This window comes from Ictalurus furcatus, chromosome 15 (assembly GCF_023375685.1).
Source record: "Ictalurus furcatus strain D&B chromosome 15, Billie_1.0, whole genome shotgun sequence".
NCBI classification, from domain to species: Eukaryota; Metazoa; Chordata; class Actinopteri; order Siluriformes; family Ictaluridae; genus Ictalurus; species Ictalurus furcatus.
In genome coordinates this window covers 14,256,734-14,326,907 of record NC_071269.1, presented here as the reverse complement: position 1 = coordinate 14,326,907, position 70,174 = coordinate 14,256,734, and the positions used below count along the sequence as shown (strand labels likewise).

Below are 70,174 nucleotides of genomic sequence, written 5' to 3'. Positions count from 1 at the left end.
AGTCACAAGTAAAACTGCTGATCCAGAGTAGAGGCAGAGAAAAGGTAGGCTAAATTGATCACCTCTTATTAGCTATTCCTTTTTTCATATTAATTGAGATATGCAGAGATATGCTCACATGTCTGATATTTGAGGATGTACCCAGTCAGGATGCCATTGGGTTCTGCAGGTTCCTCCCAGTCCAGGTAGATGGTGTCATAATGCTTATGCATGATCCTGAAGGCTCTGGGTACTGATGGCACTGCAGATGAGAAAGAACAAATAAGAGTGACAGTACTTTGTGTAAGTAAATGCCGCATTACTTGCAATACAAATCATTATCGTACAGTCATTTTTACTGGAAGCTTCTCATTGAGCAAATGAAAAGGAACCCAGGACAATATTATCCTTGTAGAACCTGACAAAGGTAAACAAAGACATCTAGGTAAAAGCAAACACAGCTACTAGAGTGGTGCATCTCTAAATAATGGCAAATTGGAGGAGATGCTCCACATAGTATGTGTCACATTAGGGGCTGGGAGTCCATTTCATCCACTACATATAGTCCAACACTTAGTGTGCCAGCCTCTGTTTAGACAGCCTTCTGTGACTTTCTTTCACAGCAGATTTTCTGCTGATGATACATTGTGGCACATGCTGCAGGCCTATTTCATTGAAAGCTGTAAGGTCAGTTGATTGATTCACAGTTGAGTGAAATAGTTTGTGAGCAGGAATCTCAGATTCACCAACAAGATTACATTCGTCTGGCCATCAATACATGCACCGTGGGCTTTTTGGCAGAGCATGCAGTTCTCCAATCATTTTGCCAAATACAGTGAGGGAAAGAAGTATTTGATCCCCTGCTGATTTTGTACGTTTGCCCACTGACAAAGAAATGATCAGTCTATAATTTTAATGGTAGATTTATTTGAACAGTGAGAGACAGAATAACAACAAAAAAATCCAGAAAAACGCATGTCAAAAATGTTATAAATTGATTTGCATTTTAATGAGGGAAATATGTATTTGACCCCTCTGCAAAACATGACTTAGTACTTGGTGGCAAAACCCTTGTTGGCAATCACAGAGGTCAGACGTTTCTTGTAGTTGGCCACCAGGTTTGCACACATCTCAGGAGGGATTTTGTCCCACTCCTCTTTGCAGATCTTCTCCAAGTCATTAAGGTTTCGAGGCTGACGTTTGGCAACTCGAACCTTCAGCTCCCTCCACAGATTTTCTATGGGATTAAGGTCTGGAGACTGGCTAGGCCACTCCAGGACCTTAATGTGCTTCTTCTTGAGCCACTCCTTTGTTGCCTTGGCCGTGTGTTTTGGGTCATTGTCATGCTGGAATATCCATCCACGACCCATTTTCAATGCCCTGGCTGAGGGAAGGAGGTTCTCACCCAAGATTTGACGGTACATGGCCCCGTCCATCGTCCCTTTGATGTGGTGAAGTTGTCCTGTCCCCTTAGCAGAAAAACACCCCCAAAGCATAATGTTTCCACCTCCATGTTTGATGGTGGGGATGGTGTTCTTGGGGCCATAGGCAGCATTCCTCCTCCTCCAAACACGGCGAGTTGAGTTGATGCCAAAGAGCTCCATTTTGGTCTCATCTGACCACAACACTTTCACCCAGTTGTCCTCTGAATCATTCAGATGTTCATTGGCAAACTTCAGATGGGCATGTATATGTGCTTTCTTCAGCAGGGGGACCTTGCGGGCGCTGCAGGATTTCAGTCCTTCACGGCGTAGTGTGTTACCAATTGTTTTCTTGGTGACTATGGTCCCAGCTGCCTTGAGATCATTGACAAGATCCTCCCGTGTAGTTCTGGGCTGATTCCTCACTGTTCTCATGATCATTGCAACTCCACGAGGTGAGATCTTGCATGGAGCCCCAGGCTGAGGGAGACTGACAGTTCTTTTGTGTTTCTTCCATTTGCGAATAATCGCACCAACTGTTGTCACCTTCTCACCAAGCTGCTTGGCAATGGTCTTGTAGCCCATTCCAGACTTGTGTAGGTCTACAATCTTGTCCCTGACATCCTTGGAGTGCTCTTTGGTCTTGGCCATGGTGGAGAGTTTGGAATCTGATTGATTGATTGCTTCTGTGGACAGGTGTCTTTTATACAGGTAACAAACTGAGATTAGGAGCACTCCCTTTAAGAGTGTGCTCCTAATCTCAGCTCGTTACCTGTATAAAAGACACCTGGTAGCCAGAAATCTTTCTGATTGAGAGGTGGTCAAATACTTGTTTCCCTCATTAAAATGCAAATCAATTTATAACATTTTTGACATGCGTTTTTCTGGATTTTCTTGTTATTCTGTCTCTCACTGTTCAAATAAACCTACCATTAAAATTATAGACTGATCATTTCTTTGTCAGTGGGCAAACGTACAAAATCAGCAGGGGATCAAATACTTTTTTCCCTCACTGTAAATCACTAGCAAAAAGGCATTTTTCAATTCAGAAAGGCAGAAATAAGCCTTTGAGACTCCAGAAAGATGGTGTGCTGCCACTGTCTAGCAGTCCCTTAAATAAAGTTTATTGGGAACTGGGAAATACACCAGCCCACGTGCTAGGCCCTTGCATTTAGGAGCATTTGCTGGACTGATAAATGACCGTTTTGAGTTGGCTTTTTATCTCTGAGAGGCCAGGTTTATCATAAAGGAACTCTACTGGTGACTAGGGAGCAGACAACTTCCACAGCACACCACGGCTAGTCAATAAATATCAATTAAACAAATGTTATACAAAAATCACTGCTTGGTTCCCATATATCAAAACCATATATTTACTTAAAATCATACAGTCCTCTATGCATCATGCAATGCCATCAGTAAATATTTATTATAAATGACATAATTGTAATTAAAATGAAATTATTATTATTATTATCATTGTTATTATTATTATTGTTATTATTGTTATTATTTTCAAGAACACTAAGAACAAGAACAGGAAATTAATTATGATATTGTGTATTGCTTGATTAACTCAATGATGAAATTATCAGTACCTCCCTCAAGGGTTTGAAACTCAATCCTGTCGCTTGGTGGACCCTCATAGCGGTTATTGGCCACTACTATGTACATCTTGTAGTTGCTGTAAGGGATGAGGCCAGTTAGGGTGCCAGTAAGCCGAGGCCCATTTGCTTTAAAGCTCTTGGATTTGATCCTTGTGGTGACGCTGTGATGGGGCAGGCGGCTGCTCTCTCGCCAGTAATACACCTGAGTAACACCAACAACATATCAAAAAATCTCAAAGTCCCACCATAATAGCTATACTCATATTTGCCAGTTTAAATCTCATTAATCATTTATATGCTATACAATTCCATTAAGGCTATAGAAGCAAATCACAGCTTAATTTGACAAATGCTTTACATTTTAGTTCTGTGTCACTGATTGAGACACTAAAAAACTGTATGTGGTCAGTTAGATTTAAGAGAAAATATTGTGTAGTTTAAATAAAATATTATGTTTCTCAGCAAAACATAATTGAATATTGAATCTTCCTGTCAGTATTTTTATTGCACAAAAAAAAAAAAAATTTAAATGCTGCTTGCATAGGTATTCATCCCTCAGTTGAACTGTCACTGAAGAGACTAACAGTCTAAGGAAGGAGGGAAATGAAGACTAAGGAGCATTCTAAAGGAAGTTAAAGATAAGGTAATCGAATTTCATAACTTAGGAATAGGGTATTAAATGATATCTAAGAGGTTGGACATCCCAGTAAGCACTGTTGGATCAAAAGTGAGGAAGTGGAAGCTGCATCACACCACCCAAGCACTATCTAGACAAGGCCGTCCCTCAAAACTTCACACCAGAAGCTGCACCATTTCAAGAGCTTTGCATAACTGAGGACTGTATGGGAGAGTGGCTAGAAAATAACCACGCGTCAAGAAGAGCCATATGAAAGCACAAGAGTGACCCAATGAAGATGTGTTTTTTTCTTTTTTTGGTGTGAGGAGACCAAGATCAAACTAAAACTTTGCAGAAAATTCACCTTTCAGCAGGACAATGGTCCCAAACACAAGGTCAAAGCAATGCAGGAGTGGTTAAAAACAAAAAAGGCAAAAACCAAGTCAAAGAGCAGATCTGAATCCCATTGAGAATCTGTGGCATTGTTTGAAAATTGCAGTCAACAAACAACAGCCAACCAACCCGAACAACCTGGAGCAAATCTGATAGGAAGAATGTGTGAAAATCACTCCCAAACAGTTTGCAAAGCTGGTAGGATCTTACCCCAAGAGACTCCTACTGGTTCTACCAAGTACTAATCTGAAAGGGTTGAATACTTGTGCAAGCAGCATTTTTTCTGTTTTTTATTTATTTTATTTTTTTTAAGAACTGTTGACAAATAATGAATTTTAACTTTGAAAATTCACTTTAAGTGCATACTCGTTTACACTGGCACAATGTGTGTAAGTGTCATTTGTAATCCAGATAAATCTGATGACTTTTAAGGGGTTGAATACTTTTGCAAGGTACTGTATTTGGCATTCGTGCAAAAATATATAAAAAGATAAAGATCTGGTTACCAACAACTGGAAATTTGTTGGTCATAGAATTTGATATAGATTTATTTCTAATCAAGTCTTGGGATGTTCTCCATGTAGTGTCACTCTAACTGACTAATGACTGATTCCAGGTCTTACCGTGTACTCTTTAATCTCTCCCATGATGCTGTCTTGGGAAACAGGCTGCCAGTGAACTGTCAGCTTCGTGCTCTCGACATCTGAGACATGCAGGTCAGTTGGAGCAGCTGTGGGACCTATTAAATCGTGCCATTCATGAGGAAAATCATTCACTGTGTAATCTACTTGTAATGGCCTCTACCAAAATATTGTGCAGGTATCTATGTGTGTGTGTGTATGTATGATGTAGGTCATATAGGTTTTGGTGGTGTGCCTCACTCACGATCCTCTCCTGAGTATCCAATGATCACAGGGGATTCTGGTCCGAGGCCAAAGTAATTGACAGCCTGCACTTTAATCTCATAGGGTGTGAAGGTGTCCGTCTCGTAGACGATGTAACTGCACCACCAGTAGGTGGTGTAATTTTTCCACTCCTCTCTGGAATCTCTTCTTCTCCACCACACCATGTAGCCGAGCTTTGGCCCGTTCCACTCTCTATACTCCAACGGCTTCACACACAACACACCAGCGACAGAGCCGAAATTATGAAATGAACATAGAGTCAATTATAGTTAAGTAACACAAACAGTTCTGTCTATCTAATCTACCTAGCTAGATATTGCTATTACTTTATCTTCATTGGCAAAATGTAATGCCATGATTTGGCCAACCATTAAAAAAGCAAAAATGAACATCAAGCCCAATCAGTGTGTAAGTAAGAAACTGGGTAGCTGGGTTTTCTAGTGAAAACATACTAGCGGAGACTTTTGTTCTAGCCAGCAAACTAATGCTAGTTAAAAACTGGTAGGCTAGTTAGCTAACATCAGCAAATGTTTAATACTGTCTGTCATCAGTTTACCAGCAGTGAATTTTATTAGATACCGAGACAGAAGAAGGGGAACACTGTAATAAAATGGACTGAAGAAAAAGCAGATGAAGTTGCACTGTATTAAGTTAGGTTTTTTGTATTAATGTGATTTATTGATTAGACCTATAGTGAAACTAACTGAAATTGTACAGCATGTATTAATTGTAACTGTGGAAGCTGAGTTGGTTTGAGGTTGAAGAGGTAGAAATTTGCAAAACTATATAAAATTGCTTTTTATGTTATATATTGAAATTAAAAGCATTTTGTATGAATGTTAGTACAAATGAGCATTTGTTTCATGCATCATTTTTTCAGGAAAAATATGGTACAAACAATAGAAGAGTGAATTAGGTTAAACTAACCGGTACAGGGTAAGGCTCAGTGATCAAATGGAAGTTTATGAGTTAGCATTTATAAGCATTTGGGGCAAACAGCCATTCAGTGCTTCATACTAATGTTAGCCTTTTTAAATGTATGGTGGCATATGACACAATAAAATATGAGCTATACATTTATCTATGCACAAATCCAAGCAGCTGCATTCATCCACACATCCTATCCGTTCATCCATACATCCATTCATCAGTTCATCCATTCATCACCTCCCAGCTGATCTCCATGTTATTTATGAACACTCCAGTCCCCACGCCTTTGATGTTTCTTGGGATGGCATCTGGCACTAAAATGTTCATCACACACAGTTTCTACTACACAGTAACTCATAAAGTAACTATCTTAATTCAGTCCAGTAATAAAGACATTGTAAAGGTTGTGTAAGATTATTGCTGCAAGGTCTAACCACAGCACTAATGATGCCTTACTGACCAGCTCCACCAGTCTCGTAATACTCAGATGGCTTGCTGGGTTTGCTGGAGCCAATCTCATTGATAGCCACAACCCGGAACTGGTACTCAACAAATGGCATCAGCTGCAACACGACAGAGTTCAGGTGGCCAGGGTAACTGGTCAGGTTCTTCCAGCCGCTTGCCACTAGCCAATAATCAGCGAGCAGATCTTCTGTGTACTGCACCAGATACTCTAAAAGAGAGATTTCACTTTAATTCACTGTATGTGCATTAAAATAAAATTATACATTAAAGTAATAATAAGAAGTGTAATTAAATACTCGCTGGAAAAATGTATGAATTAAAAGTCTATAATTGATGAGTGTGTAGTAGAATGTGTGTGTGTGTGTGTGTGTGTGTGTGTGTGTGTGTGCGTGTGTGCGCATACGTGCCTTTGATAGGGCTGTGGTTGCTCAGTCCTGGCACCCAGGTGAGTCTAGCACTTCGTTCTGAGGGATCTGACACCTCCAAGTCAGTAGGTGGGTCAGGACGATCTAATAGACAGGAAAGGAAAAGATATTGATGCATTGTTCACATTAACACTGTGTGTGTGTGTGTGTGTGTGTGTGTGTGTGTGTATGTACCCATCACAGTGAGTTTGGCTGATGCACTGATTTCCTCCACTTCAGTCTTAACTCTGCAGGTATAAATACCCTCATCTCTTCTATACACATCAACAATGCTCATAGAGTCCTCATTCTTAGTCATTCTACACAAATACACACATACTTACACATAAGTCACAGATACCTTTAGGATTATTCATTATCATTATTATAATTATTCAAATATCATTGTTTGCAATTGGCTGCGTTTACCTTCTTCCAAAGATCAGGAATTTGTTGTCCTTGAGCCAGGTGACCTTTACCTCCAAGGTTGGGTCAGACTGGATCTTGCAGTCAAATTGTGCCAAGCTCCCTTTTACCACAATGACATTATGTGGGGCACGGATGATTTTAATGGGTTCTGGGAAAAATCAGTGTGGTTCAATTCATATATATCTACAAACAGTGTAACCACTCAACCACAGTGCACTATAATTAATGAAAACAGTGCAATAAATTTAAACTTTATGTATGAAAACAGTTCATACATAAACATTTAAAGTGAAATGAAATCATACATAAACATTTTACATAAACTCATGTTCATAGCAGCAAAAAAAAATTCAAACTGGAATGCAACTCTTTGTCCAAAGTCTGATATTTGGATTTCTTTTATCTGATATGTTGATTAGAAATTCCCCAATCAGTTCTGTTTCAGACACTCACCTTTGACCTCCAGTTGTGTCTCCATCTCGTCTCGTCCAATGACATTGCTAGCAACGCAGAGATATGTCCCCTGGTCCTGGAGTTTGGTGTGCTTTATTTCCAGTGTTCCATTAGAAAGAATGCTATATCGACTTCCCTCTAATAAACCCATTCCACCTTTAGACCTAAAACCAAATGTGCACAGTCTTAACCATGCACACTCATACACTTATATCTGTATACTTGGTCATATCTGAAAGTAATTATTGCACTACCAGCGCAGGTCAGGTTTTGGTGATCCAAAATATGGGCAGTGCAGAAGTGTCCGAGTCCCTTCAATTACTTTAATTAGGTCATCTCTAATACCCAGCAATCGTGGCCTCATATCTACAAGTGAAACATGGACTTATTAGGACAGTGACACATATTTACAAAATATTGTTATAATTGTGAATTCTACATATTTTACCCATTACTGCAAGGAAGGCATTGGCCAGGATGTAGCCATAATCATTGGAGGCATTACACTGGAACACAGCTGTGCTATCAGGCACCACGGCACGAAATATCAAAGTATCCCCTGATACTTGTCTGCCTGGACTCTTAGGAGCATCTGGGATAAAAAGCGCACACATAAAATGCAAGCTATGCATGTGTTACGGGCAAGTTGGGTGTATTTTTTTGGTCTAAGTTTGTCAGTGAGTGTGGTCAGAAATCATGATTACTCATATGGCATGTGATGTCTCTGACCCTCAATAGGTTCTCCATTAACTAGCCACCGTATCTGGGGTTTGGGAATCCCATCAGCATGACACACTATCTGCCCACCATCATCTCGAGAGAGAATAAGACTCTGTGGTTTCTCGACCCAAAATGGGGTTGCTACAGAAAATAAGAAGAGAAAGGATGAGGAAAAATGAAAACTCTCGTCACTGTAATAACAGCTTCATTCTGCAACTTCAGCTAATGAGTGGTATCCATTGAGATGCAAGTTTACATTTAACTTTAACTGTGATTATGTGATCCACGCTTCCCATCCTGTTGGTGGCAGTACAAATGTAGTCGCCTCCATCAAACATAGAGATTTTCTTAATGCGCAGCGTTTTATTGAAGTTTTCCAGCTTCATGCCTTCCATGGACAAGCTTTCCCAATATTTAGTCCATTTGATGGTGGGAGCTGGACTGATGTAACAGAGAGAGGATCATTCAAGTGGTTATTGTTACTTCTGTATATGGTTCATAGCCACAGAAAGCTATATACATAACTCTCAAAATTAGCTAAAAATAATATGACAATGTATACACACCTATCTATTACTGCACAAGCGATATGGTGTGTAAAAGTGATATGGCACTTAATTTAAAAGGGAATTACATGAATTAAAACACTTTTGTTACATTTTTATTTTTTAAAACTTTCATTTCGGTTTACTAAAATTGCTGTAGTCTTTTGTCAGATACAACTACACTAAAACTAACAAATCAACTAACTGATATCTATTTTTGACAAAAGACTAAGAAAAAAACCAAAGTCCAATTCACTGCTAGAATTAGCAACAATTAGAAACAATCATACCGGAGTGGGATGTTTCCATTCTGATTCAGTGACATTTAGATAGCAAAGAATTGTGGTTGAATATTTCAACTATGTCTGAAGAACTCACACTCCAGAAGCGAAACACTCCAAGGTAAGCTCCTCCCCTAGCATTGCAATCTGAGTGCTGGCTGTTCCTTTGGGTTTCAAGAATTTGGGAGCAATCTGAGCTGCCATACGGGCTGAATGATGCAAAAAATATATCAACATGCAGTTAAAATTTTCTATCAGTAAGATCAACCACACTCACTGCTATAACTTAATGGATCAGTACCAGCCTGGACAGGGAATTGTTCAGAGTGCTACAGTTGTTGGATAAAAATAGGAATTCATTGTCTTCAAATATGTAACAAAAACAATTATTAATGATCGGCCATTTGGATGTCACATTGAGGTGCGTTCTATATTCTAGCTCACCAAGATAAAGGTTTTGGAAGTTTTTGTAGCTTGATTTTCTTTGGTCAATAAAGGCTCAATCAGTCAAGAGAAATCTGAATAAAATCCAATGTAAACACTATTGCGTTCCTCACACCTGTGTGCACCTGAAGAATTAGTGGAGGTTTCTGCTGGATGATGTTGGAGTTGGGGAAGCGAGCTGTACACACATAGTTTGTTAGCGCATCATCAGCTATGACACTGGAGAAGTACAAGTCTCCATTCCCTGCCATCGATACTCTACGATCCTGACGAATTGGTACCATGGCTGCAGGGACAGAACAAGAAAAGGAAGTTGGGTGCACTTTAATATTCCTGTTTTTACTTCTACTTAGCTTTTTGTATGCTATGTGAATGAGCTTGGCAGTGTTATTTCACACTGAAGTCTACTGATGCTCACAGCTGTTCATCCAGTAGGTCTGAGGTTTAGGTGGACCCACTGGAGGATTACAGGGCAGAATCAAAGGAAGACCCACAAACACAGACACTGGCTCCAAATATTCCTTCAGCCATGTACGAGCCTCTGGACACAACATTGAGCAATGAAAAGGACGATATAAAAAGATAATGAAATTTAATTTCATGTTCGATTTAATTCCTGGGCATCTCCATATGAAAATGTGTTGATGAGACTTACTGGAGACACGCAAATGAATGTGACTGGATAGAGCTGAACCAAATTCATTAGTAGCAGTACATTGGTACACGCCCTCATAATCTTCTGGACGTCCCCAAAAAAATATCTCCAGTGTGCCAGAGCGCCTCTTCATGGTGACCTGAGGGTCACGTGCAACATTCAGGTACACTCCACTGCGGGTCCAAGTGAAGCTACGGTGGAATGCAAAACATGGTAGAGGGTAAATTAGCATGAACATGAACCCTTCTGTATATTTATAAAGTGGTCTAAATTCTGTCTTTTCAAAAGTGCAAATGTAGAATATAATTATATGCTTTAAAAACTCTGCAAATATGACATAAAAACATTTAAAAACTAAAAACTAAAAACTGCAGGATAGAATAAAAAGAACATTTTGCTGTGATCAGGTTATGTTTCGTACACTGGAGGAGGGTTTCCAGTGGCCTCACACTCCACTATGATGGGGTCCGTTGGCTCCACTATATGATCTTGGACACTCTGTTTAATTATCATAGGAGGCTGTCTCACTGTGATTGGGATTTATACACACACATACACATACACATTATTATCAAATAATGTCAGTAACATGGACATGATCAGTATAGTCATAGTCATTTTCATATAGTATAGTATACAAGTATGCAGAAAGAAAAAGACTACAGAGATGATCAATAGAAACTCACCATCAGGTGGGATTTCCATTGCAGATATCTGTTTCCATATCTGTAACAGGAGTATGAATGTGGCTAGGAGCTCCCACAGTTTTTCAGTCATCATCTCTCTCAGCCACCAACAATATAGGCCACCAATAGTCTACTCAGAAAAAAAGAGAACAAAACATTCTTAAACTTGCACAAAAAGTACCAGACCATAAACAGACAAACGGTTTTGTCCTGAAGTTGCTTAGCTTGTCATGGGTTGACACAGTGAATCAACCTGATTCTTATTTCTACACACTGGTTTGGGTCACGAGAGTTTGTCAGTTTACATCATCTGGAGGCTGGGGCCAACAATTCAGCCAACAAAAGGGTAAATTAGTCAGCACAAAATGTGAGCAACTATGTCCCTCATGTAAGAACTCAGTTCACTGCTATTATCCATAAATCAATTGGGTTATACGGGTCGTTTTTGTGGACATGTGTATATTTCTTCTAATCATCCAAAAGATTTGCCTGTCCTTTGCCTCTTTAATATCCCTTCTGGATGGAATCATCCACTCAGCATATGTTCTTGTTTCCCATTGGTTGAAATGGCATTTGTCTGAATTACTTGCAATGCCAAATTTAGTACATTTGTCCATCCTCAATCAATAGTATTTTAACACAATGGCTCAATGAAGCATTTTTTATATATTTTTTTTTACTGTAAGAATGAACTATAGTAAAACCTTGCAGCACTACTACTTCTATGCCAAAAAGGCATATAAACATAATTACTTTGAGCTATGTGTCAATTCTATAAAGGATTCAGAGCAGATATTTCTAATTAGTGTATAATTTACATCACAGACGTCCTGTAATTCTTTAGCGTGACACTTCTACTTAAGTTTCCTTCTTCCTGGAGGCATAGCTTCTATGTTACTAATCAGTTAGTTATTAGATTTTGTCTTGAAAACTTGGTAAAGCTCTTGGCTTTGGGCTATGGCTGTAAAAAAAATTTCCATGTACTGCCGACACACACATATACAGTAAGGAGTGAATAACCAAGGAATAACTGTAAAGGTGAATTGTTTAATTTACACCCTTTCTATAAGAGAGTCTATGAATATCACTTTTTCTAGAGGTAATCTGTAGAAGGAGCAGACTAACTGACATGAATCATTCTGCAAATCCTGACCTGAGTCTAATTTCTTAAACTGTCTCTTAGTGAAGACATTACTCTAAATGTTGTAGTTTCATTCTAGCAAATTATTTCATTAAACATGCAAGCTTGTAATCACATAGTGATAACTTCTCACTTATGCATTCAGTTCACTTGACTCAAGAATATGCAATAAAATGTTTGTACAATACATTAGAAATGAATTAATATAAATTTGTAAATTAAATAACAGTAGTTAATAAATTATATAACCTAAAGTATGTGGACATCTGACTATCACAGCCACATGTGCTTTTTGAACATCCCATTCCAGATTTTGTCCCACCCCCTTTGCTGTTATTATAACCTTCACTGATCTGGGAAAGTTTTCTACTAGAATTTTTTTAAACAAGGTTGTGGGGATTTACCCATTCAGCTACAAGAGTATTAGTGAGTTTAGGCACTAATGTCAGCCAATGAGACCTGGTATGTACTTAGTGTTCCAATTCATCCCAAAGGTGTTCAGTGGGGTTGAGGTGCAGGCCACTCAAGTTCTTCCACTCCAACCTTGGCAAACCATGTATTCATGGACCTTGCTTTGTGCACAGCATAATAATGCTAGAACATGTTTGGACCCCTTTGTTCCAGTGAAAGGGAATTGTAATGTTACAGCATACAAAGACATTCTATACATGTGTGTGCTTACAAATTTGTGGCAACTGTTTGGGGAAGACTCACATATGGGTGTGACGGTCAGGTGTCCACAAACTGCAAAGTAGTTAAAGCATTATATTGTTCTGTTCTGTTCACTGCCTCAGGACTTCTCTTATGATTCCTCAGCAATTCAATTTTACAGTTGTAAAATCATGTTAAAATACATGATATAATCTTAACCTCATCTCAGTTATTATCAATACAATATTTATTAAATAGACACACAAATGTGATGGCAGGTGCATGTGCAATTAAAAGTTGGAGGTCAAGTGAATGTTATATATTTACAAAGAGGAATCATTTTTAAATCTATTTCAGACTGTTAACTACAGGACAAAATGACCTACACATAATCTCTGTAGTATAACGATTATACTATAATATTATATTTATATCTTTTTAGAACTTTGATTGGTTTTGATACGAACAGAAAATAAGTACTGAGGGTAAAACAAAAACAACAACAACAACAAAACTAAAAAACAGGTTCAAATGTCAATTTCTGATAACAGATAAGTAAATGAATATGGATATTTCAGGCCTACCAGCTCAGACTGAAGCCATTAGAACTCACAGAGCTTCCTGTTCATCTCAATACTGAAGAGAAGAAAACAAACAGCTGTCATTAGAATAACAAGGTTAAAACAGGTGTGCAAGTTCAAATTTTTACCTCTGATGTCAAGTGTCCTCTGGTGTAAATATAAATCTGCAGTTATCCTCATATCATAATAGTCCAGTTATGCAAATAGAGTCCCAACTGCAGCACCAAAACAATGAATATCTCAACAGATGTTTCCTTGAGTGTAAGAATCTCAAACCAATGTGATCTATTTGCAGCTGTCTCTCGACTGTTATCCACCCTATTCATGTAGCATGAATGACATACCACCCCTCTCTCTCTCTCTCTCTCTCTCTCTCTCTCTCTCTCTCTCTCTCTCTCTCTCTCTCTCTTTCTCTTTCACTCACTCTCACTCCCTCATGAACATCTGTCTGAGTGACAATGAGACGGCTGATGTACTTACAGTATTATTTGTTTGTTTGTTTGTTTGTGTATTGTTTGTTTGTTTATTGTTTGTTTATTTCTAGGTAAAATAATCAAATACTTGTGTTAAATAATTTATTTAAAATATGTTAAATCATTAAAGGATTGCAGGAGCAATAGAGAACTAACTTTTGAATGTTGCGACCTTTGAAATTCATAGTAATGGGAATTACCAGGTCAAGCGAACAAAAGCGAATAAAAATCTTGATTATTTTTTCAAAATAGTTAAACAATGCTGGCATGTAACACACCACAAAAAAATGCAGCAGAGTTGGTCATGACATCAATGTGTGGGTCTCATTGTTTGGTTTTGAAAACTGGAGCTGGCCCAGTGAATGAAATGTCTGTTTCTCTTGGGAAATTAAAATGCAGCAAAAAGTCCCATGACTCCTCCAAAAAGGCAGCGATTTTTTATTTTTAAATGAAGAGATTTTAAAAGAGAATACTGTATACAGTACTGTCCGGTTACAATGACTACGTTTACATGAACATCAATATTCCGATATTAATCGGAATTTGGCAATATTATAATTAGTATTAAGTCATGTAAACACCACAGTCCAATTGTCCGATTCAATTCAAGACAATATTCTGATTCCCCAAACTTCAATTCCCACCCCTGGAATATGACTGTTTTAATCTGAAACTTGTTGCATATAAACACCTTATTCAGAAAATCCACTGAAAGGAGATATATGCGCATATATGCGCACGTCCACAAGGAATTATAGGTGCTAACTAGAGATGCACCAATGTATCAGCCAATAATCGGTATCGGCTGTTAGAGGCTATTTTTCATGCTATCGGCAATCAATTATAGCCTGTCAATCAAAAGAGGGTGGGAAAACATGTTGATTTCATGTTGTGTGTAAAGAAGATGTCTCTTGTGTGGAATGACAACAAAACTGCAGTTTGTAAGCTCTGTAAACTCTGCACTGATAAAATTTTACAACGGAAGTGAGCAGCAGTGAAACAGGAGTTTGGGCGTCGAGTCAAATATTTTTTTTTACTGCGCTGCTTGCACTGAATTACAGTGCCAGTACACTGTTGAAAGATTTAAATGAAGTTGAGTTGACAAAAAAGTATATATTGCACAGAAATATATATATATATATATATATATATATATATATATATATATATATATATATATATATGTGTGCGTGTGTGTGTGTGTGTGTGTGTGTGTGTGTGTATATATAGTATATTTCATATCCAGTTAATGTTAATATGAGTTAATATCATCAAAAAAATGTTGATATTATATATTACCAGTTTGATGTTCAGTGATAAAGTAGGAATGCTTTTGTTTGTGGTGAGTGAATGTGAGACTAACAGGTTTTTTTTTTAAATTCAATCAATGTTAATATGAATGAATAACATTCAATAAGTTAAGAAATCTTATTTTTGATGTGCATATAAACGTAGCCATTGTTTGACGAAAACTTGGTTCGAATGTAAATGGGTGATGATTGAGGGCTGGAATTGGTTAATATCTGGGTGGCTCTGAGGAATAATCAGGCTCAGGAGAGATAGAGACTGTGGGTGACACATTCCTATCCCATACATTGTGAGAAAAAGACAGAAGAATTTGCTGTGCTCGCAGATATGGGCTTACTGTACACAAATGTTCTGTAAATGCTGCCAAATGGTAGTCAAAACTTTGTGAAGTAGAATCATTAACATTTTAAATATTATGTAACTGTATATGTTTAATAATGTACAGTGTGTATTATTAATGACAAGGAAATATCAGTGTCACAACAGAACAGAAGATGGGTCTTGGCTCACTATTGACCTGAAGCAGAGGTATGATCTAATCCTGCTAATGGTCCCAGGTCCTACATGATCTTCAACAGTGGGCATGACATCAGCGACTGGTCAGTGCCATGCACCGGAAGGTACAGTGCTGAGCACGAGCACTCAGTGTGCCATTTCCTCCAAGAGCAGGACAACAAAGCCACTATTCTATCAGCTGCAGCCAGTTCTGCCATTGCAGCAAAACTCTGAAACTACTTTGCCTGACCTTATCATGAATGTAATGACAATGCAGCAACACAGCATTTCCTTTATTATTTACATATACAGTAATAGGCCTATTCTTTTACAACCCCAATTCCGAAAAAGTTGGGACAGTATGGAAGATGCATATAAAAACAAAGAGGAGTGATTTGTAAATGTACTTTGACTTGTATTAAAAAAAAAAAAAAAGTCCTGACCTGTCTCCGATTGAGAATGTGTGGCACATTATGAAGTGCAAAATAAGGCAATGAAGGCCACCGCAGCGCAGCTGAAGAAATGCATGGATAAATGGGGAAAATTCTGCTTGCTAAACTTAACCAACTGGTGTCTTCAGTGCGCAAACACTTAATAAGTGTTATTAAAAGAAAAGGTGATGTTGGTAAACAGTCGACTGTCCCAACTTATTTGGAGTGTGTTGCAGTTATCAGCTTTGAAATTAGTGTATTTTCAAAAATAAATTAAATTCACAGTAAAACATCATTTGTGTTTATAATGTGTTTTCAATATAATACAGGGTGAATAGAATTTCCAAATGAATTTTTGTTTTTTTGTTTTTTTCACTTTCCATACTGTCCCGACTTTTTCAGAATTGGGGTTGCAATAGCATTCATAATAGATAACTACAAATTACTTAAAATGAGTCATATAATTCATTATTACACTACTAATCATTCATTCAGCTCAAATCTACTCTGAAACGGGCATAGAATTCACAGTTTGAATGCATAGTTTACATGAATAAAAGATCAAATGAAAGATGAACTACTTATATGAGTTCACTAAAGAAAGGTGCAGTATTGATCATTTAATCCATGTCATGGCATCTTGGTATCTTCTTAAAATGAACATTAACATCATTAACATAAACATTTAATTAGGTTTAAGTCATACTTCATGCCAAAAATCAGTTATACTTCCCAAGACAGGATTAACCCTTTCCCTCCTACAATTCACCCAAAGCAGCTGACTCATAAAAACCATCTCTGCAGAAGCCAGAAAAGACCATGACATCAGCACACACAACACAACACAACACATGTGTGATGGTCCCTCCCAGCTCTCTGTTTCTGGTCCCTGCAGTGCATTTCAAATCTGACCTATTCTGCTTTCTTTGTTTTTAAATAACAAATGAAACTAGAGAGATGTTTCAGAATTTGCTTCTCTTACCAGACTTGATGTTTTAGTTGCCATTCATTAATTCAAAATCTGTCTCATTCCTCTTCTAGGATAGTAACAATGTCATTGAGCTAGAGAAGTTTGTGTATCCTCTAGCTGTTGCTCCTGAATCTTAACATACGCAATATGAGCAGACGCCACACAGGTCAGAGACTGAGATGGAGATCAAGACAGCTCTGTCCCCTATGCCAGTAAGTCTCACACCACGTAGTGTGAGCACGCACGCGCACACACACACACACACACACACACACACACACACACACACACACACACATATACATACACACACTAATGTGTTGCAGTGGTTCGCTGACCATGGTATTATAAATTATTTATTCTAATATTTTGAGTTACTGGATTTTTGATTTCCATGAGCTGTAAGCCGTAATCATCAAGACTAAAACAAACCAAAAAAAGGCTTGAAATATTTCACTTTATGTGTAATGACTATAGAATATATGAAAGTTCCACTTTTTGAATTAAATTATGAATAAAATTAATTAAATTTTTTTTGAGCTGCAATACATATAAATTATTTTACTTTACAATAAATTTGAACATGTAGACCCCACATCAATGTGTGATTTTTTTTTAAAGAAACAAAAGAAGAATCTTACTAATCTAGATTTGTTTATTTGTCTGAAATAACACTCCAAACTGTTCAAAAACATATTACTACCTTCAATATTAATACAGTACAAAAATCATCACATAACCTCGATCAAAATCCAGAGACACTATTGTGTGCTTTCAGTGCATTGGTCAAACACTGGGAACATTAACGGCTGCTATCTACTCAGGTTTCTGACACATAATTTACACTGTATGGTATAAATAACTAATATAAATGGCAAGAAAAAAAAAGTCAATGTATTCAGGAAAGGCAAAACTATTCATTTTTCTTAACTCTCAAATGAGGTCTGAAACATGTTAAAATGTAGTCCTGTGATCCTGTTTTGACCTGAAATGATACACCACTGCACATTTCCCTTGTGACAGCTTCAGGTGTAGTATGTCTTGACAAAGAGCCAGTGACAATAATTTACAAAAGTTTATTTCATGTGAGGTCATTGCACAAGTGAAGAGCTGAAGAAGCATTACAATTGATACCACCTCATTGTAATATTGCACTCTGTAAACAGAGCAAAGTTTAGCAGGTCTTCAAACCCATGTCTTTTGTTCAGTCATGCCCATCGCTGCTGTAGCTGCCAGGCTTTCTCACTGATCCAGTCCCGAGTTTTCCAGAGTGTCGTGCGTTCTTCACCCAGTACACCGCGAAGCAGTTTCAGTTTGAGCTCATTCCTCTCTAAATACTGCTTAGTATCCACCTGAAGTTGCTTCAGAGCACCAGGCCTACTTTCATCCAGTGAGACCTCAGCACTCAGCACTGGGTTAAAGCGAAAATACACATTTGGCTCCAGCAGATCCGCCAGCAGAGTGTGCACACCTGAAATTGGATATTTCATTTAGTGGATTATCAATAAGGACACTTGATATCTGATATTTGTCTACCTGACACTAATTGATTACATTTTATTGTCAAATATTTTGGGCTGTAATTTATAGTTTATATTAATGCACTCACTCTAATATGTTGTCATTTATATAGTAACAGCAAATTCACAAGGATTATGGCGGATGCTCCACTTAATCTCAGGCTAATAATCAGTTGATTAATACATATATTGTTCTTTAACAAAGGAAAATGTATAATCATGGATATACTGAAGCATTTTGTAAGGAGACATTTATGTAATATTTATGAAAGGAGTCTCGGGTGTCAGTGCTTTGTAATGGTCAGTGTGTTTTCTGCCCTGGGAGTCTTCAGGACAGAGGACTTTGCACTTTCTGGTTTCTCATAAAAAAGCAGTTTTCCTCAGAAAAAGCAGAGGCTGGTGAATGAACAACTGTTTATATATTATATGTTATAAAGTAATTAATAACAGGAAACTACAGTCCCCTATGAAACTACTGGTCTGGAAAGGCAGTTTAGAATTTCAGCTTTTATTTCCTGGTACTTATGTAAGATGCGTGAAATGCCATCGAACATAGCACATTTTGTATCAGACCACTCAATTTGTAGGTGACCAAAAATATTGGAACACGTGACTGACAAGTGTTTCTTTTTACCCAGGTGTGTCCTCTTAGATTGATTGTTTAAACAATAAACAGCTCTTAATGTTTACTCTTGGTTTGAGCCTTCAGTTTCACCTGTGAAGACTGTATTTTTTTAAAAAAAGAATAAACCATTGGGCATAGCCAATACAACAATTTGGAATGTCTTGAAAAAGAAAGAAACCACTTGTGTACTGAGCAACACAGCGAATGGGTCGGCCAAGGAAAACAACAACAGCTGATGACAGACATATTGTGAGAGCTTTGAAGAAAAACCCAAAAACAACAGTCAGTGACATCACCAACAACCTCCACAGGGCAGGGATGAAGGTATCACAATCCACCATTTGAAGAAGACTTAGAGAGCAGAAATGTAGAGGCCATACAACAAAATGCAAACCACTCATCAGCAGTAAGAATCAGAAAGCCAGATTGGGATTCACAAAGAAATACAGAGATGAGCCGCAAAAGTTCTGGAACCAAGATGAACCTCTACCAAAATGATGGAAAGGCCAAAGTATGGAAAAAGGAAGGATCTGCTCAAGATCCAAAACATACACACTCATCTGTGAAACATGGTGGAGGTAGTGTCGTGGCTGGTTCTAGAACAGGCTAACTAATCTCTATTGATAATGTTAGTTATGATGGAAGCAGCAGAATGAATTAATGAAATGCATTCAACTGAATCGGGAGGAACTTTATCATGCAGCAAGTCAACAATCCAAAACACACTGCCAACTCAACAAAGGATTTTATCAGTGGGGAAAAAGTGGAAGGAAAATAAGAAAATAGGAAAATAATTGCATCACATCACCCTGTCACTGATTATTTTCTTATAACAGCACTACTTATCATATTTTATTACTTACATATTAAATAAATTCAGGCAAAATTAATTATTTGCAGACTAACCCTCAGTGTCTGTGGCACTGCTGATCAAGTTGCTGATTTTGGCTCTGAGACTAGTGGACGTGGCAGGCCCCCTTCTGGCATTATCATACCGACCAGTTCCTAGAGACAGCACACACTGGAAGGGCTGATTGGGCCAGAGTAGCCGGCTTTCATGGACAGCAAGAGCACAGGGATTGTTCAGAATGATACCTCCATCCTAGACCAGAGGAGAAAATGCTACTGAAAGTAGATACAAGAGCACAGTATACATTAACTGTATATAAAACTATCTATTGTGTGTTCCATCATGACTGTTTGAACAGTCTGACCTGATGTATGTCGTTATATAGGGGAAACTCCTGGAAGTATCCTGGAGCAGCAGAAGAAGCTCGTACTGCCTGCCACAGTTGGTATCCAGATCCACCTGCATAACGGCTAAGGCAGCCTGGACAGTGATTATAGTTTCTAAAGATAAAGGGTTTGGGACTGGTACCCCAGTTCACTACTGCACTCACTGCAGACACCTGCAGTGATCAAGAGTGTTATTAATGAAGTGGTTATTGGCTCTCAGGACAAAATAACTGCTTCAGAATCTCTGAGCCAGTTTAGAACATAATCATCGGATTCACCTTAGGACTCCGCTCATCTCTGGCTGTTCTAACAAGGAGGTGGTCACCTATTTTCTCCCTGTGAGCCAGATAAGTGTTTGTTAAGTATTAAATGCCAAAGATTTTATGCCTATTTGTGTTAGAAAAACAAGTACTTGTTTCTACTAAAAATAACTTACTTCAGGATCATCTCCCATCTCTCCGTATTGTAGTATGAGTGAGTCCAGCCCATTTTCACAGTGCCAACCAGAGGGTTCTGTCTAAAAACATCTGACCCAAAACGTCTGTACATTTCCTCACACTCCTCTATCGAGAAATGAGCCAAAGCCAACATGAAGGCCAAAACGGCTCCTGATGAAATGATCAGGAATACAGAGACTTCCATTTACCAAATCATTGCAGTGTTAACGGCCATGGTATCTGAAAGGACAGGTCAAGGTAATTCTCTTTAGCCGCGTTTCCACTTAAATTACCTGGAACATTTAGTCCCAGGAACTTTTTTCAAGGGACCATTTGGTTTCCCCAGACCTTTGTTGTCTGCATTTCCATCGTAGTCTAAAGTAGATTAGGCAAATTAAACTGGTGACGTATAACTGCGCGCGACAAGCCCTTGGCAAGGATATGAAGCCTCGAAGTATGCTACAATCAAACTGATTATTGACACAAAGTAAGCTGATTTTAATGATGTAATAATGTAAAATGTTTGCTCAGCTCATAAAAACATGTAGCAGGCTCTGATTGGAACACAAACCTTCGTACGCGCACGCACAAGCTTCTCTCTGCATTGTTTTCCTGTGTGAACAATGCCTAGCTTGCTTAACCGACTCGATATTTTTAAGTATACTTTTTCGTTGCGGGTCACCATTTCCAGTTCCCTCTGTATTTCGTCCTCAGCATAAATACTTATTAAGGCCTGAACCCCGTCGTTGGTCCATCTGTCGTATTTCGTAAGAAAATCCATTGTGTTGATTCGAATCGCAATAAACAACTGTTACTGTACGCACCACAACAGACTTATAAAAATGGTGCTTGAAAATAAAATGTGTGTACTCAACCAATCAGCATGTTCAGTGCCCAAGTCCCACCCCCCAAACGTCCTGAACTTTGATAGAGTACCACTTGCCGAGTAGGGACTTTCTGATGGAGAAATATTTTACCCGGAACTTAATTTAGACCCTGGTCCCTGCAGTGGAAACACACTAAGTATCTCCAAAAGTCCCTAGTTCCTGGGGAAAGTTCCTGTGGTGGAAACGCGGCTTCAGTGTCACTACGTTTACAGAAACCAGGTCCAACTCAACTGAAGAACAGTTTAGCCTGCTGTACAATAGATACCTGTGCTCACGCCACACACATAGTCAAAGAGCTGATAGACCCGTTTTCCTGTCTGAGCCTCCAGCTCTTTTAGTACCTGCAGTGGAACGACCCCTCTGTAGAAGAAAGAATCGCAAGATCACAGTCAGTTTCCACCCATTGTTCTTTGCCATATGTGTCCAAGATTTTCCAAGAACTTTTCAGTAATGTAAATGTAAACAATGAAACTATTGCACTAACAACAAAAAATATATACATTGTAGTTCCCACTGTTTTTGTGGAATGTCTGTACCTGGTGCCACCACCATCGATGGACAGCACTCGTATCCCCCAGCCTGTGAGTGGATCCACATAGCCGATCAGGGCTAGAGTTTCTCTAATGGCAGCTTGAAGTTTCTCATCCATCCAAAATAGCCGTCGATGCTTCAGTACATGCGTTGTTGATTTTTCCTAAAGACAGTCAAATTTCAATAACCAACCTCTATCAATGAAGGAATTACTGCAGAAACATGTTAAAAATTAAGAAGCTTGAAAAGCTTAGAAAAGTGAGTGAAAATTTGTACCTGCCACACAACACTCTTGCATGCTGGGTTGAGAATTAAGTGAGCGTTCAACTCCTCTATACAGGAGCTGATAGATGAACATGTCCTTGCTTTCTCCAGCTTGCCCAGTAGAACTCGAGTCCTGTCCTCTGCCAGCTGTCTTCTTTCTGCCTATAGAGCAGTCTTACTGTCACAAAACTATTTGTACTTTCGTTTAAATGATAGAACACTATATTAACTGCAAGGTGAAAGGCTGGTGCTAATTGAAGACACTGTCAACATTCAGTACACAAGTAAATGAATCTAATTATTCATAAATTGCTGATGATACATGCATGATATGGGAGCAGTTAGCTGGAGCATGACTTACCACTCTGTCCAGGGTAAGGTCTACAGTGGTAGTACTAGAAGCCCTTCCCAGGTAGCTCCCGAAAAGGCTTTGAATGCCAAAGGGGTTTAAAAGGCCCTGGAACAAGGATGTATGTTTCTTCAGAGTACTTCCAGATTCTCCACGGTATGGATCTCTTTCCATTTCCTCATCTGCAGCTGCAGAGCTTTTGAAATAGCGATTGATATGAGTGGCCATATAGGCATAGTTTTCCCCAAAGTGTGTGGTGAGGTTGCTCATATGGAAAAGAGATTTAGGACGGAGGGAAAGAGTGTCCCGTGAGGCTGTGCAACTTTTCTGATGGTCCAGGTGAGTCTCTGAGCCCTTGCCTTGCTGATGTGGTGAATCCTTAACAGTATCTGTCACTTTTGCACCAAAGTATCGGTTGATATGACAAGCAAAATGAAGATACCCTTCCTCTAAGGAGCTACAAACATCAGTGTTGTTAACATCTACTGTAGCTGCATTAAGGTGAGTGGGGCTAGTTTCTGGAAACACATTTTCTTTGATATTGGTGCTCTGATTTTTGGTAGTCCTTCTAGATATTTCCATAGCTCTTCCAAGAATGTCTTCAGATGATGGCACCTCCATACAGATTTGTTTCGAGAACACAGAGTTTATGTGACTGGCTACATAACTATAGCTTTCCCCAAATTTGGTCACCAGAGAACTCATATGAAACAGTTGTAGTCCCGGATATCCTGAGGTCAAAGGTGATTCCTCAGACTGGCTAATGGATAGACACTGCACCTGTTTAAGCTCTCTAGCCTCTTTGCCCTCAATAGCATTTTGGGTCTGTGCTTGTTTTTGCACTCCAGTAAGAGGCTTCTGCAGTGCAGACATAAATCCAGCCTGACCAACATCACAAGACGTGGACATCTCTTTCTGTTTAAAATACACATTGATATGTCGAGACAAGTGCTTGAAAGATTCTCTGAATCTTATTTGCATCCATTGCATCTGCAAATTAGCCTTACTGTCAGTGTAATCCCTAACTGGAGCCTCTGGTTTCAAGCTCTCCCTGTTGGAAGTGGAATACATGCGAGAAACCTGGACATAGCACTGTTTAACTTCATGTTTCAGACCAGTATGTGTGGGCCTCAGAGGTCTCGCCTTTGATCTTTTGAGGGAAATGCTCCAGACAAAATTACAGTGGCAGTTCATGTATGACCTGTGGGGCCTAATGGAACAAGGAGTCCCAGCAAGATGAGACAAAACTCTGATGCTAGTGAGCAGGTTACTTATCCTACATAGTAACTGCAACCTCTGTGGCCCAAAGGTTCTGCCCAAATTTGTGCTGATGTACCGCCCCATCAGTCACATACACACAATGAGAGAGAAAATGGATCCCTGAAGTGAAAAAAAGCCTGGGCCAAAGGTCCTGAAGCACTCAATTCCTAAAAAGCAAAAGAGAAGATCAAATCTTGTTCTGTATTCAGTGAAATATGTATCTTATGTACTTATTCTGTCCAAACCCAAAGGACATTTCCATACATGTTTATCTATCTATTTATTGTATCCAGAATTATAAAAACATCAGGTGACACTAAAACATGACTTGTGTAGAAACTGCTAGCATTGTGCTAGGGTGCCCCCTCCTGGTTGCTTTTGTTGTAGACCACCATTTACTGTAATTTTCAACAGTCCTTTTCAGATGTTTGGTTTAATATCATAATCTGTCATTTCAGGATAATCTTTGCCTTCATTTTCTTGTTTCAATATATAACTGAATTACATATATATACTTTGCACATTACAACATATGTCATTTATGAATGAACAGCAGCAACCATGACCATACTCCCTCAGGGCAGAGGTCAAAAGGTTAAAATAATAATAATAATAATAATAATAATAATAATAAAATCCCTTTAGAGGACTACTTTTCATTTTAAAGCACATGTATAAAAGCCTGACATACCAGGTCACATGGCAAACACAGGGCCCTCCTCTCATCTACTTTATTAGAAATGCTGGCTTGCTGCCCTTGACATTGTGTACAAACTGTTCACCCATGTGGAAACAACAAACCTTCTATAAATGGCAACACACAAAAGAGATACATAACCACCAGTCCAAAACATTTTGTCTTGTTACAATGCAAATAGGTAAGACAGGTTTGCTGCTACTTAAGTACTATGACCCAGAAAACACAGAATGACTGGCTTTGATATAAATCAAATAAATTAGATGGAACTATGGAAAATTTGGTAAAAGATCACAATAGGATGTTTCTTTTCTTTACAATGTTGATATGTTGAATTTCAATTAACCTAAAATGTACTGTTTTAAGCCACAAGGTTCTATAAACACCCAGCATACTGTATAAAATGCTTCAGGTTATTTGAGGATCTTAAGATTTGGATTGGATAATGGATGTAACAGAAAAAAAAAATACCATAAATAAAATGCAAGTCATGTTCTTGAGATTTCTAACTATTTTCTTTTACCCTTGACAGACATGCAATGTTGGTAACCAGAGAAGCTTGATCTTACCTGTCTGTACTCCTCCCCAGTCAAAATGTTAACAAGGTCCACTTACATATGCAGTACAGTACTATCTATATATAGTCTAGGTTTCTTTTCCTTGTGTTTACATTGAGCACTGTTATAGTCAAGACAAAATCCTATTGGTGGGTTTGCTGGTGGGATAAGCCACATGACCCTCTGTTGGACCAATCCTCTTTCTCCTTTCTGAAATTAACTATATGACCCTAACCCTTCATGCCCATGAAGTTTCTATATTTAGGGGTGTTTCCCAGTATCAATACCTCCTGAGAGGCACTTACAGCATGTGAGCTATTGCAGCAAAACAGTATTAATAACAATGAATTATGCTGGAACTTCTAAGCATAGTCGATAGCAAATAGTAAAGGGTTTGGTAAAAATTAGCAAAGTGTCCCAAAAAAACACATTTCAAGGTGTTTTAACTGAAAACTTGCTTTTTCATTATGGAAAAAACACACTAATAACATAGTACCTCCTCAACTTGTGAAGTAAGGATGTATTATACAACAGTTAATTAAGGTCAACTAATTTGACTGGTCAAGTGCCATTCCAAGATACTTATATTTAGTGTAAGACCAGTGGTATACTTCACTGTTCGTATCACTCCCCTTGTCGGTGTTCGCTACGTTAATTTCGAATTCTAGCAATAGTTTGTTACACTCAAACTGTTACTACACACAGTGCATCCAGAAAGTATTCACAGCGCTTCACTTTTCCCAAATTCTGTTATGTTACAGCCTTATTCCAAAATGGATTAAATCATTATTTTCCTCAAAATTCTACAAACAATATCCCATAATGACAATGTGAAAGAAGTTTGTTTGAAATCTTTGCAAATTTATTAAAAATAAAAAACAAAAAAAGCACATGTACATAAGTATTCACAGCCTTTGCTCAATATTTTGTTGAAACACCTTTGGCACCAATTACAGCCTCAAGTCTTTTTGAGTATGATGCTACAAGCTTGGCACACATATTTTTGGGCAGTTTCTCCCATTCTTCTTTGCAGGACCTCTCAACCTACATCAGGTTGGATGGGGAGCGTCAGTGCACAGCCATTTTCAGATCTCTCCAGAGATGTCCAATCAGGTTCAAGTCTGGGCTCTGGCTGGGCCACAAGGACATTCACAGAGTTGTCCTGTAGCCATTCCTTTGTTATCTTGGCTGTGTGCTTAGGGTCGTTGTCCTCGTTGAACCTTCGCCCCAGTCTGAGGTCCATAAAGCTCTGGAGCAGGTTTTAATCAAGGATGTCTCTGTACATTGCTGCATTCATCTTTCCCTCGATCCTGACTAGTCTCCCAGTTCCTGCCACTGAAAAACATTCCCACAGCATGATGCTGCCACCACCATGCTTCACTGTAGGGATGGTATTGAACAGGTGATGAGTGCTGCCTGGTTTCCTCCAGACATGACACTTGCCATTCAGGCCAGAGTTCAATCTTTGGTCTGAGAGTCCTTCAGGTGCCTTTTGGCAAACTCCAGGTAGACTGTCATGTACCTTTTACTGAGGAGTGGCTTCCATCTTGCCACTCTACCATTCAGGATTGATTGGTGGAGTGCTGCAGAGATGGTTGTTCTTCTGGAAGGTTCTCCTCTCTCCACAGAGACACGCTGGAGCTCTGTCAGAGTGACCATCAGGTTTTTGGTCACCTCCCCGACTAAGGCCCTTCTCCCCCGATCGCTCAGTTCAGCCGGGCGGCCAACTCTAGGAAGAGTCCTGCTGGTTCCAGACTTCTTCCTTTTCTGGATGATGGAGGCCACTGTGCTCATTGGGACCTTCAATGCTGCCGAAATGTTTCTGTACCCTTCCCCAGATCTGTGCCTCGATACAATCCTGTCTCGGCGGTCTACAGACAGTTCCTTGGACTTCATGGCTTGGTTTGTGCTCTGACATGCATTGTCAACTGTGGGACCTTATATAGACAGGTGTGTGCCTTTCCAAATCATGTCCAATCAACTGAATTTACCACTGGTGGATTCCAATCAAGTTGTAGAAACATCTCAAGGATGATCAGTGGAAACAGGATGCACCTGAGCTCAATTTTGAGTGTCATGGCAAAGGCTGTGAATACTTACGTAAATGTGTTTTTTTGTTTTTAATAAATTTGCAAAGATTTCAAACAAACTTCTTTCATGTTGTCATTATGGGGTATTGTTCGTAGAATTTTGAGGAAAATAATGAATTTAATCCATGTTGGAATAAGGCTGTAACATAACAAAATGTGGAAAAAGTGAAGCGCCGTGAATACTTTCCGGATGCACTGTACTACTGACTGTCAGTCAGTCTGTGCATTGCCATGGCAACATGCAACACACTATTCCAGTTGTGGCTTCTTTGGGAACCATATCTGTTGGAAAAAAAAAAAACTAAATATTTGCCCATATTGTCTCTGAAACGTCTGTTACTTAATTTTAATACCTTATTAATACAACTGTCGTATAAACAGGCTCTCACTGGTAATCCTGCTGATTACCTAAAGCCAAATCACAGGAGTCCCAATATTCAGTACAACAGCTCTCTTGCTTGTGTGATATAGCATCTAGTTTAATATAACTGCTTAGTTAGAGCTCCTAATTTGATGACAACCTGGGTAGTGCAGCTGCACTTTAGTTAACGGAAGTTCATAGCAACATTATTTAATTGATAAATAAAACCTTATTTTATTCCAGCAACAAAAAGAAACTCAAGTATATTGCCACTGAACACTGTACTACATAATTCACATCGAAATAAGATTCATTAACTTTGCTAACAGGTGCCTCATTCCCATTATCGAAATATAATAAACCAGACCATAGCCATCAAGCCACACCTTTATTTCTCTTGGGTATAAATTGTACAAATAGTGTAGATTAATTCAGCAACATCTCATTCTGCCCTGCTCTGATATCCATCTACATCGTCAATTCCTGTGAAGAAAGAAAACGGGTTAATTAAGCCATGTGTATGAAACATGCAGAATTATCAAAAATCAACACAGAACTCTTCTCAGAACAGATATTTGGCTTCAACAGACTCAGAAGAACGAAAGTCATGCTGTTAAATCATCACAGAAGTATTTCTGCGCACTGGAGATGATGTAATTGTCTAAACTCACCATAATGGCATTGACAATGTCGTTGTTGTTATTCTTCAGTGCGCGAACAGCCTTCGCCCGTGATACGTTGGCTTGAGACATGACCAGCTCAATGTCCTTAACCTCTACTCCGGTTTCATCAACCTTGAAATAAAACAGATTTGACTTTTAAAACACGCCTCCCGCAGAAAATATTTGTGTGTATGTATATTACATTATACACTGAGTATGTCCAACTAAATATTATAGAAAAAGAATGTCCTGACCTCTTCCTCTTCGCTTTCCTCGTGTACTGTAGGCGTCTGTGTGCTTTCTTGGATGTTTGATGCTGCTTCTCCCTGGACCTTGAACTTCTCTGCAGCAGCCAGCTGAGCTTGCTGGGACAAGTCCTCAATCTAAAGAAGCACAAACAGTGATTGATTTATACAAGCCCGCAAATTACTTCGCTTTGAATTCAAATGCAGAAAAGCGGTGTGAGACCAAAATCCTCTTTCAGGACAGAAAGTTTGGCTTCATTAGTCTCAGAAGAACGAAAGTCAAACTGTTTAAATCATCACAAAGAGGAGGTAAGTGTGTGGAAATGCTTCAGCTTTTACTGTGATGTACAAACATTTCTGTTTGTACAAACATTGTATATCATGCACCACAAACAATCCTAGAAGGTCTTACCTTAGCCTCTCCGAAAACGATGTAAGTGTCTGAAGCTGGGCTTTTGTAGACGTCTGGTTTGGTGATGACAAAGAGAATGTTCTTAGACTTGCGAATGGTTACTCTGGTAACTCCCGTCACTTGTCTGAGACCCAATTTGGACATCGCCTGGAAAAATACAAGTCAGATGAAAAGCTTAGCTTTGGATAACAAAACCAAAGAACAACTACGAGAAGGGGGGGAAAAAAAAAAACCAACAACAAAAAAAAAGCGCACCACTCTCACCTTTCTTGCTTTCTTTTCACTTCTGCTTTGTTTGGCTTTACTGACCGGCTCCTCGTCAATTTCAGCAGCAGCTGCAAGCTGTGTAAGAGATAAAAATAGCTTTCCCAATAATGAACAACAGATTATCGTTTTAACATTGACAGTTTCCATCTTTTAGGCAAGTGTTACACGTGTATGTGCAGTCTTACCTGTGCCTGCTGCGTCTGTGTAGAATCCTGCTCCTCCAGTTCAGGAACCGATTCATCACTGTCTGATTCAGTGCCGGACCCTTTAACATAAAACCCAGGTGCTACTTAATGTAAAGGATTAACAGGTCAAACATACAAAAGCCAGCTAAGAAAACAGAATGCAGTGCTAAAGTAACATTACGTTAGTCTGCTACACTAATAATTTAAACGCACATGTAAAAAAGCTCGGAATAAAATTTGTTTAGGAGTAAAAGATTGGCCAGTGACTAATTTCCTCACTAGAGGAGTATAGTTTCACATAAAATATTAACACTGAATTTAAAACCTACTATTATATTGTAAATAATTATATAATTGTATTACATTTAATCTAAAATATCTGTACATGGCCCACCATCCCTAGCAATTGTTAAGAAAGCATTATTTAAAAATTTATTAATACAGTGGGCATGAACCGGAACACTTTTTCAAGTTTATTCACCAATAATCAGGAGCGCACATAACTGGTGCGCATGTGTGACAGAAGTAAAAAATGCACAGGGTTAACTATCTTAGACCACTCATTTGCATACCAATAGCTGTAAATACAGTCACCATCTTGGATTGACTAAGTGTAATACTGTGAGAGATGTCCAAAAAACAACAGACGTTAAGCAACTTCTCTGGCATTCCTCCACCTCAGAAAAAACGTCAGCTCGAGAGAAGAGAGTTCTCTCAGAAGTGGCTTCAAGAAGTGCCATGGCTGGAATCTGACGATGAGCGCAGACAAATGTGGTGTAAGGTATGCCACTCACATCCCCACCTAGCAGACAAAACTAGTGCCTTCTATGCAGGGACAAAGAATTTCAGTCATCCAGTGTTTGATAAGCATGAAACGAGTAAGGATCATACAAATGTAGTACAAGCTATTAATAACACAAGCTAGTTAAGATGAAATATCCAGTTACCCACTTGCTAGATGGCAAAACGAGGTGAATGAAGAGCAACAGATGGCTCTGTGTAATGTTTCCTCGTGGCCTTCCATAAAGCTAAACACACACGTCTTATGTCTTCGTATGCTGAGGATATGGCATTATTAAAAAGACTAGGAGTGAATGTCGGAGGGGCAGATCATTCACGTGAAGGGGGAACGCGAATAATTCAAAGCATAGCACTGACTAGTACTTGTATTTGAGGGGAAAAGTTGAAATCAGCTGAATTTTGGGGTCTACTTTTTGACAGATGGGAGGACATAAAAACGGAGCTGGAAATTGTTTATCGTGTCTGACCACCAACGGAGAGCTCACCGTTGATTTCCTTAACTGGGTGCTAAACGAACAGCATGGGAAATAACGAGTGGGCTGGTCAATCTATTCCATGACTCAGGCTTGGATGAATGGAGGACAGACAGTGCTGTGGTCAACGTCGGTACGTACAACTGCATTCTCCCAAATCTACGGCAAATGTTTGCGATTGGGGATTCCCTTGTGTATATTCTGTGCACTGCACAAAGTCAGCTAATCACACGGTTTCATACTGATATGTTTAATCGTCCTGTTGTCAAGCTGCTGCAATTTTATTTACATAAAAGGTGGAGCACAAAAATGCTGAAGTGCTAAAGAAGTCGTTTGATAAGAATGGCAACTCCTTTTTGAAATTAGCAAAGTTTCACAATATCAGATGGTCTGCATGGAGGCACAAAACACTGTTGAAAATATCAAGACTTTTACCCACCATTCAAATGCAACTGGCTATAACGGATGACAACACATCTGCACAGTGCGTTCAGTGTTTTCTGGCCAACATGCTTGACATTGGCAGCATGAACCTCACAAAGGTTTCAGCAGGAAAAGCTGACCATAGGAGAATGTAAAGATGAACTCATGCTAGCCATTGGACAGTACACACTTTTGTTTGATGGTGAAGGCCAGCATACGAATCTCACCACTTCCAATGCTGATGATGACAAGGACAAAACTGATTTACTCAGGTTTAACTGGAGAGTCTGAAACAGATATGGATCTCTAAAGTCATGTGATAACTAAGTTTTTGATCCTTCCACTAGGCCGCAATAAATGCAAGACCTCCACAGTTTTGGCAATACAACGATCAGCACCATTCTCTTGACCGAGACTCAATTATAAGAGAATGGATGCGTTTAAAGCAAGCAGGAAAATGTTGGCAGTGTCCTGTGTACGATTTAGTCAAGGTAGTTAATACAAGTAATCCAGATTGTTACTCCAATACCGAAAAGATAATCAAGCTGTCCCTTACTTTAAGCAATGGAGCTTGTGAGGGGGTTTACACATCTCAACATAATAAAAAACAAGCACAGATCCCGTCTGTCACATACTTGTCTCTGAGCCCTGATGCACATCCACTTGTCAAACACGACCACAAACATTTGACTCAAAGTCAGTTATAGACCTAGGGATGCAAACAGCCCATTGCAGGCTCAATCAAGGAAGTGCATCATCTTCCACAATCCAAGAAGCAGCAAGTCCATCATCATGTACTATAATTCAAATGGAAGACAGTGAGGCAGACAGTGAGGAGGATGAGGCTTAGTCAGACCTATGGGGGGACCACTGTGTGGGTGAGTACCATACAAACTCTCAAAGTGGTCTCCTGAGAACCAGACTAAAAAAAGGTGATGTGCATGCCTGTCAATAATGCCAATATGACTCTCCCTAATGCAAATAAATTATTACTGATCATAGAGGGGGGGAAAAAAAAAAACAAATATCTATATTTCTTTACAGAATTCATATGTATGCCCTGCTGAATTCCAGCTTAGTACTTATGTGCACTACCTAGGCTATAACATTTGTATTCTACACGCTGCATAGAGCATATTTGAGATTGAACCGCAGAAAATATATCCCACAAAATGGCAAAAGTATGTTTCTATATTTACATATTTATTGTAGCACAGACCTTAAAGTACTCCTCTTTTTTCCACCCAACCAAATAGCTAAGTGTATTTGCCTGTTCGTAGGCACATATTTAAAGCTGCTCAATTTGTCACAGCTCCTCACAGTATGTTCACCGGGGAAACTCTCATTACAAGAATAATAAAAAAAAAGAATTAAATCGTGCAGTCACCATGACTATATTGGGGGAATAAAAGTAGAAGTAAGTCAAACCTACAGTTCATGACAAAGGCACAGAAACAAAGATGAACAGAGAGAAATACCCTTGTCATTCTTGATTACTGGTTCCGGTTTAGATGCTGCTTTAACTGGTGTAGGGTCAGGCTGAGTTTTAGCAGGTGTTACAGTGGTTGCAGGACCAGCTGGGGGCACGATAGCTTTAACTAACGGCTCTACTTTAGGTGGAACCTCAACTACAGGCTGCGGTTGGAAAACAGGCATTGTCGAAGGCTTCTCAGGAGGAATAAGTGGAGGGAGGTCATCCTCCTCCTCCAGAGGTGAAATGGAAGACTGAAGAGGAGTTGCTGCCATAACAGTAGATGGCCCAACACTTGGCTTCTTTTTGCGGGCCTCTGCATTTTCTTTAGAAGCAGCGACTGGAGCGGACTTTGCTTTTTGCACTGGAGATAAGGCAGGTACAGACTGAGCCTTAGGAGATTCAGGAGCAGCTTTGGGCACTTCAGCAATCTTAGGGGTTTCTGGAACAATGGCAGAAGCCTTTGGGACTTCAGCAAGCTTAGGGATTTCTGGAACAACGGCAGAAGCCTTTGGGACTTCAGTAACCTTAGGGGTTTCTGGAACAATGGCAGAAACCTTTGGGACTTCAGCACCCTTAGGTACTACTGGGGCCTCATGAACAACCTTTGGCATATCTGGTACCTTAGGTGGGCAAAATGCCACAGCCTCAGAGTATGATTTGGGTGCGTGGGCAGCTGACTTGGAAACTACTTTAAATGCATCAGGAGCTACAGTAGCTTTAGGAGACACTGGAGTAGGTGCTAGACCCTCTAATGGTTTTGCAATCACTGTAGCAGGGACAGCCACTTGAGAAGTTCCTGGCACAGATGCAACACCTTTGACCTGCATCACATCAACTGGAGTTGGGGTTGCAGCTGCATCACCCTTCACTGGTTTTGCCTCAACTGGAGCAACATCTTTAACTGAGGCTGGTGCAGATGCAGCACCCTTCACCTGCATCACATCAACTGGAGTCAGGGCAGACGCTTCACTCTTGACTGGTTTTGCCTCCACTGAAATTTTGGCAACATCTTTTGCCAAAGCTGGTGCAGCACCTTTCACAACATCAACTGGAGTCAGGGCAACCACTTCACCTTTCACTGGTTTTGCCTCAACTGTATCTTTTGCTAAAGCTGGTGCTTCAGCTTTCACTGGAGAAGTTTTCACTTTCTCCTCTTTAGCCTTCCATGGAGCAGCAATAGTACCTTTAGGAGAGGCTGCTGCAGGGCCTGCATCCTTTGATGGCTTTACCCCATCTGAAGTTGAGGTAGTTGCTTCAACTTTCTCTGGTTTTGCCTCCACTGGAGCTGGGACATCTTTAGCAGGTGCCTCTGCTTTCACTGGAGCAGCTGCTGCACCCTTCACCTGTTTTGCCTTCACTTGAGAAGCAGTGGTACATTGAGGAGATGCAGCTGCAGGACCTGCACCTTTAACCAGTTTTGATTCTGCTGGAGCTAAGGTAACCGATTCATTGTTCACTGGTTTTGCCTCCAGTGGAGCTACGCCAGCAGCTTTAGGACACACAGAGGCAGTAGCTGCACCCTCTACTGGTAGAGTGGCCACCTTGGGAGAGGTTGGAGAAGACTTGTGTGCTGTTTTTGCCTCTGAGGGTGCAGCAGAAGGTAGGGTTACCTGCTGAGGTTCAGCAACTTTAAAATCTGCTTTCTTGGATTTTGCCTGTTTACCAGCCTTCACAACCTTAGGTGTCTCATGTTTCCCTGCACCTGGGGAGCGAGCTGAAGGAGATGCTAGTGGAGAACAAGGTGGAGTGGCTCGAGGGCCAGAGGCTGATTTGGGTGAAATGGGAGATGAGGAAGAAGCAGAAAGCGAGGTGCGCTTCCGGCGGCCCATGGGAACAGGCTTGGGGGCAGAAGTGTGTGGAGATGAGTCAGCCTTAGCCCCTATGGCCTTTGGCTGAGAGCCAGCAGGAACTGAAGCAACAGCAGCTGAGGAGAAAAGGGGCTTAAGTTGATTTCGGAAATGCCACAAGTGCATGGACAGAATTCCACATCCATGCGGGTTAGGAGAACGGCAGACCTCTTCACACACCTCACTCAGATGGTGTTAAAACATGCGCAGGATTTCAAACTAGTTTAATCAACCCAACTGCCATTAAAACAACTCAGACACATCACACTTCTTGTTAGGATCTGTGGCAGCTTAACACATGGCACTGTGGTGCTGTAGAACTATTACTTGTTTCATATACTCACAAAGCAACCATTAATACATAAAACTGCCAAATCTTCGGGTGAAAAAGATCACCAGCTTTATTTTGTCTCCTTCAAATGCAGTGGCACTTAAAATTTCTTATGTGACAATGACACATATACTGCTCATCTAATGCATTACAAAAGCTGGGTGAGTTGGACATCAGGTTAAAGCATTAAGGACAGTAAGTGGGTTCAAAAATGTAGGTTTCTACTATGACAGAATTAGCCCTAAAACACCACATCTACTCCTATTACAACCATCGCTGCACACATCACAGTTTTCAACGTGTAGTTCATCCATGCATAACTAGTGGATAGGCTTTTGAGCACAAATATCGGTGCTGTCTGGAGCAGTAGCATACTCATAGGTTTACTGACACACACACACAAAAAAAGGATGGTGGCTCAGCTCAATCAGGAAAATTAAGGGCTGAGTGTGTGTGTGTGTATATATGTCACTACAAAGACAAATTCAAAGAGAGTTCACTGGTAGAAAAAAAACAGGCATTGGTCTATACAGACGTGGTCTTCATTGCTATGGTCAGACTGGTCATCCTTTACCACACTCTAGACAAGTGGGCAAGTGCATGTGAGGTTTACACAAGGAGAACAGTATAGGCAGATGCTTGACCCTTACAGTGAGGGGGATGTGGTGGCATAGTTATGCATGGTTTGGGTCCAATGGCCCTCTTAAAAGAAAAGGCCACTTAAAAAAAATTTATGAATCCTGACTCTGCCAAGAGACACTGAAGCAGTTCTAGTGGCACAACACCTCACCAAAACACTTCATAGTCTTCTGACATCATTCTAGCCCAATCTTTCTGCATTTCTTCACACTGTATGGTACGCTATAAAGTCCCCCCAAACCAAACCTTTCTACTGTTCACTTTCAAATGCAGCAGAGGTCCTAAACAGCATTAAGTATGGATTACAGGGTTTGAATTTAGCAGCATTACATCTAGACAAGTTTTGTGTTGACCAGTTAGTTACTGGGTCAAAAGTACTGTATTGCAGTGCTTTAGCTATCAAAAGGAAGGGTTCTAATTCTGAGCATTTTGCTTCATTACTTTCCACACACATCACATAACTAGATTTTTTGAATTACATGAATATAGAGCAAAGCCATTTTGTTTTGTAATTAGATATTACTTAAGTAAGTTTATTGTTTTGTTTTTTTAACACCATGCCAGCTTCTATGGCTATTTTCATGGCAGGAAATGTTTAAGGAACTCTATATAAGGTTTTTTAAATCTATTTTTCCTTTTAAAAAAAAAAAAAAAAAAAAAAAAAATTTGCCTTACATTTGACTTTGCTAAAAATTTCTTCCAGAGCATTGGCTGAATAAAAAAAAATGTTTCTCACAAGTCATTTTATTCTCCCTGGTGCATATGTACCAACCTTACTATTATGATAAACAAATACATTTATTTTAGTATGTAGTAAACAGGCCAGGTTTGCTTTGTTTCAACCATCTACAAAATAATAAATAAATATATATATTTACTTTTGTTTGTAATATTTACTAAACTTTAACAAAATTGTTACATCTCATCAGTTTGCATAACTAATGTGTGCATTAGCCAAACACTTCATAAGTACTTGTGCATGCTTGTACTGAACATATCCCATGCAATTAAACACATTCTTCATAAAATAAATAAAAATCTACAAAACCTCATGCAAGTGAAAGCCAGCATAGATGGCTACGTGACTTTCTAAGAATGTAGGTCCTGGATCACCTTTTTTTTTAAAGAATAAACTCTGGGCCTAATTTTGCCAAACAAATTATAAATACATAAAATAAAATAAAAAATAACCTTTACCCCGAGCAGAAACCCAGACCTCCATGCTGCATGGAGGCCACAACAGCTGGTCACTGGGGGTTAAATTTTTTTTATTTATTTTTTTAAGTGTGTCTGAAGCAGGTGGTAATACCAGCCGAACCAAATCTTTGGCTTTCCTTTCTTATTTTAATTCACTTTTAACAAATATACAAAGATAACTCAATAAGAGCTCCAGGACCCCTTTATTAGCGTTTAGTGTCAAATATAATTTTTTTTTTTTTATACAAACCCGTCTCCACTTGTGGATGCTGCATCTCCTGCTCTGTCACTGGGACAGTTTCTGTGGCTTCACCTGGCATTGTTAGCTCTATATAAAAAAATAAAAAAAGCAATGTGTTAGATGCAGGAACACTGTGTCTTGTTTTAAAAACGATTGAGAATGATTTGTCTTCTACACAGCAAGGCAGACTCGGTAAGCTGTATGAACACGAATATAACAAAATCACTGAATATATAACAGCTCATACAATTCAACCTGAACAACTGTTAAAGCAGCTTAAACAGTCATGATTAAGACTAGACGCTACAAGTAGAAATTATTTTGTTTCATGTAATCTTATTCATGTCAAATATTTTCACTTCAACATGTGCCCTTAAATTATACTAATAATATTAAGCTTGGCTGTAATGTTTACTTCACTGCATTTTCCCCACTCACAACTACGACATTATCTGAAAGTTAGCAACTTTGAAGGCGGCTCTATCCACTTCGCACAATCATTTCATTTCAAGTATCCCTAAAAAGCTTAGTTTCCTGATGTAAACATTAAACATCATGAAATTCATGTGGATTTCCTTTATAAACATCACACTAATTACAGTAGAAACACCTCAAATCACATTTCTTTAAATCTCATTTTCTAGATGAACTGTTTTCATGAAATTTTACATCGGTCATTCCTACACCAACTTAGAAGCTTATTACAGATGAAACAGTTGGATGTATAACAGGTTTTCTTCTGAAAAAGGAATGAAGACAATTATAACAGCGTGTTTATTAAACGATAAAGAAATACTCCCACCAAACTGTTCTGGAGAAGTCTTTCATAAAAAAAATAAAAATAAAAATAATAATAATAAAAAAAGTGTTCTCTGTGAAATGAACGGTTTTCATTCAAACATCATCCCAAGACTAGATTTCTGGATTTTAAAAGTTATAAATGTTTCATTTGCATGAATGAAAACAATTTGTTTGTTTGTTTGTTTTTTAGATGATCCAATACAATGAATACTTGTAAGAATATTAACAATTATATGGCCAAGATGGGGTTGGAAACTAATTTTCTGTATTTAAAAAGGTCCCGTTTTAGTTTGTGTAGTGTCTCCTACAGATTTTGTAGTATCTACTTCAGTTTGTAGGAATTTATAAACCAACTAACAAGTCTGTGATCTTTTTGACAAAAGTTTGCGTTCAGCTAAAGTCGTTTTAACTCCAGGCGATTTTCAAGGAACTGTGTATCACAAGGGAAACAAGCAGTTTGGTCCAAGTAGACTATCAGATAATAATAAGAGAAAATAAATAAAACCCTGAAACCGTGGTCCTAGAGAAACCCAATTTGTGGTACTTTTTTTTTTAATTTAGACCGCAGTGTAGAAACTGCACACGGTGTAAGACTCGGGCATCAGTTACAGCTCAGCCGGCGTTAATCTGTAGCACTGCGGGGGAAATGAACATGTCGCGCTTTAGCTAGTTAACCATGTTCAGCTTCTCAAAAGTGTCCACTTACACACGAGGAGCACAAACACAAAAATACAACATAAATCAAAAAGAAATACGTTGTTAGCTTTAATTGTTTTAAAAAGCTCGGAAAACAAGAAAACTAAGAAGCAAACATGAGCGAGCGAGCGAGCGAGCCAGGCCACTACTACAGCTCGCCCATTTTGAACTGTGTGTCGATTACATTAACAAGAGCTTCAACAACATCGCAAAGTTATTTTAAGGAAATATTTACCGCTTATGACAGAAGACTTGTAAAGCAACAGCACGGATAACGTTTAACCGAACAAACCCGTTTATAAATAACGGATGTCAGAAGATTGGACTCTGAATCACTTACTAGGTTCGAGCTCGGGGTCCAAGATGGCTGAGAGAGAGAGATCCTGACCTTTGCGTCACGTTCACATCAAAATTGTTTTTCCGGTTCACAGTGACATCAACAGGAAGCCATTGCTTCTTGCTAGCAAATGCTTGCTAGTTAGCTCGCTGTGTGGAGCATTTATAGATTAATAAGGTGAGTTTTGTATTGCGTTATATGCAGTGTGTGATGTGTTATTAATTAATTGGTAAGGGGAGGTTGTAGTAACATGCTAGACACGGTGCATGAGCTTAGTTAGTTAGCTAGTTATGTAAAGCATTATGGCATTGCTGTGGCAAGCTAAGGTTACATTACTCTTACACACTTCCTGCCTTATACTAACCAGCTTTGAGCTAAATGTAGTTCATTTCTGCACAACTGAGCTATTCGTTTCCCTACTTAAATGCGTTGTTTTATAATATAATATAATATATATATATATATATATATATATATATATATATATATATATATATATAAAAGAATAATAATAAAGTCATAAACTCTGGAGTAACACAAATGGAAATATGGGAATTATGCTGTGATAAAACAAATCCAAAATAAATCAACATAATTTAGTATTTTAGTATCTTCAAAGTAGACACCCTTTTTGTAGAGAATTTCCTGAAATGTATTCTTGGCGTTTTCTCGACCGATTTCTTGTGGAATCCTCGTGAGATGCTTTTTAAACAGTATTAAAGGAGTTCACACCTACGCTGGACAATTACGGGCTGCTTTTTGGAATATTTCACTCCGTTTAAAAAAAACTATTTTTTGTAAATAAAATTTTTGTTTTCTAATGAAAGACACCGAATTCAAACATTTAATCATACAGCTTCAGATCAAAAGGTTTTTAAGATCATGAGAAACATTTCAGTCAAATGTCTCCAGACTTTTGACCGGTAATGTATGTGTGTATTTGTATATAAGTAAGATCCCTGCTTTAAGCTATATTGTTTTCATTCCTACAGTATTATGTCCATGTCCCATCTATATGGGCGTAGGGGAGACGAGGAGGAGGAGGATGGAGTCGAAATTGAGAAGTTTGAGGTTACTGAATGGGACTTGGCCAACGAGTTTAATCCAGACAGACGTCGTCACAGGCAGACTAAAGAGGAGGCTACATATGGTATATGGGCTGAACATGATTCAGATGATGAGAGACCGAGCTTTGGAGGCAAGAGGTATCTGCACTACTGTTCTTCAGCTGATCATTTATTCTATATAGAAGGGCTGTTTGCATTGCCATTTGGTTGGTTTACAGTACAACAGAAGTGTCCACTCTTATCCTCAAAGGGCCGGTGTGGGTTGATCTTGGCTTTCAGTAGACTCGGGTGTGGCTTCTGCTTGGTTGGAATTAAAACCTGCACCCACACAGGCCCTTTCCAGATAAGATTTGACACCCCTGGTTTACGGTATTTACCAATTCTGAACTAATATTGGGTTAGCACATTTGCCTCGCACCTTCAGGGTTGGGGGATCGATTCCTGTCTCCGCCCTATGTGCACAGAGTTTGTATTTTCTCCCTGGCTTCTGGGGTTTTCTCTGGATAATCCAGTTTCCTCCCCCAGTCCAAAGACATGTGATGTAGGCTGATTGACCTCTTTAAATTGTCCATATTGTATGAACATGTGTGCGATTGTGCCCTGCAATGGGTTGGCACCCTGTCCAAGGTGTGCACCGAGTCCCTTGGGATAGGGTCCAGGATCCACACGACCCTGTGTAGGATAAGCGATACAGAAAATGGATGGATGTAACTGGTATTGGCATAGTAATGTGTGTGACACTGGTACAAGTGTAACAGGTGCAGAACCGTTCCTGGGATTTTTAAACCCCTCAGCATATCTGCAGATTTGTGCGACAAAAAAATATTACATATATATTTTTTTTCTTCTCAAATCACAGATTTGAAATTAATATATAATAGAAATGGATTGACATGAAACTTTCAAACGTGGAAATATAGTGTAGTCATCGGATGAAATCACACAAAAAGTTAGGTTGCACTGACTACTGTGCATACACCTTTCTCCATAACCAGTGGAACAAAGCCCCCTCCTATATCTGTGCATGTGTCAGAATATAAATATGACCGGCCAGGCATTTTCTTCTAACATCTTTACCAAGAAAGCTATTGACTTGTTTTAAAGAGGGGTGGAATTTACCGATTGTTACGTGTTGCCTCATTTATAATTTCATCATTGGTCTCCATGAGTGTGATAAACTTGTATCAACCAAGTAACCCCTGCTGTGCTGAGAATGATCCACCACCGCGTAATAGTTGTCATTGAGGGATCGGGTAAAGTACCCATGTGGTACGTATAGCTCATAAAATGACAACTGACTATAGCCACAGGATAGGTGTATCTAATTAACTGCCTAAATGGTGTATATACACTAGGCACAACCTTCTCTTACTTTGTACCTATTGTTGAGGAACATAACTGGAGTCAATGTCATTATTGTAATACTTTGTCCCTGTCAGGACTGCGCTGATGCTGAGTTTTTGTCTGTGTGTAAAACTTAATAGAGCAAAAGATTACACGGTCCCTGTGAGCTTTGTAAGTGGCGGTCTGAGGAAGACTGCAGCTGAGGAGAAAAGGGAGCATGACTCAGATGATTCAGATGAGGGTGGAGAAGCACCTCCACCACCCCGTACTACTGCACCCAGAAAGCTACAAACGGTATGCTGAATGAAATTTTAAAAAAAAATAAAAAATTCCCCCTGATGTTTTCTGCTTTTTCTTACTTTTATTTATTTATTTTTACTTACGTTAGCCAGTAACATTAGAACTAAGGTTATTGATGTGCCAGGTCAATTATTTCAGTAAATGTATTATTGAATAAATAATCATTTGTATAATATTATACATTTCTTTTGCACACGTTGTGACTAGGCCGAAGAAACAAAAACGTTATTTATTAGTATAACCACATTTAAAATGAAAAGGCAAGTGGCATTTTATGTGAAAGAGTGTTGTAGAACATATATAAATACTACAGAATATATACTAAAGAGTACAATGAAAGATTATAAATGAAAGTATCAAGTATTGAGCATTTCCTACTGACACAACGATGGATTTCAAAAAAGTGATTTAATCAACAGCTTAGTAAAAATACTGGCTCCATTTTAAGTGTTTACGTGTTGCCTCTGACTCTGTAGGATTGGGTTTAAATGATATTGTATCACATTTCAATGTTTATTTATTTCTGTTTTTATTTATTTATTTATTTATGCTAAACTTTGTACAGGGTGGGAATTTTAAAACTTCCCAGAAGACATTTGCAGGCAATATCCGTCCAGGGCAGGATATTGGTAGCTGGGAGAAACACACGCGAGGCATTGGCCAGAAGCTCCTACAGAAGATGGGCTACGTCCCAGGCAAAGGCCTTGGAAAAAATGCACAGGGTAGAGTGTTTTTCCGTTATAGTGCAAGTCCTTCACTGAATGTATTTTAATCTGTGCCTGTTAGTCTGTGTGTCCTGATTTGTGGATGCCTTTGCAGGTATTGTAAAACCAATTGAGGCTAAAGTGCGTAAGGGAAAAGGTGCTGTGGGGGCTTATGGGAATGAGAGGACTCAGCAGTCAATTCAGGACTTTCCAGTGGTAGACTCGGAGGAGGAAGAGGAGAAGGTGAGTTGTTTCTGGATAGTACTTTTTGATTTAATCACCATGTCGGCTCTGAGGACTGAAACACTTATTCTTGTACTTGCATCATTCTAAGGTGAACTATGTCGTCTTCTTAAATATTACCCAGGAGCAATTTGTATTTCCCTCTGTTTCATTTTGCCTGCAGGAGTTTCAGAGGGAGTTGGGGCAATGGCGGAAAGAGCCTGGAGCAGGGAAGAAAAAGCCTAAATACTCCTTCAAAACTGTGGAGGAACTAAAAGCTCATGGAAAACTCTCCAACAAGACCATGAGCCAACCAGCTGGAGAACTTGCCCAAGTCAAGGTGAGAGCAATAGACTGCTAACAACATTAAAATGCACACTGATCTCAAAGCTTAAAATGATTACTGTCATTTAGGAAAATTTCATCTCCAAAAAAGATGAAGAGATTTTTCATATCTTGTTTTTTTTTTTTAAGGTGATAGATATGACAGGTCGGGAGCAGAAGGTCTACTACAGCTACAGTCAGATGAGCCAAAAGCACAGCATGCCTGAGGAGGCTCCTATGAGTGCAAGTGCACGAGAGCAGAAGAGCTCTGGTTTTGCTCTGCCTGAACTCGAACACAACCTCAAACTACTCATCGAGCTCACTGAGCAGGATATTTTACAGGTGGACTTTCAGACTCCTCTAAAATTAAACTTCTCACCACCGTAAAGGTTTAAATAGATTCAGAGGGCAACATCATTCGTTTCACTTTCCCCTTCCGTATTTACAAATGTTTATGCATTAGAACCTACATTTAATTTGTAAAAAAAAAAAAGATTTGGTTCATTTAAAAATACACCCATCAGCCAATCATTAAAACCACAGGTGAAGTGAATAAAATTGATTATCGTGTTACAATGGCGCTTATCAACGGGTGGGATATATTAGGCAAAAAGTGAACAGAGTTGATGTGTTGGAAGCAGGAAAAATGGGCAAATGTAAGGATGTGAGCAACTTAGAAAGTAAGTTGACATACTGACATACTTAGATGACTGAGTCAGAACATCGCCAAAACAGCAGGTCTTGTGGGGTGTTCCCGGTATGCAGTGGTTCGTACCTACCAAAAGTGGTCCAAGGAAGGACAACTGGTGAACCGGCAACATGGTCACGGGTGCCTAAGGCTCACTGATGCGTGTGGAGAGCGATGTCTAACCCGTCTGGTTCAAGTCGACAGAAGAGCTACTGTAGCACAAATTGTTGAAAGTGTTAATGCTGGATATGATAGAAAGGTGTCAGAGCACACTGTGCATCACAGCTTGCGGCATATGGGGCTGCATAGACGCAGACCTGTCAGAGTGCCCATGCTGACCCCTGTCCACCGCCAGAAGTGCTTACAATGGGCACGTGAGCATCAGAACTGGACCATGGAGCAATGGAAGAAGGTGGCCTGGTCTGATGAATCATGTTTTCCTTGACATCATTTGGACAGCCGGGTGCGTGTGCATCGCATGGGGAAGAGATGGCACCAGGATGCACTATGGAAAACAGGCAAGCCGGTGGAGGAAGTGTGATGCTCTGGGCAATGTTCTGCTAGGAAACCCTGGGTTCTGGCATTCATGTGGATGTTACTTTGACACCTACCACCTACCTTAACATCGTTGCAGACCAAGTACACCCCTTCATGGCAGTGTCCTCTTTCAGCAGGATAGTGCGCCTGCCACACTGCAGAAATTGTTCAGGAATGGTTTGAGGAACATGACGAAGAGTTCAAGGTGTTGACTTGGCCTCCAAATTTCCCAGATTTCAATCATCACAGATCATCTTTGGAATATGCTGGACAAATAAGCCCGATCCAGGGAGGCCGACCTTGCGACTTACAGGACTTAAAGGATCTGCTGCTAACGTCTTGGTGCCAGATCCCACAGCACACCTTCAGAGGTCTCGTGGAGTCCGTGCCTCGACGGGTCAGAGCTGTTTTGGCGGCACAAGGGGGACCTACACAATATTGGGCCGGTGGTTTTAATGTTATGGCTGGTTGGTGTAGTTTTCTTATATAAAAAGCTAAACCTCACACTGTCTTTGCAGTTTGTTAGGTACATTTCACATATTTACACCTTGCATTATTATTAATATCTGCATTTATATGCATTCTATTTTGCATTGTCTATGCTTAGAGATTGTGTCTCATTTCTACCACTCACCATGCAGCAGACTATCCTTTTTCTACTTTGGAATAATTTGATGACATTATGACTGTACTTTCTCTATAGTAATTGACTGATAGTTTATGTCTGTCAAATATCTGAATACATTTATGATTGAATCATTTGAAAAGCATGTTAATGGGACCGTAGTGATATCCTCCACTGCTGGTGGTTCTGTGTGCAGAGCTCTCGGCGTTTGCAGCATGAGAGGGATACAGTGGTGTCTCTGAGGCACGAGAGCACGGCCCTGCAGGCACGGTTGGGTGAGGAGAGTGAGGCAGTGGAGCGCCTAGAGCAGGTGCTGGAGCTGGTGGAGCGGCTGGAGACAGCTGGGGAAGGAGGCAGCCCTCCACTCTCCCTTGAAGAGTGTGTCCAGGCCTTCCAGCAGATGCAGACGCACTTCTACCATGAGTACAAGAGCATGGGGCTTGCCGATCTCGCTGTATCTGTGGTGCATCCGCTACTTAACGAGAAACTCAGAAACTGGGACCCGCTGAAGGTAAATAATGCATGCAGGAAATAATGTAACTGTGAGAAAAGCTTCCTGTGTGCTTCCTTGATTTGTATCTGTTATATTTCTCTGTGTGCAGGACTGTTCATATGGTTTGGAGGAGGTAGGTCAGTGGAGGGCCATCCTAGAGGGTACACAACTTCAACATAGTACACCTGACTCCAACCACATGGACCCCTACCACAGGTAAAACCTACAGTCACTTTTTATTTCTTTATTTATTTATTTTTTGGATCAATACATTCTGATTAACAGCATAATATTTCAGTTTTTAAGAATTTTCAACTTCAACAAGGATCTGCTATATTTAAAAGATAATAGCTGTCAATAACAATCTAATAGTGACACAAAAAGATGTATATAACATTTTTATAGTATTGTTTTCCACAGAAGGGAATAGTTGATCATAGTTAATTAAAAAAAAAACCTTTTCTTTTACCAGAACCAAGAGAAGTTAAAGAGATTTCTGTATAACCCAAACTTTCTTGTTTTCTTAAATTATGAGAATTTAAGGATTTTATCTACATACCATCTGTTCGAGATCTAACAAATTGGGTGTCTGTGTGCAGGTTGATCTGGGAGGTGTGGGTTCCAGTGCTAAGGAACTGCGTTGCACAGTGGCAGCCCAGAAATGTTGGTCCTCTGGTGGACCTTGTGGACTGCTGGGCCCCTGTGCTACCTCTCTGGATCCTCGACTATGTGCTGGAGCAGCTCATCTTCCCACGGCTACAGAAAGAGGTCACTTACATTTATAGTTAATGTTGATTTTATTTTCTTTTAAAAACAGGCCTGCACAATAATGGGTAAAATGGTAAATCATTGTGTTTTGCATGATAATGAAATCAGTTCTGTTGAATATTCTTTCAAATCTCTCAAAAAAGTATTTGAGTCATATAAGGCTGCTCCTTCATCATATTAATTTGATGCATCTTTAAAAACAAAACGTATGCTAATACTGAAATAATTTTGTATATATAATCCGGCTGCCTGCGGCTCCTCAGGTGGATAACTGGAACCCACTGACAGATACGGTGCCTATCCACTCATGGATCCACCCATGGTTGCCTCAGATGCAGATGCGCCTAGAGCCACTGTACCCACCTATACGCAACAAGCTGGCAAATGCCCTGCAGCGTTGGCACCCCAGCGACGCTTCGGCCCGACTCATCCTGCAGCCTTGGAAAGATGTCTTCACCCCTGGAGCCTGGGAGGCCTTCATGGTCAAAAACATTGTCCCTAAGCTAGGTGTGTGTTTGGGTCAGCTCAAATATTTCCTTACCTTTCTGTAGTACTGATGGAAACACATTTTTCAGAGACATGTTCGCAAATGCATGTTGGAGTAGCTTACATTTTAATGCGTGTTGCAGCTCTGTGTCTAGGGGAGCTGGTGGTGAACCCACATCAGCAGCTGATTGAACCGTTCAACTGGGTGATGGACTGGGAGGGCATGTTGTCTCTCTCCAGTATGGTGGGATTACTTGACAAGCACTTTTTTAACAAATGGCTACAGGTAGGTCTAGGCATTTTATTTCTTAGAATGCAAAGCTTCATTAGGAACTTTCTACATTATGCCCATTACATAAAACATTTCTCTACTATGAAATGTGATGTCATCCAACAACAACAAAGTTAGTGATGAGTTATCAGTACCACAAAAAGGGCATAATAATTCAGTCAATATACCAGAGTGAAATATCATGGAAATGTTAAATTACTTTTTTATTATCTGAATGTCTTGTTAAATATCTGGATTTCTCGGTTTATTTACAACTATATTTGTTGTTGCAGGTGTTGTGCTCTTGGTTGAGTAACAATCCTAACTATGAGGAGATCACAAAGTGGTATTTGGGTTGGAAAGGCATGCTGTCAGAGCAACTGCTCAGTCACCCTGTCATTAAAGAGAAGCTGAATGAGGCCCTGGACATAATGAACAGAGCTGTAGCCTCTGGATTAGGTCAGTCTCCATCTCTCTCTCTCACACATACTTACTCCAAACTAAAGGTGAGGTTTAAAAAAAAAAAAAATCTGACTCCTATGTGTACGAGAGTAAAACCACCCACTCCTGCAACTTTTCTTTGTTGGGCCCTGTGGGATCTTAGTCCCAGTCTTATCCAAATATCCTGTACAATGGCTATTCCATTAGTGGTTCTAATAAGCCAGTTAAATGGGCACATCCTACTTGGGGGGAAAATTACCACACAAATTAACACTTAGTAGTCAGACATGAACAGACAAATTAGAGATGAGGAGAATGGAGGTCCATGCATCAGAAACTTGAGTGTCTGTAAAGCTGTATTCATTATACAGTTTGAACCAGTTCAGGTAAAATACTGCATGTATAGGACCAGTTAGATGCCCATATCCTATATATTTTATATGTTTACATCTAAATCTTTTCTCAGTAGTATGCATTCTGGACATATCCATAGATACATATAGATGAATACATCATGTATATGTATAATGTGACTTTTATGGTTTCTTTTCCCAAAAACAAAATTGACAGTGGATGGAAACCTCACTACTGACATGTACACTCCAAGCTCACAGATGTTTGCCTTACTCATGTTTGCTGTCCCACAGGTGGCTACATGCAGCCCGGGGCAAAGGAAAACATTGCGTACCTGACCCAGACAGAGAGGAGGAAAGATTTCCAGTATGAGCCACCAGCACCACCGCAGCGTGAGGTAGAAAGCAGCATTCCCCGCCTGCCTGTCACTGGCCCTGTCTCAGCCTCCATACCCACCAACTTCAAAGACCTGATCCAGGCCAAAGCAGAGGAGAATGGCATTGTCTTCATGCCTATAGTGGGCAAGCGACACATGGGCAAGCAACTGTACACGTTTGGCAGGATCGTTATCTATGTAGAGAGGGGTGTTGTGTTTGTCCAGGGGAAAAAGACCTGGGTCCCTACATCACTACAGAGTCTCATTGACATGGCTAAATAAGGAACAGAGATAAGAGAGACTGAGAGACCCCCAACCAGCCAGGGAATGTGATTTGAAGGTGTTTTGAGTGCTACTTCAGGTGAAATGGAAACTGAGTTTCTGTCCAGCTGATGAACTGGTTTGATGTGGTTATACATTGATCTTGTTTTATACATGTGTAAAATGTTCAGTCTGTCAGTGACAACCTTGGAAATAAATACATATTTTAAATGTCATTATGAATACAATATTAAAATGATTTATTGTGTTTCCTCCATATGTGCTCGCAAAAAAATATACAATACTTTTAACAGACCAGAAGGACATTTCTCTGCAGTACAAAATATGTTCAGTGTGATAAAATTCAGAACATGAAAGGTGCCCTTCTATTTTCAGAGCATGTAATATAATTTTGTCTGTGATGATAATTCTACAGTAAAGTCAAACGTCCAAGAATCCAGGTAAGGGAAACATCCAAATGTTCTTTATAGCAAACTGGATCAATTTCTGTTCTGTTGTAGAAAAACGATCCAGGTAGGCAGTAAATTCTCATTTCTCGGTTGACGGTCAACAGTTGTTTTGGACCATCACCGACTCATTAAAATTCTTTCTGGAGATCTGGCAAAAAAATCCAAACACTGTCAGGTCAAAAATCTGAATAACAATTTGTCTGTACTACACCCTACAGAAAAGCTGTATTACAGGTACATACCGCTTTTCTTCAGCATCTCCCCTTTTCTAGAACGAGCCATAGCATCCAGAAACTGATCAAAGAGCTTCACATACTTAGCCAGACTAGTCTGCTTGTAATCTGAAAGGAAAAAGTATGGAATATAAACCCATATACAGTGGGGGGAAAAGTATTGAACGTGTAAACATTTTTTTCAGTAAATATATTTCCAATGAGATTATTTACATGAAATTTTCACCAGACATGAGTATTATTTCAAGAAATCTGGAAATATAAAGAATTCACAACATTAAAGTTATGTATAATAAAGTGGAATGACAGGAAAAAAGTACTGAACACACTAACTGAAATTTATTTAATATTTAGTGGAGAAGTCTTTGTAATGACAGCTTCAAGAAGCTTCCTGTATGAAGAAATTAATTGGCCACAGTATTCAGCTGTGATTTTGGCCCATTCTTCTAAAAACATTGTCTTTAAATCTTGTTCAACTGGATTCAAGTCAGGTGATTGACTGGGCCATTCCAAAGCTTTGATTTTGAAATGAATTGAGTTTCCTTTGCTTTATGCTTTGGATCATTGTCCTGCTGGAAGGTCCACCCACGTCTCATCTTCATCTTGGCGGATGGCAGCAGATTCTTCTCAAGATTCTCCCGGTAAAGGGCTCCATTCATCGTTCCTTCAATTATATGAAGTCTGCCAGTAACATGTGATGAAAAACAGTCCCACGCCATGATGCTTCCACCTCCAAACTTCACTGTAGGTATAGTGTTTTAAGGGTGAGATGTGCAGTGCCATTTCTTCTCCAAACATGGTGTGTAGTATGACAGCCAAAAAGTTAAATTTTGCTCTCATCTGACCAGAATACACTCAGTATTTCATAGGCTTGTCCAAATGAGTTGTAGCAAACTTTAAATGAGCTTCGACACGCCTTTTCTTTAGTAATGGAGTCTTACAGGGTGAGCATGAGCAGTGGAGTGCATTGCCTATTGTTTTCTCTGTGACGATGGCACCTGCTGCCTCAAAGTGTTTCTGGAGCTCTTTCCGAGTGGTCCTTGGCTCTTGGGCTACTCTTCTGACTAGTCTTCTGACTTGCTGGTCAGAAATCTTGTGAGGAGCTCCTGTGCGTGGCCGGTTGATGACGGAGTAATGTTGCTTCCACTTGCGGATAATTGCGCCAATGGTGCTTACTGGAAGATTCAGAAGTTTTGAAATACGTCTGTATCGAATTACATCAATATGTTTTGCAACAATAAGTTTGCAAAGGTCTTGGGAGAGCTCTTTGCTTTTACCCATCATGAGATTCTTGTGTGACACCTTGGTAATGAAAAGCTTTTATATAGACCATCAATTTACTAAACCAGCTGATATTAATTTGCACAGATAGGGGGTATAATTAGTTTCTAAGTACTTACAGATTTCAGCTGATTCCTTGCCTTACCTTGGAGAACTGCTTTTTCTTAGTGTCCAATACTTTTTCCTGTGTCATTCCACTTTATTACACAAAACTATTTATGGACTTATATGTTGTGAATTCCAGATTTCTTGAGTTAATACTGATGTCTGGTGAAAATTTAATGTGAATAGCCTCACTGGAAATATATTTACTGAAAAAAATGTTGACATGTTCATTACTTATTTCCCCCACTGTACGTATATGTGAAGTCTGCATGTAAAATCTCAATCAGTATTAGCATTCAACATTAAGACTCGGTACTTAGTTGTGCCTACCTCGGAGTTTGCGCCGTTCACCAGATTCGGTTTCATTTTCTTTATCTTTTACCTCCTCTTCCACCTCCTCAGCAGTTAGGGGTTTGTCCAGCTCTTCACAGATAAGGCTATATACAATGAGAGCGAGTGGTCAGACCAGCAACAGTCTTTGTCCTGTTAGGCCTTACGTTCTTGTCCTTGTTATGTTCTCATTCCCGTTTAATTCACATTCAATGCTAAACCAGAAACTAGAAATGTGCTTTTCCATATGCAGCTGTAAAATCTAATCAAATTCACATTATATGCTTAATTTACTCACAACATATTTTAAAATAATGAAGTATTCCCAGTTGAATTAACTTTTGTAAAATCTTAAAAATTAAAAAGTTTAAAATGTACAGATACAAACACCTACCTGATTGTAGGAACCTCGAAAGGGTCGAATTTGTCCAGAGTTTTCAAGTCAATCGGTACAGAAATTCGACCTGAAGCACGCACACACAGTGTTAAAGGAATAATCTGCATCATTCGAATATTGAATTCTTCACTAGATCGGCATCAGCGCTAGGTTCACATAGAACCCAAGGAAAAAGTTATAGGAGCAGGCGGTTTTTACTTTGTCAGTGATGAGTATGATATGTAGATATGAAGCTGGGTTGTAGTGAATTTTATTATATTATATTATATTATCTTATATTATATATATATATATATATATATCTCTGAGCTCTATGTTGAGTGTCATGGCAAAGGCTGTGAATACTTATGTACATGTGCTTTTTTGTTTTTTATTTTTAATAAATTTGCAAAGATTTCAAACAAACTTCTTTCACATTGTCATTATGGGGTATTGTTTGTAGAATTTTGAGGAAAATAATGAATTTAATCCATTTTGGAATAAGGCTGTAACATAAAATGTGGAAAAAGTGAAGCGCTGTGAATACTTTCCGGATGCACTGTATGTGTAGTGTGTGTGTGTGTGTGTGTATATATATTTTTTTTTACATTTTGAGAAATAGAACTGAGTCAGAAAACAAAGCAGGCAGGTACAAACAAAAATAATAACTGCTGGAGCAGACAGGATTAATAAGAACTCAGAACAGTCCACACACAACTTTACTTTTTATACAGATTTTCTCACCTGTTTTAGGATGGACACTAAATGGACTTTTCAGTAAATGGTTGACTCCTTTACTGACATTAACATCCAGGCGTGGGTAGCAGTACTGCAGCATGATCTCCTTATCAAAGTACTGGCCTCCTTTCTTAATAGTAGTCTGTTCCACAAAAACACACCCACACTTAGGACTGGAATATTTCTACTGTACATGTCACTATAATAAATTAGACACAAACAGAGCAGGGAAAATTGAGAGAATTAAAAATGTCAAATAAGCAGTTACATCCTGTTATTCGGACACACTGTACATTAAAAAAAGTCATCAGTTTCTTCAATTTATATGTCAAGTAAAACAAATGCAAAGGGATTTTTGGCCCCTCTCTGGTGTACCCTTTTCTGGTGCACTGCAGACCTTAGATGTTCCCAGCGCTTCATTGGATTCTTCTCAGTCTGGTAAGTGTTTAACAGCTCCTTCCTGACATGTGCATTAAATGTTAAAGAAACAGCACCACTCTATGATATGTCCTGATATGTCCTAGTTTCACTTTAGAAATGTCCAGAGCTGAAATATACATGTTTGACATGAAGGATATCTTCAGGTAACAGGCTGAGCACTTTCTCAACACTTGCTTTACTGCCCAGCAGGTCCTGTCCAACGATTGCATACTGAAGGAAGTAGTGCTCTACTACAACAAGAGACTGGCTGTAAAACAGAACAGTGCAGGATTATACGGGGGGCTGTATCTAATCTGAATAACTGAAACATTATGAGGGTGCAAGAATGTACTATTATTACTGGTTTCTTTAATGATGTGTGTGTTTGGTACATCACCTGATGAAAGGGTGAATGGGGTCTGATAGCACAACTTTCTTCACAGTCTCCTCACCACCCTAAATGCACATATATAAGAGGAGGTTTTTAAATGTAGTGAAAAAGAGAATACCACAAGACATGAAGTGGTATTTTTGGATGCTTTGATCATAATCATCAGAAAATAAAGGTTGATGGTCATTCAACATCTCTGTAAAATATACAGAAAGATAGATATGTCTAGATCTGTCTTCCTTACACAATAATGCACTACATTTCAATGTTTAGGTTGATAGGTCACTTGTTTTGTCAAAAACCTATGGGAATCCTTAATCTGAGAGACTTCATCCGATTGTTTGGGGAGTTTACATTACATTAGTTAGTCTTCATATGCGTGAATTTACACACACTCAGGAGCATGAGTAGGATACGGTCTATAAGTCAGATCCATATGTATTTGAACAAATCCACCACCACAGTGGATTTGAAATGAAGCATACCACATCATCTGTCAAACAGGGTGGAGGAAGTTTTATGGCATGGGCATTTATGGCTGCCAGTGGAACTGGGCCATTGGTGTTTATTGATGATGTGACTGCTGATAGAAGTAGCACGATGAATAGAAGTGTATAGCCCTATACTTTCTACTCGTATTCAGTCAAATGCTGCAAAACTGATAGGATGGTGCCTCAGAGTACAGATGGATTACGACCAAAAACATACTGCAAAAGCAACTCAAGAGCTTCTTAAGGCAAAGAAATTAAATGTTCTTAAATCACCAGGTCAGTCACCTGACCTCAACCCAGTTGAGCATACTTTTCACTTACTGAAGACAAAGCTTAAGACCCCCAAACAAACAGCAACTGAAGAGGCTACACTAAAGGCCTGGCAGAGCATTTCAAGGGAGGAAACTCAGCATTCGATGATGCCAGCATTTGAGTTCCAGATTTCAGGCAGTCATTGACTGCAAAGGATTTGCATCCAAGTATTTAAAATAATCCTTATATATTAATAATTATGTAAGTTTGTTCAATTACATTTGAGCCTGTGAAAATGGAGGGATTCTGTATGTTTTTGTTTTTTTTAAAAGGAGGGATTCTGTATTCTGTAATTTCTAAACAGTTAATGCAATATTTTTGTTAAGCCTATTGAATTAAAACTGAAAGTCTAGACTTCAATCACACCTTGACTGCTTCATTTGAAGTCCATTGTGGTGGTGTACAGGGGCAAAAGTACCTCAACTGTGTCGCTGTCCAAATACTTATGGATTATTGTAATGCAGATACATGTGAGTGAATGTTTTAATAAAGGTCGACAGCTGTGTGGTGTGGCTATAGGAGTCCAGTCTTGCTGTGATTGCAACTGTACAACAAGGACAAGCAATCAATAGTATTCAACCCCCATTGCAAATCAGGTTTACTGTCAAAATGTTCAGACTTTCAGCTGTTTACAATGAACAAATCAAACAAAATCTTGATTTTGACAGAATTTTTGATTTGTTCATTGCAAACAGCTGAAAGTCTGTACATTTTGACAATAAAACTGATTTGCCATGTGGGTTGAATAATTTTGATTGCAACTGTAGTAGTAAAACATACGGGTTTGCTGATTTACATGGGTGATGAGTGATGCCTATTCAGCGGTTCTGTCTTTGATCAGGCCATTTACACACATACAGTCAAATATTGTTTTCTTTCAGTTATTTATTTATTTATTTTTACAATTCCTCAGAATAATTTTCATGGCAATAGTTTCCTGAAACAATATATAAATAGTACAGCCAAACTTGGATGTAGAAGCTTACCTTGACTAAGCTGAGGTACTCGGCCACAGCCGAACGAGCCGCCACTGACAGCTTCCTGGCGGCTTCATCACAAACCCAGCAATGCACTCCTCTCCTGCCCGAGTACACCCACAGGAGGTGCTGGAAGCCAAAGTCCTCTGTTCCACAACAACAAATAAGCAACATATGAAGCTGCTCATCCACACAAATTGACTCTACTCTAGATATTTTGAGTCTAATCTTGTTTCTATTTAGCATTTAAAATTAACTCAGTGGGACAAGGAGCAGGCCTATGTTTATTCTAAATTGCAAATTAGGAATATATTCCTACTTTGGATTGTACTGTACAATGTGAAACAAAAGATATTTCCTATTTATTTCATGATAAGATCATGACGTGCAACAGAGCCATATCACCCTGCAGCTCTCCTGGTTTCGCACTAATGCTAAGCAGGGTTGAGCCTGGCCAGTACTTGAACGGGAGACCTCCTGTGGAAAACTAAGGTTGCTGCTGGAAGAGGTATTAGTGAGGCCAGCAGGGGGCGCTCACCATGTAGTCTGTGTGGAGCCTGATGCCCCAGTACAGTGTCAGGGACACTACACTGTAAAAACAGCACAGTCTTTCGGATGAGACGTTAAACCGAGGTCCTGACTCTCTGGTCATTAAAAATTCCCAGTGTCCTGGCGAAATTCCCCCATTGGCCCTTATCCATCATGGGCCCCTAATAATCTCCATTCCTGAATTGGCTACATCACACCCCTCTCCTAATAGCTGGTGTGTGGTGGGCATTATGGTGCACTATGTCTGCCATTGCATCATGCAGGTGGATGCTACATACTGGTAGTGGTTGAGGAGACCCCCCAACCCCATATTATGTAAAGCGCTTTGAGTGTCTAGAAAAGCGCTATATAAATGTAATTATAACTAACTAACAGAACATTTCAATTCTCTTCCTAAATTGCTTGAATAAGTTAGAAATAAAACACCACAGGGCATGCTACTGTATGAAAATCATCAACACCGGGTGGTGTCAACCGCAGAGTTGATTACTATCCAATAACGGCTCATCCTGACATGTTTCATTGATCTCTTCTCTCATACCACACTACTTTTCCAACACAAACTATTTTTTTATTCATTAAAGAATGAAAGGTCATACATTTGATTCATTTACAGTTAGGTTTAATGTTGGGGAATGTCCATAAAACAAGTTAGTCCCCATTATCACTTATAAGTTGCTCCTGGTGGCAAGCTAACGCGTTGCATGGCAGCTCTGGTGTGGTGTGGTGTCATTGGTGTGTGTGTGTGAATGGGTGAATGAGAAACAGTGTTTAAAAAAAAACAAAAAAAAACAAACACTATATACGTGCAGACCATTTACAATCATAAACAGTTCCTTCATCAGCCTCTCTCTTTGTATTCATACCTCTCAGCGCACAATCCAGAATCCGAATGGCGATGGTCATCAGAGTCCAGCACTTAGAGCAAATATCTGCAGCACTGAGAAGAAGGGGGGGAGAAAAAAAAAAAAAGGGATTCAAGCACAACGTAACTACGGCAAATAAGGTCTTAGCTGGAAAATAGAAAAATTACATAAATAAAACAAAACATCTCCAGGTACCTGCAGCAGCTTCTAACATCATCGTAGTCAGTCATGTCAATATCAAACACCAGCTCCTTCTCCAGAGCCTGAAACGTTCCAGACTTCACCGTGTTGTGTTGGCTCGGCTGTCAGTCACAAACAGGCATAGTTTAACATTAAGGTTAACATCCACACACCTTCCACATCTAAAATAGTTCATATTTCAGCTATAAATACATGACCATAGTATGTACATGGCAAGAGGATGTGGTGTTTACTTGATAACTTTGTGCATGTGCTCACCCTGTGGCTGTAAACTGCACCAATGTCGATCTTATACGGATTCATTTTCTGCATCTCCTTCTCCAGGTCATTCTGGGTGCTGAACGACTGGTACCGAACATAGATGTCATCTTTGAGAGTGAATGAGAATTCGCGGTTCTGGAAGTAGTTCTTGGACACTGGCAAGGACAACATTTATATGAATACTTTTATGGTCGCTGTACAAGTGCGACAAGATTCAGTAAAGCAGATGTAGATACATTAGGAAGTAGATATTAGGGAAGGAGTACTGCTAACTAATGGGACTGAGTGCATATCGTGAAATGTTTGTGAGGCCTGCAAGGCTGTGAAACGAAGTGACATCAGCCTAATTGGACATGATGATTCAATCACATGAGGTAGATGGTAAATTATACTGCCACAGGTAACAGTCTGTAACGGTAACAGTAAGCAAGAGTATCTACTTAACTTTGAGTTATGTTGGTCACAGGCAGTGTTTTAGACCTACTGACTTTGTCACTAGATTTGATTCTATATTTTTTAAAAAGACCCTAGCCACAAATCTAGCAACTTTCTGAACAGATGTTAACAACTGTCGTACACTTGATACAGTTCTCCAACTCACATCATGGAGAACATTTGAGCTGCTGTTAGTTCAAAAAATGTTCCTAGATTTGAGGCTAGTGCCTTAAAAAAAAAAAAAATCTAATCTAGTGATAAAGTCAATAAATTGCAGGTTCGGTCCACTCACCAACCTTGTGTAAAGTCTGATGGAGTTCTGCTTCTGCAATGTTCCCAATGACCAATCACTGTTCACCGTTGTTTGTCCCACCCACACACTTCTCTGTTCTTCGTTTTAAACTCTCTTCTTGGCAAGATTTACAGCTAGCTAATAAAAGCAAGTTATTACGTCTCTAACCATTTCCATTGTGTCTTTTTCCTGCCTACCCACTCCCACTTTTTCCTTTTTGGTATACTTTTCCCCAAATCTGTGCTTGAAAACATGCAGTACATATATAGTCAGTTTGTGGTGCCATGACCAAAGGCAACTTCTTTCTATAGAGAATGGGCAATTACATCACGGCGCATTGCATTCTGGGTAGTTGTTGCCATATTTTAGGATACCCTCAGGAACACACAGGGACAACACACACAAATCACTAGGGAGAAAAGAAAAAAAAAAAAACATGAACAGACCGAGTGAAGAGCAAGTGTAAGATTCCTTACCGAGAGAAGCTGAACAAGGAAGCAAAGGAGAGTTTTTTTTTTTTTAAAGGATCTTAACGCGCTCAGTCCGTACGAACACAAAGCATGGTCTGTGGATCTTAACACGCTACCACGAATAATTTCCAGACGAACAGTTCAGAAATGATAAATCTCTCGAAGGTACACCTTCACTTTACTAAGGGACCAAGTATACTATTTAACTTGAATATTTATCTATTGTCCCCCCCACATCTCAGTTGTCAGTACTTGAAGGTTACGCTGCCATTTTACCTGTTGCATTTGCACTACATTGATATGGTGAACTTTTCAAGCGCAATAGGTTTTCATTTTAGCTTTTGTAGGCTATTTAACTTGTTTACTTATTGTTTTGGGTTTTTTTAAATCTCAGGCCCTGTTTACACTAGTGCATTTTCGTTTTAAAACGTATAACCTTTGCTACAGTTACGCCTGTCGTCTACGCTACTCCGGCATTTTACAATACTCCGTGTAGTGTGGACAGAGATCGTTTCTGAAACGCCAGTGTGGACGAAGAACGTTTTTAATTTTAAAACGAAAACGCATTAGTGTAAACAGGGCCTCAGTTGTTAGCACTTGAATGTTACGCTGCCACTTTACCTCTTTTAACTGTTGTATTTGTGTTACTGTATTCACTTCAGCATATTATTTTTACACAAGTAAAAAGATTGAGAATTTAAGTACTTTTTTATCATTTATTATTGTAACACATGGTACGCAATGTTACTTTTGTCATGGTTTACAGTTTCCCAACACTGGAGCACGTATTATGCAAAGCTGAACAATCGCACTCGGCTCGCGATACGTTTTCCACACCGGTCGTGAGAAACGTTATGGCAGTTGCTATAAAGCACAAAGTCATATAATATAAACATCGACGTTTACCTACACTAATACTCGGTGTCTACCATAGCTTCCGTGTCCTAAAATCCCACAATGCCTTGTATCGCTCACTTTTCCTGACGTCACCGTCCCTTTCTCAATAAGAAACAAGTTATAATGTACTATTTTAAAAAAATTCAGATTAAAAACTAGTCTATTTTAAGTGTCTTCAGAAAATCACGTAACGCTCTGATATGCCAAAAAAAAAAGACGATAAAAATGAATACACAAATTAATCCATGACGACATCTGGCGACTTGTAGAGACATTCTGAATTTAAGCACGCATTGGCTACTTTCCCCTGAATAGCGTTGGCAACACTGTGTAGCCGACTGGACAGAAATGACACTTAAGCATTCATGAGCAAGTAAAATAAGTTCTAAGGCTGTCTTAAAAATATAAATGTAAGTCTGTCTGGCTGTCTTGATGTAATGTCAGCAATCATTTGCAGAAGCAATTATCTTCTTCTTCTTCTTCATTCACAGTCTGAGGAAGGTAACGTTGGCTAACAGACTCACCGCCGCCGTAGCTCAGCCACCGATAGTACTGTGAATATGGAAAAAGTCGACGGTAATAAAGTGGCAACAAATCCGGCAAACAAGCAGAGTCATAGTCGGAGGTCGGCATTGTTTAGAAATTAAACTACTGCAGTTTAGTGACAGCTGTATCCAAGACCAGCGCGGGAAATATTAGGAAGTGACGAAATGTGGACGAGTAAAAGTTGGGGGTTTGTTTTTATTTTGTGCTCTCTGCTGCCACCTACAAGCTTGGAGGATATGCGGAGCGTATCTGATTTGATGTGGTTTGTTGTTGTTGTTGTCGTCGTCGTTGTTGTTTTGTTTGTCTAAAGCGCACCTATTATGGTTTTGAAACGTGGATAATTTTCTTTTAAAGTTCTCATACAATAGATTTACATGCATCCAAAGTCAAAAAACACTTTAATGTGCTCATAATTTAAACTGCAGTATTACATTTTTTCCCACAGTGTCAAAAACGACTCCTTAAATTATCCGTTCTAAAGGATTCGTTCTAAACTCCTCCTTTCAGAGAGCAAACTCTGCTCTGATTGGTCAGATGCCTCCGTCTGTTGTGATTGGTCTATGTTTTTCTTTCTTGCTTTGTATTGTCATCAGCATGAGTCTTGTATGCGTACAATGTCCTCCACTAATATTGGCACCCTTGGTAAACATGAGAAAAGACAGCTGTGAAAAATTGTCTTATTGTTTAACCTTTGGATCTTTTGTTGAAAAAAATAATAAAAATACTCTGCTTTCATGGATATCAAACAATTGCAAACACAACACAGGTTTATCCAAAAAAAATCTTTGTTAAATATAGGCATGCAACAATTATTGGCACCCCTGTGAATTCATATGAGAAAAATATGTTTAAAGTATATTCCCATTGATATTTTAACTTTTTTTTAGTACACCTATGTACTAGGAACAGGAAATTGTTCAACCATGGCTTCCTGTTTCACAGGGGTATAAATATGAGGTAACACATAGGCCAAATTCCCTTAGTCATTCATAACCATGGGTTAGACCAAGTAATATAGTTGTCATGTGCGGTAAAATGTTGTTGAGCTTCACAAAATGAGAAGTGGCTATAAGAAAATAGCACAAGCATTGAAAATGCCCATTTCCACCATCAGGGCAATAATTAAGAAGTTACAATCAAGTGGAAATGTTATGAATCAACCTGGAATTGGACATGTGTCTATATTGTCTCAACACACTGTGAAGAGGATGGTTCGAGTGGCCAAAAAAATCTCCAAGGATCACAGCTAGAGAATTGCAGAAGTTAGTTGCATCTTGGGGTCAGAAAACTAGCAAAACTACAATCTGAAGTCACCTACATCACCACAAGTTGTTTGGAAGGGTTTCAAGAAAAAACCCCTACTCTCATCAAAAACTTAAGTGTCTTCTGTTTGCCAGACACTACTGGAACTTCAAATGGGATCGGGTTCTATGGTCAGATGAAACCAAAATAGAGCTTCTGGCAATAAACTGCAGAGTTGGTTTTGGGGTAAACAGAGAGGTAGCCATATGGAAATGTACCTCATATCCACAGTTTTATATAGGTGGCTTTAATGTTTTGTGGCTGTTTTTCTGCCAGAGGACCTGGATATTTTGTTAGGGTACATAGCATCATGGACTCTATCAAATAATAACAGATATGAAAAACCTTACTGCCTCTGCCAGAAAGCGTAAAATGGGCTGTGGTTGGATCTTCCAGCAGGACAATGATCCAAAACATACATCAGAATCAACACAAAAATGGTTTAATGACCACAAAATCAATGTCCTGCCATGGCCATCCCAGACCCCTGACTTGAAACCCATAGAAAATCTGTGGGGTGAACTGAAGAGGAGTGTAGTGGGGGACACTGTATAATAGAATGAATATACAACAAACTACAAGGTCGAAACACGTGATTAATCAGACAATTCCCACATCATTAACTCCTCTGGTATCTTTGCAATCTGTTGTACAGCACTATATATAACACTGCAATGTTTCAAGGTGACAAGTGTACAGTCAGCTCCAGATATATATGGAACATTGGGACAATTTAACTTGAAGGGTTAATCTGTGGAATTTACTCTCTGACCTGATATAGGGTAACCTAAAGGGCTTGTATGTTAAGGCCTTGCAATGGAACTACTTGACAGAAATAACATGACTTGTGATGTCAAATGAGCGGGTGTGGTCAGCATCAAGCAGGAAGCTGACACCAATAATCTTTAGGTAGGAAAAAAGATGTGTTACTTTTTTTCCCCATAAGGTAATTATAATATATTATATTCCAAATATATTTAATTGAACCATTTTCAAGCTGTTCCAAATGACCAAACATGGTTCAGGTTAATTGGGACATTCAGTACAATAAGTAGAGAGAGGAAAAGTGATTGATGCTTATGGGTTATTTTTTTTTAATCCTATGTTATACTGCTGCTACTACAAGAAATAAATGATAAAATGTTACCATTTAGTGGTGTATTTTTTTACTTAATCTGTTTATACTGAATTTTTTTGACACAATTAGTTAAGAATTTGGAAAATAACACTGATATTGTTGTTATTGCTGTAGCAAATGAATTGATGTATGTTACATAGACCAACATCTTAACATGTAGTCAGTTTTACTCAGTCTACTGCATTCATACAATATTAGAATATGGTGATGTTTAAATTTGATTTATTGCTGCTATGACACATGCTACAAATAACTTTTTAAATGTGTCATTGAGGATTAAAGTAAAGAATTAAACCAGTGAAAAAAGGCCTAATCCAATATAAATGTGTGCCCCATATTTACAAACATGCAGTCCTATATTACCAAAACATGTCAATAAAATGGTTTTCAGTCAGTAAGAATGTGTTAGGCTATAACCATTTTTCTGTATCATGCAGATATGCAAAACCTTGAGAATTTCAGAAATGTGAGCTAGTGTATTTTCCCCCCTGCAAAAGACTGGTTTGAAAATTATTGTAACCCCTACAAAATAATTTGCTTTTGGTGTCTTCCTTCGAGAGAATAATAGCACTGGGATTCTTCCTCCACTGTCTAATATGGTTAGAGACACGTGTAGAGAAATTCTAGACCACTTCTCCACACTGAAGAATTCAAGCTTCTTTATATTCATAGGTTTGTGCATTCAGACACACTGGTTGATGTCAGCAACCCAACCATTCATAAAGCCAATCATTCATTTAAAAATGTAATGTAAGTGAAAAACAGATGGTATTTAGTCCATTTTTTCAGCATTAGGTCTACTAATTTTGGTTTAACAAAATAGCCTGAAACAGCCTCAAACCATGTCGTATGTGCTCTCATAGAGGCCAGTGACTTAAAAGACATGTGACCTGTGTGTTAAAAGAGGGTTAAAGTGAATATATTTAGCACCCAATTGTTTATTTGATTAGCTGCTCTGAAAATAGTGTCACAACATCAGGCCACTAACAAAGGGCAAGGGAGGTGAGGGTCAGGAGAAAGAGCTATCTGAGGGGGTCAGGGGTCAGTGTGATGGGGCTTCCACCCTGGAGCTCCCTCTACCTCCAACCAATGAGTCTCCATTGTTCAGCTTTCCTGTTTCTTCACTTCTTCCATGTGGGGGTGGAACGGACTCTTCCTTGGTGGAAAATCCCCAAGCTAGCCTTCCTTTTTTTATGAGCCTTTCCGTAGAATGACAGAATGAGCTTCCTTCAAAAACAGGTACTGGAACGTGAACTCTTTAGGTTTTTACACACAACTGTCCATAGATCGGCAATGCAAACTCCCACTCTGATTAATGTTTTAGAGACCAGAAGCCAGTGTAGTGTGAGATTTTGGTTTGAGATTTTGCAGCTGGAAGACAGTAAATTAGTAAATCAAATCTAATCTGTTGTAAAATGTAACAAAAATTGATCAACAAAGGTAGGAAATGAACAACCAGCTTAAATAATATAGATGTACAGTAGGGGTGGCTTATATTAATAGGCCAGGATGGCTAAGACAACCTGTCTTTCAAAGATAAAAAGACATCAATATAGCTATAACTTTATTTTTGGCATCTAGATTAGATTCTTTGCTGTTGACAAAAGTCTTAAAGTGGATTATTCTGGAATTTGGCAGAACCAAGCACCACCAATGGTCAGAAGAAAAAAATACATAGAATCTTAGAAAAAAAGAAGTGAGGCTGGGGCTGATTTCTTCCTAGACCAGACTGTAGTGTAAACTGTTCAATGACAGTTACTTCAGGTGATTACACACACTGAAAAAATGGAATATGTGGTCAGTCAGATTTAAGAGACCATATTGCGTATAGTTTAGATAAAAATATTAAGTTTCTCATCAAAACATGATTTCATCCCTGCTGAAAAAAACAATAGAAACCATTACAGAAATTCTAATAGTTTCCACTACAAATACCATTACAAACCATCAGCTAACCATTAAAACCATTACCATTATTGGTCCATAATGGTATCCACTAGACATAAAATGCCACCAATAGAAGGCAACAAATTCCCAGTAGAGACCCACAGGGACCAGTTTCCAGTAAAACCAATACCATTCCCATTCTAACCATTAAAACCATTACAAATTCTATGAGTGTTTCTATTGATTTTTTCCAGCAGGGACTGCTTACACTAAAGTTAGTTGAAACAAGTTTCTAATTACTAGTTTGAATTATGTAGAGTGAGAAAGATCAATTCACATAGTATTAACGTAAATCTAGTGAGTATACTGGCACTGTGAACTATAACTATAGAATTGAGGCAATTAAGACAAGTGCAGTAGAATAGTACAGTGGCTGTTGCCAGTGAATTGGGTTCGATCCTCAGTTCAGGTGAAAGTGTGGAGTTTGATTTTAGTCAGCGTTTTGAGAATACATGATCGAATCATGTAGGATGTATGAACAAAAACTGTAACTCAATTCAATGACGTGGAACCGATGTATGAGTTTGAATTAAGTAAGCAGTGAGCTTTTTTTTTCAGTGCAGAGTGAAACGTCCCCAAGACACGTCCGTAACATGTCATCAACAGTGACTAAGCATTTGCATGTGCAATACAATCATGTGAACCTGACCGTGAACGAGGTGAATTATTTACTATATACTACATGATATTTATACTATATGATGCTTTTCCTCCCAAAAAAAACTAAAAGTGGATAGACTAAGCAAGCATTACAGGATCAAAGTACAAATTACACAAAAGTACAGACAATAGAAATGTAAGTTCAGTGTTCTTTTGCCTTGAATGAAAGGGTTTCTGTACCCAGTTGTAACACTTATCATTGATATTGATAAAGCCTTCTATCTGTTTTTAAGTGTGTGTGTGTGTGTGTGTGTGTGTGTGATAGTTTGTCCTATATCACTCCTTTTATGCCATGGATGATACCTCATGATATAATACATTGCTCAATAGTTTCATTATAAAGCTGTTGATAGATATTAGATTTTAGCTGTTCCATTTCCCAACTATATCACAACCAACCATCATTGATGTGCAGCACTTTTAATTAGAATGGTAGCACAGATATGGTACATTACGGTTGGAAAGTTCTTTTGTTCCCATCAGAGGTAGGAGGTTTTTATTTTTATTTATTTTTTATTCTTCAGCAGCGACGAGATGAAAGAAAGAAAGAGAGACTGTGAGACACATACAAACCAGAAAGGTGTCCATTAAATATTTAATCTGACCCGCTCCTTTCCTTTGACTTCATAGAAGTGAATCTGTATTCACATTTTATACAGCTTCACACACTTAGAGTGTTGCTATGACTACATTCCTCCTGTCATAAGGGCATTGTCTGACACTGAAAGACGAAACATAATACTCATGTTCTCATGCTACCTCTCTCTCTCTCTCTCTCTCTCCGATGCTTTTAGGCTTTGTGAATAAGTTGAGGCTTGATGTTCAGTATTTTAGACTAACAGAAACACACTACCAGCTTTAAAACCGTCCACAGTCCAGTCAATACATTGATTATGCCATCCTGCTATATTATACATCCAACCAAATCACCTTTCCCTTTAATAAATAATGGATTCCTCTGTGAAAATCGCAGCCTTATTAATATTTCAAATGCTGATTGTCAGTATACGAATTAAATCAAAACACTACTCAACCTTATGTTTAACATTTACTTTACGGTATTAGATTTTTAAAATTCATGGTGCACCTGCCACACGTCATGTATTGCATTAAAAATAGATTACCATTTCATACCATGAAATTCATTCAATCTTGGCTTTATTGTACAGCAATTCCCTGCAGAGAGAACGCAATGCTATTTGTCAAGTTTTAGAAATAACTATGCTCAGCATGTGAAATCCCATGAGCGATGAAGCGAGAGGAGACTCAGTAATACAATCATTTAACAATATCGGCAAATATTGGTCTCTTAGATCACTCACCTCGTTCACAATTATGGGTCAGAATAATAATAATAAAAGCGTTTTCTGAGTTTTCCCTTTCTACAATGTGCTTCGTGCTTTGGGGATAGGGTTTAGCAGGAAACAGATAGTTTTATCCAATACAACTCCCATTTTATGGCCCTCACCTCATCTCATGACTTGTTGGAATTTTGCAAATTGTTCTAATAGATCAACCTGTAATATAATTTGACCTGCAGAGTTATTTTTAAATTATGAATATTGTAAGTAGTGCCATTTAAATTTGCACAGTGGAAAATCATATTCAGGACTTTCTGCTATATAAGACAGTTGTGTTTTTGATATGAGCAACATGAAAATTATGCTGTACTCCATCAAATGCAGTCATATGGAAAGCCACCCCATATCTTCATGTTTATAGACACACATTATCAGTGTACCATGACCTAATTAGTTATTTACCATGCTGTATAAATCAAGTCTGTTTTACCCTCTTTTTGGTTCCATATACTAGAAATTATGTAAACTGTAAACCATTAAGAGAACTTGAGTCGTTTTGCAAGTGTTTATGTGCACAAAGACACAGTTCTCATATAAAATTATGTCAGTCAGTGTTGAATTATCCATGACTTTTTGGTCAGAATGGGATTAAGTGAATATTACCATAAACTTAAATGATTGGTTATAGAGCCATTCAACATTATTTTACAACAGTAAATGGCAAATTCACCAACATAACACACAAATATCAACCTTTCCAATGTCACGTCATACTACCCCTCAGACTGATCCCCTGATGCCGTGTAGTCATAGACAGCTAATTAAATGGCCAAACATGAGCATCCATCATTGACGTAGCCCCAGGGCATCATCATCATAATCATCATCATCACCATGTCCCAGCACTGTATGTGTGTGTGTGTGTGTGTGTGTGTGTGTGTGTGTGTGTGTGTGTGTGTTTGCGTACTGGGTGAGCTTTTAGTTTGGGGGAGCTCAGAGATTTCCCAATGGCATATTTGAACCTTCAGCTAGAAAACAGGGAAAATAAAAAAAGGGCTGAGGATAAGTGTCAAGAAACATACCACTACAGTAGGGATCTAAATGAATACAAATACATAATTCGGATATGTGATAATATAGATAATGTGTCCTAAACAAATACGAATATAGATGTGAACAACAGGAGTATTTTTTTAGAGAAATATTCAGAAAGCCTCAGACTAGGTGTGTACATAGGGATCCCACAGGAGGAAGAACAAAAAAGTTTATTATTATTATTTTTTTTAAATGTGCTTTTAAGAATAGCTGAAGCTCATGGGGAGGGGAAAGAAGACTTGAAACTAGCCAAAAATATTCAGAATGGGAAAATTTAGATACATTTTTCTTCTTTAGTTCAGTCTTTTCAAGGAAAACAAGATAACTGTGGTGCACATGTCTGAATTGCAGTATAGTATACAGTATATACACTATGCAGATATTATATGTATAACCTGGTAACCCTGGCTGCAGAATAAATATCAAGTTCAATAACAGGATAGTAAATGGAAGCAGCACTATTTGGTTTTACAATGCCTTACTGAGCTCTGAAATTAAACCATATTTATCCAGTATTTCTGTGCAAACAAAAGAAATTAGCTTTCATATATTGAGCTGCTGCTCCATATAGCTCACAGACTACATGCTGTGCACAGGGATGCATATTTCTGTGGGGCTGACCAAAAAATAATTATTTAATTCATTTTTAAAATATTGTAAAACTGGTACGTTCATTGTACGTGTTTTTCAACTTATCTTTCTCCATTGTTATTAAAATTATTTTTTCTCAGAAATCCATATGGACCTTATAAAGAAATGCTGCATTAAACAATCTCATTTTGACTCGCAGCAGCATTGCAATTGCATCCCAGCTTTATAGTATATTCTGTAGCCTGTCCATAGAACTTTTCTGATCTTTCTGACATGTAACAAACTCCAAGTTGACAACAGTAGCCACCTAATTAAATTCAATTCGGGGTTTGTTGCACCTCCAGGGTTGGGGGCTCCACCCTGTGTGCGCAGAGTTTGCATGTTCTGCATTCATGTTCTCCCTGTCTTGGTTTCCTCCAGGTACTCCAGTTTCCTCCTCCAGTCCAAAGACATGCATTGTAGGCTGATTGACATTTCAAAATTGTCCGTACTGTGTGATTGTGTGTGTAATTGTGCCCTGCTGTAGCACCCTATCCAGAGTGTCCACCACCTTGTGCCCCGAGTTCCCTGGGGTCGGCTCCAGGCTCCCCATGACCCTGTGTAGGATAAGTGGTATGGAAAATGGATGCATGGATGCTATCAACTGAAACCTAAATGACAGGGTTTTTTTTTAATTTGAGAAAGACATCACTGCTTTGAAACATAGTTAGTTGCTTATTCAGTCATACTACATAGAAGACAGAAAGGTTGCCAGAAAGTTCCAGAGGCTGTCTGGTCCAGGAGTTGAACAAATATATGTTCTGCAAAGTGCTATTTATTATTAGAATTTGTGAATCAAAATAATTTTTCCAGTAGTCCGGGAAAAAAAAACAACCACCCCCCACTTCTGGTTTAATAGAGATAGTATGCAGAATGGAAGTCTGATTGGATGCAAGTTGTCTATGCTAATTTGGTTATTAATTATGTACATAAATCTTCCGTGGAGAAACAAGAGTTGACATTGAAGAATATTTCTCAGGGCCTCAAACCTTCTTTTATTTCATACTTAATTACATTTCACTTTCTTAGTTTTAGGGCACATTTCACCCATTTCCTACAGGAACTGTTTACTATAAAAGATCTGCGTGGGTATTTTCAAAATGTGGAAAGTCTCTGTAGACTTTGTAGAATATGACCACGTATAACCTTTCATGATTAGAAAATTTACCAACTATAGTCTCTGCTAGAAAGAGTGCCATACTCTACTATCATACTAAAGACTTGTTTATCTATGTCAATTGTTGCGGCAATATTTATAAAGAAACAAAGACAGCCTGTACTGAGTTCTCAAGTGGCACGCCAGAATTGCATTTGCCCGATCACCAGGAGACAGGATGGGAAGGATGGCATTACTTTCTCTCCCCTGTCAAGCAGAGCAACACTAGCCAGCTGTGGGCTTCTATGAGCTCAAGAAAGTGGAAGAGGGCAGACAGCATTTAGTTTTACGTTGCCATTCCCGTATGTAGCTGTCATGTGATAGGAGACGGCTGGCTAGAAGATAGGAATTGGCAAATGACCAAATAGGTGTTTGCTTGTATTTTCTCATTTGAAAGTCACTTTGGATAAAAGCATCTGCTAAATGAATAAATGTAAAATGTAAATGTAAAATGGGGAAAAATCCCAAAAAAGACAGCATTTATTGTCACATATACAAGTATAATCGAGTGAAAGTATTTTTCTGTGTATATCCAAGTGTTTTAGCAAGCTGGGGTCAGAGCACAGGGTCAGACATTGTGGCACCCTGGGAGCAGAGAGGGGTAAGGGTTTTGCTTAAGGGCCCAAACAGTGGCAGTGTCAATATTCAAGCTCATGAATGTTTTAAGAAAATATCATACTCAGCCCCGATTATGTGATTATGTCATAATTGTCATGAACATCAAATGTTTTTATTCATGACAGTTTTAGCATAGACCAAAATGACCATCTTTGGACATTTGATAATGCTAATTTCCCAAGCCTGGTTGGAAAGAATAAGTGAGCTACTCAGTGTGTGCAATCTTCATGTAATACACTGGAAACCAGGGTACAATTTTGCTGCACCCCAGGGAGCTGCTTGGATGTGTGGAACCGTTATATTGAGAGAGTGGCACAGAGACAAACACATCATCCACACTAGACCCATCAGTGTATAAACCCCAGGGGGTACACTCTGCTTCACTGTTGTGGAGGAAGGGGATCTATTAATCTACCGCAGTGCTGGAATCATCCTAAAGTCTGCACAAACACATGATAAAATCTGAATTTACACAATAAAGCCATTTTTAATGAAACCAGTTGAGAGAAATCACAGATACTTAAGAAAAACATTTGAAAATAAATTACAATAATACTAGACACATGACACTTTAAGCTACACTTCACACATGAATACCAATAATATATTCAGTCTATCACTGCTCAAAGAGCAAGAACTTCTCAGGGAGCATATGTATTTCGCTATAGCCTCAGGTATAGGTCTGTATTTTAATGCTATAATGAAATTGAGCAGTGCCGTACATCCTTGATTGTTGCTAGGCAACACTGCGGCATTCCAGCACTCTGTGTAGTTGTATGGGTCTTCTGTATGATGCAGAAAGGGGTGTATGTATCAAATATACCACTAGATCTGCAGTATCAGAGGCTACCTGTCCATTCGTACAACAGATAAAACTGGGCAACAGAGAGTTTAACTGTCTATGAGGAAACAACTATGCAAAGACCTAAGAAAACAGAACTGGGTGCTTGTTCAGAGATGAAAAAGTAGGCCCAGCCTGTGCGTTGTTAAGACTAATATCTGCTTGTGCAATACAGCAAGTACACGCACTCACACCATTCTGTCCTGATAGTGTCTGATCTTATCGGCTGGCAGATGCTGAGTCAGGCGCTATTCACCTTCTTAAACTGATATAAAAATCAATATATGGTTTACAAGTGGATTCCAAGGGGTATAGTCACTGTATGTTTTTCATTATGTTACCGTTAAACTGTGGCTGTTACTCAATTTTGTTTTATGAGGACTACTGGGGGAAAGACAACTTTTCCCCAATGCAACTGAACACATCATAAAGATTACTTCATTAGACTGATCAGGTTTCCAAGAAGTGTCTTCAAATAGAAACAAGAAATAATATGCATGAAACAAAGTCAGCCCAAACAAAGAAAGTCAAAATTCCTTATCAAAGCTATAGTTTGGCGCAGGTATGTAACCGAATATGAATACATTATTTGGATTGAACAGATGTGTGTCCTAAACAGATACACAAATACAGATGTGAATAGGAGGTGCACTTTTTGAGTTCACAGGGTTTGAGTTCACAGGTTGAGACTACAGGTGTATGTGTGCAGAAATATAGATCCCAGATAAAAAATAAAAAAAAAACATAAAAACAAAA

General features: G+C 39.0%; 7 protein-coding genes and 2 non-coding genes across 10 annotated transcripts in view; 1 reads left to right on the top strand and 8 right to left on the bottom strand.

Annotated features, from left to right (window-relative positions):
- Nucleotides 1-13,689, bottom strand: part of nfascb (neurofascin homolog (chicken) b) — an 18,927-nt gene extending 5,238 nt beyond the window's left edge. Inside the window, exons 1-21 of the mRNA XM_053642592.1 lie at nt 13,310-13,689; nt 10,934-11,063; nt 10,669-10,774; nt 10,248-10,438; nt 10,011-10,133; nt 9,708-9,878; nt 9,246-9,357; nt 8,579-8,763; nt 8,332-8,463; nt 8,051-8,194; nt 7,857-7,968; nt 7,603-7,766; nt 7,150-7,297; nt 6,916-7,040; nt 6,724-6,825; nt 6,312-6,524; nt 6,089-6,165; nt 4,902-5,127; nt 4,640-4,755; nt 2,999-3,209; nt 119-241 (exon numbers count right to left, since the gene is read on the bottom strand). Of these exons, the coding sequence (XP_053498567.1) occupies nt 119-241; nt 2,999-3,209; nt 4,640-4,755; nt 4,902-5,127; nt 6,089-6,165; nt 6,312-6,524; nt 6,724-6,825; nt 6,916-7,040; nt 7,150-7,297; nt 7,603-7,766; nt 7,857-7,968; nt 8,051-8,194; nt 8,332-8,463; nt 8,579-8,763; nt 9,246-9,357; nt 9,708-9,878; nt 10,011-10,133; nt 10,248-10,438; nt 10,669-10,774; nt 10,934-11,027 (2,875 nt within the window). The 5' untranslated portion in view covers nt 11,028-11,063; nt 13,310-13,689. The remainder of the gene's footprint in view (nt 1-118; nt 242-2,998; nt 3,210-4,639; nt 4,756-4,901; nt 5,128-6,088; nt 6,166-6,311; nt 6,525-6,723; nt 6,826-6,915; nt 7,041-7,149; nt 7,298-7,602; nt 7,767-7,856; nt 7,969-8,050; nt 8,195-8,331; nt 8,464-8,578; nt 8,764-9,245; nt 9,358-9,707; nt 9,879-10,010; nt 10,134-10,247; nt 10,439-10,668; nt 10,775-10,933; nt 11,064-13,309) is intronic.
- A 3,905-nt stretch (nt 13,690-17,594) lies between these two features.
- Nucleotides 17,595-28,025, bottom strand: LOC128618906 (calcium-independent phospholipase A2-gamma-like). Of its 2 annotated transcripts, XM_053642586.1 has the most exons (10): nt 25,359-28,025; nt 22,845-24,259; nt 22,496-22,645; nt 22,225-22,382; nt 21,954-22,048; nt 20,801-20,972; nt 20,643-20,700; nt 20,343-20,537; nt 20,035-20,230; nt 17,595-18,454 (listed from the first exon to the last, which is right to left on the bottom strand). In XM_053642586.1, exons 2-10 carry the CDS (start codon nt 24,174-24,176, stop codon nt 18,192-18,194), a joined length of 2,619 nt encoding a protein of 872 aa, XP_053498561.1. In that variant the 5' UTR covers nt 24,177-24,259; nt 25,359-28,025; the 3' UTR covers nt 17,595-18,191. The 2 variants fall into 2 exon arrangements, with proteins under 2 accessions (XP_053498561.1, XP_053498562.1); XM_053642587.1 differs by lacking the exon at nt 17,595-18,454 and having other exon boundaries at nt 20,064-20,230; nt 20,343-20,458.
- Nucleotides 28,026-28,168: 143 nt separating this feature from the next.
- Nucleotides 28,169-38,913, bottom strand: LOC128618910 (nascent polypeptide-associated complex subunit alpha). Its single transcript, XM_053642590.1, has 8 exons — nt 38,832-38,913; nt 37,004-37,081; nt 29,569-29,648; nt 29,381-29,458; nt 29,117-29,263; nt 28,714-28,842; nt 28,469-28,591; nt 28,169-28,280 (listed from the first exon to the last, which is right to left on the bottom strand). Exons 2-8 carry the CDS (start codon nt 37,071-37,073, stop codon nt 28,266-28,268), a joined length of 642 nt encoding a protein of 213 aa, XP_053498565.1. The 5' UTR covers nt 37,074-37,081; nt 38,832-38,913; the 3' UTR covers nt 28,169-28,265.
- On the bottom strand, nt 28,355-28,428 carry LOC128619944 (small nucleolar RNA SNORD59). Its single transcript, XR_008388042.1, has one exon. It is a non-coding gene; the product is annotated as a small nucleolar RNA SNORD59 (small nucleolar RNA).
- On the bottom strand, nt 28,935-29,010 carry LOC128619945 (small nucleolar RNA SNORD59). The gene has a single exon (XR_008388043.1). It is a non-coding gene; the product is annotated as a small nucleolar RNA SNORD59 (small nucleolar RNA).
- LOC128618909 (calphotin-like) lies at nt 29,655-35,522 on the bottom strand. Its single transcript, XM_053642589.1, has one exon. It carries the CDS (start codon nt 34,710-34,712, stop codon nt 32,694-32,696), a length of 2,019 nt encoding a protein of 672 aa, XP_053498564.1. The 5' UTR covers nt 34,713-35,522; the 3' UTR covers nt 29,655-32,693.
- An 18-nt stretch (nt 38,914-38,931) lies between the features above and the next one.
- tfip11 (tuftelin interacting protein 11) lies at nt 38,932-48,325 on the top strand. Its single transcript, XM_053642588.1, has 14 exons — nt 38,932-39,005; nt 39,821-40,033; nt 41,380-41,533; nt 42,105-42,261; nt 42,359-42,486; nt 42,650-42,805; nt 42,940-43,131; nt 44,836-45,150; nt 45,242-45,348; nt 45,732-45,900; nt 46,164-46,407; nt 46,530-46,672; nt 46,951-47,116; nt 47,746-48,325. The coding sequence occupies exons 2-14, from the start codon at nt 39,825-39,827 to the stop codon at nt 48,108-48,110; spliced, it is 2,505 nt and encodes an 834-aa protein (XP_053498563.1). The 5' UTR covers nt 38,932-39,005; nt 39,821-39,824; the 3' UTR covers nt 48,111-48,325.
- Nucleotides 48,326-48,381: 56 nt separating this feature from the next.
- Nucleotides 48,382-58,881, bottom strand: prim1 (DNA primase subunit 1). Its single transcript, XM_053642593.1, has 13 exons — nt 58,709-58,881; nt 56,088-56,245; nt 55,824-55,930; nt 55,629-55,702; nt 54,223-54,359; nt 52,440-52,498; nt 52,190-52,310; nt 51,998-52,078; nt 51,629-51,764; nt 50,903-50,972; nt 50,509-50,615; nt 48,802-48,900; nt 48,382-48,707 (listed from the first exon to the last, which is right to left on the bottom strand). Exons 1-13 carry the CDS (start codon nt 58,815-58,817, stop codon nt 48,688-48,690), a joined length of 1,278 nt encoding a protein of 425 aa, XP_053498568.1. The 5' UTR covers nt 58,818-58,881; the 3' UTR covers nt 48,382-48,687.
- A 9,928-nt stretch (nt 58,882-68,809) lies between these two features.
- rnd1a (Rho family GTPase 1a) overlaps nt 68,810-70,174 on the bottom strand; it is a 7,108-nt gene continuing 5,743 nt past the window's right edge. The window contains exon 5 of the mRNA XM_053644343.1: nt 68,810-70,174. This exon is cut by the window's right edge and continues 1,437 nt beyond it. The gene's annotated coding sequence lies outside the window, so the exon portion shown is untranslated.

Bases quoted from the DNA above. Each gene is read 5' to 3' on its own strand.
- LOC128618906 (XM_053642586.1), bottom strand. From the start codon at position 24,176: ATGGGGCGGTACATCAGCACAAATTTGGGCAGAACCTTTGGGCCACAG. The intron at 20,973-21,953 runs GTATCTATTGTA...TCATTTCATCAG, and splicing joins TGTGTGTGGCGTGAGCACAG to GAGCCGTTTTGGCCTTCATG. The intron at 20,538-20,642 runs GTGAATCCGATG...TGATCACTGCAG, and splicing joins GAGATGAGCGGAGTCCTAAG to GTGTCTGCAGTGAGTGCAGT.
- LOC128618909 (XM_053642589.1), bottom strand. From the start codon at position 34,712: ATGCACTTGTGGCATTTCCGAAATCAACTTAAGCCCCTTTTCTCCTCA.
- LOC128618910 (XM_053642590.1), bottom strand. From the start codon at position 37,073: ATGCCAGGTGAAGCCACAGAAACTGTCCCAGTGACAGAGCAGGAGATG. The intron at 29,649-37,003 runs GTTTGTATAAAA...TTTATGTTAAAG, and splicing joins GCATCCACAAGTGGAGACGG to GGTCCGGCACTGAATCAGAC. The intron at 29,264-29,380 runs GTGAGAGTGGTG...GTATTTTTCCAG, and splicing joins GTGAAAAGAAAGCAAGAAAG to GCGATGTCCAAATTGGGTCT.
- tfip11 (XM_053642588.1), top strand. From the start codon at position 39,825: ATGTCCATGTCCCATCTATATGGGCGTAGGGGAGACGAGGAGGAGGAG. The intron at 40,034-41,379 runs GTATCTGCACTA...AAAACTTAATAG, and splicing joins CCGAGCTTTGGAGGCAAGAG to AGCAAAAGATTACACGGTCC. The intron at 42,487-42,649 runs GTGAGTTGTTTC...TTTTGCCTGCAG, and splicing joins CGGAGGAGGAAGAGGAGAAG to GAGTTTCAGAGGGAGTTGGG.
- prim1 (XM_053642593.1), bottom strand. From the start codon at position 58,817: ATGCCGACCTCCGACTATGACTCTGCTTGTTTGCCGGATTTGTTGCCA. The intron at 55,931-56,087 runs GTGAGCACATGC...TGTGACTGACAG, and splicing joins GTGCAGTTTACAGCCACAGG to CCGAGCCAACACAACACGGT. The intron at 54,360-55,628 runs GTATGAATACAA...GTTGTGGAACAG, and splicing joins TCTGGATTGTGCGCTGAGAG to AGGACTTTGGCTTCCAGCAC.